The 54,252-nt window shown below is 45.9% G+C and overlaps 1 protein-coding gene across 1 annotated transcript; it reads right to left on the bottom strand.

Annotated features, from left to right (window-relative positions):
• Positions 1-18,992: 18,992 nt before the first annotated feature.
• GOLGA5 (golgin A5) lies at positions 18,993-43,394 on the bottom strand. Its single transcript, XM_004681604.2, has 13 exons — positions 43,187-43,394; positions 40,560-41,130; positions 37,625-37,849; positions 35,898-36,117; positions 35,338-35,461; positions 32,891-33,094; positions 30,847-31,017; positions 28,163-28,291; positions 25,900-25,998; positions 23,836-24,061; positions 21,767-21,872; positions 20,533-20,596; positions 18,993-19,511 (listed from the first exon to the last, which is right to left on the bottom strand). Exons 2-13 carry the CDS (start codon positions 41,098-41,100, stop codon positions 19,431-19,433), a joined length of 2,190 nt encoding a protein of 729 aa, XP_004681661.1. The 5' UTR covers positions 41,101-41,130; positions 43,187-43,394; the 3' UTR covers positions 18,993-19,430.
• Positions 43,395-54,252: the final 10,858 nt, after the last annotated feature.

Raw genomic sequence — 54,252 nt, forward strand, 5'->3', positions numbered from 1 at the left:
AGCCAGAGGGGGCGGGGAGTTATATTGCTCTGGACACAGGACAAGAGCCACCTGGGTCAGCTCAGAGCCCAGCTGCCCCAGAGTGGAGCCCAGGCTGGGCTCATAGGCCTGCTTGTCCACTGCTGTGAGCCCCCACCTTGCGTCCCTGCCTCCAGCCCCACCCACAGGTGCTCATAAGGACCCCCCTGGCAGGCCTCCTTGGTGGTAAACGTACTAGATAGACAAGCATGGCCAGACCCCCAGACCCGAGCGGAAGGCAGTTCATCAGGTCAGCGGAGAGTTCGCCACACTGCTCTGCACGGGGTTTAGCTTGTTGAGTCCTTCCAGCAGGGATTATCTGCCTTGTTTTACTCACGAGGACCGCTCAGAGAGGTCAAGCAACTTGCCCAAGACTGCACAGCAGATAAGCACAGGGTAGAGTTGAGGACCCTCTGCTGAGTGCTGGGGGCGGAGCAGGGGAAGGGGTCCTGCTGCAGCTGGTGGTGCCGGGCAGGAATGGGCTCCAGGTGCTCCCCCTCACCCGCATGTTGTGGGCCTGGGGGCCAGTGGCACAGAGGTGGGCCCTGCTCACAGCACCCCAGACATTTCCTGGCAGGAGGCGGAGGGTGGCCCTTCACTGGGGTGGAGGGGTCGGTGGGGGAGAAAGCAGGTTATGTTAAATAGCAGCTCCCCCTAGTGCACTGAAAAAACAACTAACTTGATTATGAAAGAGGAGGGAAGAAGAGAAGGCAGGAGGTGGGGGAGAGGAGACAGGCTATTCCTAGGAGCTCTGGAGTTATTTAAGAAAGGAGCCAGCATTCTTGGCTATCAAGCTGTCACCAGCCGCTGCAGCGCGAGTTCGATTCCCGGCCAAGGAGCTGACCCACATGGCGCGGCAGACCTCCTGTCTCCCCGCTGCTCCCCTCAGCAGTGTGTTTCAGTCATCTGCCTGTTCTGCTCCCTGCTCTGTCTCTGGTCAATCCTCACTCCCCACACATACTTCTGGCCTGTACCCCAGTTCTTTTAAGTATAAATAAATAAATCTTAAAAAAAAAAAAAAAAGATGATTCAGAAGAGACAGGCCCAGAATATTAACTAGTTTTCTGTTTCCTTTGGTTTCCTTTTTCTGACTGCACAGAAGAGTGGTAACTAATTTAGCCCAATGACATGCAGAATCACAGCGATAAGCTGCAAGAACGCCTTGCTCCTGGGCAGTAGCCAGAGGGGAGCCAGGCCCTGCTGGTGTCTCAGAATCTCTGGGTTTCAGCATTGGTGTCTTTCCAGAAGAGGAAACAGGCCGGCCGGTGCTGAGGGGCTGGTCCAGGTCAGACAGACGAAGGCCGGGGGCCGCCCTTGCTGTGCGCCCCTTCTCCCTGGACTCTTGGCGGCCTGGAGAGGGAGGCTGAGCGAGGCTGGGGACACTCAGCAGGAGGCCTCTCGGAAACAGAACCGGGCTTGGCCGAGGGTCACATCCCGCAGGAAATGTCAAACCCAAACAGGAATTGTGTTTGTCCTCCCCAGAGTTTGGAAGGATGGATGGGTGTTCTGCGCGGGTCAGACGACTGGACTATCTCAGACGCAGGCGGAGAGACTGATGGGAGCAGGGCCCAGGGACTGTCCCAGAGCAGTTCCACCCCCTTTCCAGGTGAGGGGCCACTTGCGGAAGATCATGTCTGATTCCTGCAGTGGTGGTATGACGCCATGGTAAAGGGCCAGGCGGCTCTCAGCCTCATGGCCTCCCCACACCCCCACCTGCGTCTGTCAGACCCGCCGGGAAGACACCCTGCCTGCGGGCCGCTCTGCCCAGCCGACTGTTGATAAGCCCAGACTTTGGTTACAATAAAAAGCAAAAGGAGGATTAAAACAAATAGACCTTTTTAAAAAATAATTTTGATTTTATAGATAAACTGAGCAGAAAGTAGAGTTTCCATCTGCCCCAGCTCTCCTTCCCCATGAATGGCAGCTTTGGGGTGACATTTGTTAAAACTGAAGAGCAAGGGTGAACATAGGCTATTACCTGAAGTCCATGCTCCACAGAATCCACTTTTTTAAAAAACTGTGGTCAGGCCCTCCCTGGTGGCGCAGCAGTTTAAAGCCAGCAAGACTCAGCCTCTCAGTGTGAGTTCAACCCCCAGCCCCGGAGGTGACCCACATGGCGCGGCAGACTTCTCCCGACCCTCCCACTGCTCCCCTCAGCAGTGTGTTTCATCAGTCGGCCTGTTCTGCTCCCCACTCTGTCTCTGGTGAATCCTCTCACCACCCCCGCACCTCTGGCCTGTACCCCAGTTCTGTAAGCATAAATAAATAAATCTTTTTTTTAAAAAATTACATGCTAAACTTTGAAAACTGAGAAAACCCAAGAGAAAGGAGGAAAAATAATCCACTGTAATTTTGCTATCTGAAGACTCAAACACACTGCTGAGGGGAACAGCAGGGAGACAGGAGAAGTGCTGTGCCATGTGGGTTGCCTTCCTGGCTGGGGATCAAACTCATGCTGCAGAATGCTAACAGCTATTTTTGTTTGACATAGCTGTTAGCATGTCTCTTTTCTTGTTCATTGTAACTTAGCTCTCTTTGTATTAAACATTCTTCATACACATTTGTTCTTGTGAATATCTGCAGAATTTTCCCTTAACTAGAGATATTACAATTTCTTTTTTTTTTTAAGATTTATTTATTTATGCTTACAGAAGGGGTACAGGCCAGAGGTGTGGTGGGTGAGAGGCTTCACCAGAGACAGAGTGGGGAGCAGAACAGGCAGATAGATGAAGTACACTGCTGAGGGGAGCAGCGGGCGGGTCAGGAGAGGTCTGCCGCGCCCTGTGGACCAGTGCCCTGGCCAGCAGGGGATCGAATTGTGCTGCAGGGGCTTCAGAGAGCTTCATAATGCGGTGCTTTAACTTGTTGGCCACTAAGGAGAGCCCGGATTTTGCAATTTCTTAATGATGCCTCTGTTTCTGAACATTGGAGTTATTTTCAATCTTGTGCTAATAAGTCTACCTGGAACTGTTGGCAGATAAATTACTGCATAGATGCCTCCCAATAGCTGAGTCAGAAAGCCACTCTACTTTTGGGGGGAAATGCATTTTTCATTGTGGTTAATAGCATAAACTATGACCACCATCACCATTGTTAGGTTCATGGTTTGGTTGTGTTAAGTATATTTAATGCTCCAGAAACTTTTTTATCTTGAGAATTTAAAACTCTATCATCATGGGGCTGCAACTCCCCACTCCTCAGTGCCCCGTCCCAGCAGGGAACCCCCATTCTCCTTTCTGCCCTACGTAACGCATGAGTGAGATTCCACGGTATTTATCCCTTTACTCCATAAGCCTAGTGTCTTTAAGTTTCACCCGTGGGATAACGAGAGTCAGAACTTCTTTCCTTTTCAAGGCCGAGTAGTTTTCTACTGCAAGCATGTGCCGCTTTCTGTTTACACCCACCGAGTTCCTCCTGCTCTTAGTGATTATGACCAATGCTGCTGCGAACCCACAGCAATGTGTGTGTGCACAGCTCCCTCTGAGTCTCTGCTTACAATGCTTTTGGCCCTACACTTACAAGTGAAATTGCTGGATCATAGGGTTGTCTATTTTAATTTTTCAAGGATTCCTCATACCATTTCCTTGAGCAGCCGCTGTCTTATCATCCCATCAACGATAGAATTTCTCCACATCCTCATCCTCACAACAGTGGCTATTTCCTCTTCTCTCTCTTTTAAAAGATTTATCTATTCATACAGAACTGGGGTACAGGCCAGGGGCGCAGGGGCACCAGAGGCAGAGTGGGGAGCAGAACAGGCAGACGAAGTACAGTGCTGAGGGGAGCAGGGGGAGACAGGAGAGGTCTGCTGTGCCCTGTGGGTCAGCTCTGGGGCCCGGGCCAGGGTCGAACTCTCGCTGAAGTGGCCGCGGCTTCGCAGTGCTGCGCTTTAACCCGTTGTGCCACCGGGGAGGGCCTTGTTTCCTTCTCTTTTTAGATTTCTTTTGAAGAGCTAGAACAACCACATTTCAGCGGCTCCCACTCTTTATGACTACCTTTTGACTTCATTCTTTAAGAGATTTTTGTCTATCAAGCGTATTTGAGCAAGAATTCATTGCTTTCCTGTCTCTACCCCTTGGTGTGGCACCTCGGGCCCTGGGGACTTCCCTTGGGGCCGACGCTGGCGGTCTTCCCCGCTCTGTGCCCCTCCTTCCTGGTACACTTCCTGCTACACACACTTCCCAGCCGCCAGCTCTGGGCACAGCACTTCTCGCCAGTGGCACGGGCCAGGAGCGGTCCGCAAACTTCTGCCTGGCTTGAGTGCCTACGCTTTCTCTTTATCCCCAGCACACAGGTCTGGGGATGCTGGGCCATCCTGTCCTGCTGTAAGGCCGGTTGTACTGGAACCCGCTCTCTGTTGTAGCAGTTGGCCTGTCTCCCATCTAGTACAACCCTACAGGCACCCATGCACCGACACACACATATACACAAGCGTACACACACACAGGCACGCACACACATGAACACACACACACGTGAACACATACACATGCACAAGACCAGTGCTCACTGTCCCTTCAGTCTTACTCTCTGGACCATTTTTGGTAATAGTAGAAGATTGGAAATGACCTAACTGTTCTCTTGCAGATAAACGGCTAAACATCTGCTCAGTGGAATTCATGCAAAAAAACTGAAGTTAAAAAAACTTGAGGCCCTCCCTGGTGGCGCAGCGGGTTAAAGCACAGCACTGGGAGGCTTGGGCCACTTCCGCATGGGTTCGATCCCCGCCTGCCCCGGAGGTGACCACATGGCGCGGCAGACCTCTCCTGACCCGCCCTCTGCTCCCCTCAGCACTGGACTTCGCTGATCTGCCTGTTCTGCTCCCCACTCTGTCTCTGGTGAAGCCTCTCACCACCCCTGAGCCTCTGGCCTGTATCCCAGTTCTGTCTGCACAAATAAATAAATCTTTAAAAAAAAAAAAAACTAAAAAAAATTTGAATAAGCCTTTTTAGAGCACTTTTAGGCTCGCAGAAATGCCCCGTGCACTCCTGCTCCCAACATGCACAACCAACCTCCCCCACCGTCAACACCCCACAGAATGGTTTGTTTCTACATGATGAACCCTCATGGACATGTCACCATCACCCAACTCCACAGTTTACACTGGCTTTGTGCACTCTGTGGTTTGGACAGGTGTGTGAAGACACCCAGGCAGCATCACTCCCTTAGAAGAAAGCCTCACTGGAAGAAAAAAAAAAGCAACAAAACAATGTATTTCTGTGCTAACCCTTGTGTTTCATAAAAAGGTGGGGGAGAGGGTCGGCATTTGCTTTGCCTGTCTGTGCAGGGCCAGGCCTCCCACAAGGACCCCTAGACCCCTGTCTCTGTGGCTCTCCGCAACGCAGGGTGGGAGAGGTGGGTCCTGGCAGGTGTGGCTCAGGGCTGGGAGGGAGAGTCCCACGGTTTGTCTTTACATATATTTTGCTGAGATGTGAACTTGTTACCTATTCAGAATGTGGGTCTGAGTAAGTAAGGACAGTGAGCGTGGAAGTATTTCATTTTCACATCTCAAGTTCTGGCAGCGTCAGGGTTGGGTCCTCGCGACCTCCGTGCACAGATGGCAGCCGGCCCCGGCCCTCCCAGGCTCCTGCGCCCCGTCTGACCCACCTGTCTGCTGTGCCCAGGCAGGACCCAGCCCTCCATCTGCAACCCCAGATGGGCAAGCTGCTCACCCCCTTCCTGCCAACTGAGCATCCTAATTACACAATAAATACTAATTGCCCGTGACTAGGATCTTCCACAGTCACAGACATTAAGAAACGGCCGCCTAACGAACCTCACCGTTAATTATCTGAGCTCACTGCTCCAGGATTTAATTAAACTTTGGCAGGAAAAAGCAATCCACACAGGAGCAGTGAGGAAATAAGACCCCCTCTCTCCCAGGTGGCCTGCCACCCTGCGCCAGGTCTCCCTGCCAGCCCCAGGGGTTTTCCCAGTGAGAGAAGGAGCCACCTGGGTGGGAGAGGGGCTGGCGTTTAATCTGCACGCCCGCCGTGTGCCAGGCGGAACCAGGCATGGCTGCATACACCAGTTCACCTAACCCTGCAGTCACCGTGGGAACTGCACCCCCACTTTCTAGATGAGGAAACGGTGCCAGAGAGGCTCAGGGACTGGTCAGTCAATCGGCAGAACTAGGTCTGTTAAGGTCCAGACCCCTCCATTTCTCCCCTGTGGCTGGAGGGGTGTCTTGTTTACAGCATTGTCAACACTAACCTTGAGCCTGGGTAGTGTTTTATTTTCCTCCCAAGCATCCCCAAGCTATCGTTCACCTTAGTGTCACATCTGACACGAAGAAAACAAAATGGTGAAGCGTGTGGTGCCTGGAGAGACTATGAGGTACACACAGCTACCCCCCAGCCCCCCCACACCCATGATCAAGGCCAGGAAGACAGCGGAGCAAGGGAAGAGACAGCTCTGGGGCCAGGCTGCTTGATGCCAGGGCCAGCTCCATGACCTAGAGTCAGCGTGACCCTGGTCAGGTCACTGTCCTCGTCACCAAAGGTGCGTGCGTGCTGCATGGGCGTCCGCATTCCCGGTTCAGGACGCTTGCCTCCAACATCGGGGTGTCCAACACTTGGGGCATCCTGGATACCACCAGGGGGTCTCCATATCCTCTCCAGCATCCTGGGAGTGTGTTTCAGTGGAAACAAACAGAGAAATAATACCGTTTGTGCAACTAAATTTGCCTTTACATAGATTGCAAGGGGGGTGAGAAGGCTTGTTTGTGACCTCCAGGATCACACTTGTCACAAAATAAAAGCAATTTCTTTGATCTTCTCCTTGTGCTTTGCTCCCTGGTCCAGTGGAATGTCGTTTTAGGGAAACTGGAAGCAACACATGGGACATATTTTGCTTAAAACAACCATAGTGCATCAATGTCAGAGGCCTTTGGATCATGGAAACCGAATTGGGGCTCGTTGAAGGAAATGTGGGTGTCAGTGCCCTGGCCCTGAAATTGTAACAGGTGGTCCCCAGGAAAAGGGGAGGTTCCAGGTTCCCTGCCCCGCCCAAAGGAGGGTGGAGCTGAGCAGGGAGGAGGAGTCTGGAGAGGAGCCTGAGCAGGAAGGAAGCAGGACAGAGAGCCAGGAGGAGGCCTGAGGGAGGCATGGAGCAGCTCCTTTTACTTGGCCTTGGGCTGGGTGAAAGAGCCGTGGGTGAGAGACCTGTGGGGAGGTGACTATGGCAGAGTTGATCTTGATTTTGAGTTTGCTCTTTTCCTCCCAGACGTGTCTGGTCATTTCTGACCCTTTTCTATGGGCGCCCGCTGGAAGGTGCTTTAGACGGTGCGGGGCTTTCAGGCTTTGTTTGGGCCAATCCCTTTGGGGTGGAACTTTTACCCACAGGGGGATGGGTCACTTTGGGTGTTTGATTTAGAAGCTATGTTCTTTGTCTTTTCTATATTGCACACTAATTGCATTAAATTTCCATTAAAGGTCTTAATATGTTTCATCTTGATGCAGGGGACGGCAGAACCCATTTAGAGTGGCAGGCTTGGGGGTCCGGGGTGCCCCTCCCCTGCCTTGTAACAAAATGTCAGAGTTCCACTTGCTGGCATTTGGGTGTGGGCTTCAGGGCCTCCCCCTGACTTCCTCGATGCAGCCTAGGTGGGTCTCCCTCCCAACAAGCCCCTCTCCCGTCCAGGACCACTCCTGTCTGCTCTTGCTTCCTTCCTGGGGGAAGGAGGGGAATCTCACTCTGGGCTGTTCTTGGACTGGTCGACTAATCAAATTAACATCAGACAGATTAGTAGGAGGGAAACACCAGATATAATTATGTATATATAGGAATTTATATGGATATAATGATTCCCAAGGCAATGGGGCAAAATGGGGGTATGTATCTTGAACTGATGAATGAGAGAGGAGCCTGGTGCTTCAAAGAAGGAGTAGTGGGACTCACATGGCAAATGTGGGGCTCTAGTTAGATGTTTGTCCAGGAACATACACAGTGTTTCAGACAGAAACGTTATTTCTGATAACAACCCTAATTCTGTGTAAGACCTCCCACCCCACTTTTCATTACTAACACAGTTAAGGGAGAGGTATACGTTTCTCGGGCCTCCCTGGTGGCACAATGGGGTAAAGCGCTGTGAAGCTAGTTCACAGCACAAGTTCAATCCCCGGCCAGGGAGCTGACCCACAGGGCGCAGCAGGCCTCTCCTGTCTCCCCACTGTCCCCCCCCCCAGCAGTGTATTTCAGTACATCTGCCACTCGGTCTCTGGTGAAGCCTCTCTCTGCCTCTGCACCTCTGGTCTGTACCCCAACACTGTATGCATAAATAAATAAATTTTAAAAAAATTTTCTCATCAGACTGCTCTGCTCTATACTCTGCACGTCAAGTGTGGCACATCTCGGGGTGGCTTGTCCCTCACTCCCAGGCTGCCTGTGCCCTGTCTCCAAGATCCCCCAGTACCCGCACCTCTCCTTTCCTTCTGCTCACTCAAGAGCTCTCTCCAGTCCTGAAAGACAGCCCAGAATCTCCTAGGTGTGTCTGGTCCCCTCCTGCACACCCTGCCCATTGAGGCCCACCCAGGCACACACTGAGGCAGTGCTGGGCAGGGTGGGAGCCAGGTCTTGAGTCAACAGACGCTGGGGTTCCTCTTACAGTGCTGCGCCCACATTCCTCATCCCTGCAGGACAAAGCTACCCAGGCCACAGGGTGCTTGAGTTGGAGGGAAGGACAAAGGGCAGGTCTTCGTGAGGGTGGGTGTCCCACAAAGTCCCACTTCTACACATGGGGGATCCTGGGGAAAACCACTGCCTCCCTCACCCCCACAGAACCCTCACAGAACATGGTCACCCTGTTTCAATACTGAATATAATCATCACAATAGCTATTGTTTATTGAACAATTGAGAAGGGAGTTTACTTAGCCTCTGGGAACCTTGTTTCCTCATGTTCAATGTGGCTCATGACACCCATTGTTTTGGGTGGTTATGAAGTTTTGAATAAAATAATGTGTGCTTGGTGCAGGACCTGGTGTATAATAGCTATAATTATAATAAAAGTCAACAACAGAGGCTGGCATTATATAGAGTAATACAGAGGACAGAATGAGTGGTAAGTTTCGCGGACAGTGTTATAAGTGCTTGAATTGACTCAGGTAGTTTCTCTTCACTAGAGTCTAGAAGGAAACATCACTATTGTGTATACAAGAGACTATACAATATTCACAAGTGGTGAATATTGCGGCTACATCTTCACCGAATTGCCCACGACTCCCAAGTCCATTTGTCCACCTCTGGTGAAGCAGCCCCTGCGGGCACCCGCCTCTACTTCACCTCTGTGCAGGGTCTCACCTTTGCCCCCACTGGCCTGCCCACAAACGTGAAATGCACTGCTTGGCACAGGTGACATAGTTCCCCCCAGTCCGCACCTATTTCTTGAACCGTTTTTATCTGCAGGTACCATTCTTGGTGCCAGGGAAATGAACTTAAACAAAGCTCAGGAGATTAAGTAAAAACTGAAGTTCAAAAACAGTTAAAAATAAATTGGAAAGGAATCAAATAGAACATCTAAAAATGAAAAATAAAGCAAGTGAGATGTGCAGTGGGGAGAAAAGGAAGAGGGCTTCCAAGAGAAAACAAGACAAAAAACATATGCGCATCTCCACTAACACATGAAGGAAAACAAGCAATGCATTTTACATGGAGGCAGGTTCAAGTGCATTTTCCAAAGCCATATCGGGGTGAAGTCTGCTGTCACTGAGCTGATGTAAGAATATGAAACAGGAGCTTTGACTCGCGTCTTCCAAGGGCTGTCAACACTCTGTCATTGACAGTGTGGCAAGGTGGAAGCAAGGGCGGGGTTTGAGCCATATGATGCCCTGTTCGTTGTGGTTCACACTTGGGTACACAGTTGCCCAGTAACAGGCTAGTGGCTTTACCCCGGCGGCGGCCGACAGAAGGACGTTGGTGGTCATCCTCTAGTGGTACTTGAACACTACCATCATTTCAGAATCGCAGGTGAGTGTTAGCAACTCAAGAGATCTACAATAACTGTAATGTGGTATAAAAATAGCTGTGAATTCCATGGGTACTAAATTCACAGGCCTATAATTGTGCTTTGATGTCTGTACTCGTGATACAAGAAAAATACTAAATTTTAGACAATAAAGGAAACAATACAACTTCCCCCCTGAAGTGAATGGGTCCCTGAATTCTATCCACACGCTTCTCAGGGTCCATATATCGATGAAGGGGGTGGGCACAGGGCCTGGGTCCTTGCTTCTGAGTCTGACATGGCTGTAATCAAGATGGCGGCTGGGGCTCTGGTCTCTTCTGGAAGCTCAATGTAGGAAGAATCTGCTTCTAAGCACATTGGTGGTTCGCAGATTTCATTTGCTTGCAGTGGTGTTGCTTAGGGCCTGGCTTTTGCCGGTCAGGCCCCAGATACTGTTAGGGACAAGGATGTCTTGAACCAACTCTACAGATGCAGGTTTTGTGAGCTCCACCCTCTACTCCAGACATGGAAACTACAGCTGCCAAGAGCACTAAGGGAGGACTGCGAGGACCCAAGGGCAGAGCTAAGCAGCCATTTTGAGGTTTTTGGGCTATAAAGGCAGACATGCTGGGCTGCCTTGGTCTTGTAGCTAGTGGCTGGGCGCTTGGCTTTTGATCAGCTTTCAGCATGCTCCTGGTGTTCCAAGTCAGTGAACTGGTAGGACACACTTGTTAGCTTGTATCTCTCTCTCTCCTTCCCTGGGTTGTTCCTTTTCTTCTCTCCTTGTAAATAAACCTGTTATTGACCTTTTACTGTGTGTCTGCAATGCAGTTGAATCTTAAGTGCATGGGTGAGGACCCACAGACAGGAAGCCCAGTGTCAGCTTGTACCAAGACCACAGGCTTCCTCAACATGACTGCTTACTTCAAGCCAGCACAGAGGCCTCAGCCTGCTAAGGTGGACTCTGTGATGATTCACATTTGCCATATTCTTTGGACTAGAAGCAAGTCACGGGACTCATGAGGGATTACAAACACACAGATGGACACTGGAGGTGGGAATTCAGTGAATTCAGAGTTCATATAGGGTCTCTCTGTCAAAAAAGGCATGGGAAGAACCCAGCCAACTACTTCCACACCTGTTCCTTCCACCACTCAACACTTACAACTTATGATGGAGCACTGAAGCACTGTGTATATTTATCCCATTTCTTCCAATTTCAGTCGTTATTGCTTTGGAAGGTGCTAGAAGGAACTAAAACTTTTTGATCTATACATGGTATTGCTTAGATTTCTTACAATGAGCATGTATTTGTGCATAATATGATTATAATGTATAAAATATAATTACAATTGAAAACTGTATATACAGTGTGACTTCAAGTACAAGATACTCTTTCTCCACTTCTGGACCTTCCTATGTACAAACACACACAACAGGGAAGAAAGACTGGAAGGAAACAGTCCAAAATGGGAAGACAGGTTTGTCTGGAGCAGTGATTCTAGGATGAGTGAATTTTCTTCCTTACACTTTTCTGTATTTTTCACAATCAGGGGACATTACTCTAATGATCAGGAAAAAACAAAGGATTTGAAATGTATTTTAGGTCCAGTTTTATGACTAAAAATAAAGCAAAGCCTCGTTTGCCTTCTGCAGAAAGGCAATTTCCTGCTTGGGTGACTGATGGAGTGTCTGCGCCCAGAGCTCAGAGAAATAAATCAGATGTCAGCAGGGAACACACACACCTGCTCCCTCTCACACTGATGGAGAACAATTAACTCTCATCAGAAGGTATCTGGCTTTGCCCCAGAGCTAAATGTTATTTGAAAAATATGGCAGGTTTCCCCCAGCAACTAAGAGCTGCTGGAAGGTTCTAGGTAAAATGGAAATGGAAGATTTTGTGTCAGGCAGATCTGGTAAACTGACATGTTCCGTAACCAAACAGTAAGGCCGGTGGCTATGTGAGAACAAAGGACTATGTCTGTGCCCACTTTATAGCTAATCAGAGGCCTGGGTGGGTCTCTGAGCTCGTTTGTTCGTCTGTGAAATTACGGAAGTGGACACGAGGAGCTTCTATCACAGCTGATCGAAGATCACGTTTAGTCAACACAAAGGAAAGACTGTCCAGGCTTGCTGCAGCCTGGACGGCGGGCCTTCAGGCAGGTGGGCGATGGGAGAGCCCCTGAGGGAGCGGGAGGGGCCTCAGAGAGTGGGGTCTGGTCCTGGGTGGCCGTTGTGAGGCCGCAGGGGCCATGCGACTACCCCAGCGGTGCTGTGGGGTAAACGAAGGTGCTCAGGCTTTTGCGGCTTGGCCTTTGTGGCTCTCACCTGCGGCCTGCAGGCACTTGAGAGCTGGGTGTGGGCGTGGGGCTCGTGTGCCTGAGGTGGACACCTAGGTTGATGCGCATGTGCGGGTGGGCACCTGGGTTGATGCGCATGCGCAAGTGGGCACACCTGCACCTGAGGGCGGAGCAGAGAGGTTAGGCGGGGGTCGAGTGGTGGAGAGAGGCGGAGAAGGGCCACGAGAAGCAAGAGCACCCAGAGACTCGCAGGGAGCCCAAGAAGGGGGCTGCCTCCTTGCTGACTTGTCCCCTCAAACTGTTCCACTTTTCTCAGCTGTCTGGGATGGTTGCAAATCAGATGCCATCAAGGGGAGGTAAGGAGGGACTTGAGGCGCGCTCCTGGTCCTGAAAGGATGGATGGTGGTTGCGTGCCGCTGAGTGGCCGATGTCCCATATGTATTAAGTCTGGGAAGGGCTGGTGGTCAGCAGGTCGTTTTCTACCTTCTCGGTCCCACTCAACTTTAAAACAAACACTACCTCCCCCCAAAAAATACTTGAATATACTTTTTTTTTAAAGATTTATTTATTTATTCATACAGAACTGGGGTACAGGCCAGAGATGCGGAGGGTGAGAGGCTTCACCAGAGACAGAGTGGGAAGCAGAACAGGCAGATCGACGAAGTACACTGCTGAGGGGAGCAGCGGGCGGGTCGGGAGAGGTCTGCCGCGCCATGTGGTCACCTCCGGGGCAGGCGGGGATTGAACCCATGCAGAAGTGGCTCAAGCTTCTCAGGGCAGTGCTTTAACCCGCTGCGCCACCAGGGAGGGCCCTGAATGTACTTTTACCTTAGAAAAATGCTTGCCTAGGTCCGCCCTGTGGGCGCAGTGGGTTAGAGCGCAGCACTGCAAGCCAGCCACAGCCGCCTCAGTGTGAGTTGGGTCCCCGGCCAGGGAAGTGACCCACATGGCGCGGCAGACCCCTCTTGACCCGCCCGCTGCTCCCTGCAGCAGTGCACTTTGTTGATCTGCCTGTTCTGCTCCCTTTCTGCAGAAGGCAAACGAGGCAGAACTCTGTCTCTGGTGAATCCTCTTGCCGCCCCTGCACATCTGGCCTGTACCCTAATTTTTCATGCATAAATAAATAAATCTTTAAAAAGAAAAAAAAAAACCAAAAATGTTCGTCTAATGGATGGGGAAAGTCTCTGGCGCTTTGCAGCGTCTCCATTCTTAGAGATGAGGACTCTGAGGGTGAGAGATGTTCAGGGGCCTTCCCGGCACCCGTTCTGGCTAAGCAGCCAGAATGTAACAGCAGGCAGCTTTAAATTTATACTTCTTTGTTGTCAATCATTGTTCCTCACCCTAGTTCCAAAAATTGCGTTATTGCAGAAACCTGCATTGAATACTGAGTGCGTGCCTTGTATTTTTCCAGGCGCTGAAGATGTGGCTATGACGAGACAGGTTCGAGTTGGCGGGAGTGACACAGGTGAGAGGCGGCTCAGTTCGCCATAAGCATCAGGACCCCCTGTGTGGGGATCTGCCAACTGGAGGGCGCCGTAGTGGGCCTGCAGAGGCATCCCCACGGCCACCAGCTTGGGGGTTTCACATAGACGTTATTCTCCTGTAGTTCTGGAGGTCAGAAGGCTCCATCAGGGTGTTGGCAGGCCTGCATTCCTCTGAGGCTCAGGCTTCTACCCAGCCTCCAGAGCATTCCTTGGCTCGTGGCGCCTTCTCCATCTTCAAAGGCAGCGAGTGAATCACTCTCACTTCTGCTCTGTCATCACATCTTCTCTGACCTGTTTTCATAATGATCGGGCATAGCTGGGGGATCCAGAACACCCTCCCTGTGCCAGCCCCAACTGTGTCTGCAATGTCCTTGCCGTAACACGTTCATAGCCTCCAGGGGCTACATGGGCCTATGGGGGGTGGGGGAGAGAGTGGGAGGAGCTGCGTTTTAAGATTTATTTATTGATGCATACAGAACTGGGGCACAGGCTAGAGGTGAAGGGGCAGTGAGAGGATTCACCAGAGACAGAGTGGGGAGCAGAACAGGCAGATCATGAAGTACACTGCTGAGGGGAGCAGCGGGCGGGTCAGGAGAGGTCTGCTGCGCCCTGTGGATCACCTCACCTCTGGGGCTGGGGATCGAACTCGCACTGAAGCAGCTGCAGCTGGCTTGCAGGGCTGCGTCCTTGCCCGCTGTGCCACCAGGGAGGGCCGGAGTGGTTTCTTGTGGAGGGAAGGAATTCTGGCTTCATAGGGAAAGTGGCAGCTGCACCAGGAGGGCAGGCCCCACGCAGGGGAGTGTGCCCAACAGGGGTGGCTGGTGGGGGCACTGGCGGGCGCTGGCCAGCTGTGGCGGGGTCATGCACGGCAGGGGTCTCCCAAGCTCAGGGGCTGTGAGCACAGGGATTTCCTCACGCCAGCTACCCGTGCACTGTGCTCATTCTCCAAGTTTGGGTTCTGCTCTGTCTTCACTCCAGCACCCGATGGAGCTGCCCCTCTCTGAGTACAAGGGGCTTGTGGAGGAAGAGCAAACTCAGTACAAAGCCACAAGATGATTTTTGAAGCTTGGAAGGGCACGTGGCCTTCCCCTTGTGTTTCACCAGCCAGTGCAAGTCAGGTCATACAGCCAAGGTTGCCTTCGCTGGGAAGGAACTAAAAGAAAACCCTCCCTTAGAAAGGGACCAACTGTACACTAGGCCAGAGGGCAGAGCAAGGTGCCAGGAATGACTTAAAGCTCACGGGACAGTGGGGCCAGGTCACGGGCGCTGTAAGAGCTCGTCGATGCCATGGAGATGGGAATTGGGTCTCAGCCTTCGCGTAACCCACTGTACCTCGACCGTCTCTCTCGTAACGCCTGCGCCTGTAATATCTTCATGCCACAGATACAGTATGTGCTGCGCGCTTATTTGTGCTTTGTATACAAAAACAGCAAGATTTTGGCCACTTAAGAGCCTCGTGGCAAGTGTCGCCCCCTGTTGAAATGCATGTTGTGACCCTGCTTGCTTCGCAAACCTTTCCAAAGTTGAACCTAAACGTCTTACTGCTTTAGGGGTCTTTTCACTGAATGGCTGCCGTGCCTGTCACCTGCTGGGGTCCATTTAGCTCGGCTGTTGACAAAAGACCTTTTGTGTTTTAATTTCTTATGGTCTTTCCCTCGTTGGGAAACCCCAGGAAGCTGTTGTCGGTGTACCAGGCCAGTGAGTATCTTCTTTGCTTGTTTTGGGCATGCAGCCGAGCCGCATGAGTGTGGCAGGTGCCCAGTGCGAGGCTAGGCTAGAGAAACTGGGCACACGCTCAGTGCTTTGCTGATGTCATACAGGTCCAGTGCGCATCGCTTGAAGACCAGTTATGTGCTAGGCCCTGAGGCTGTGCTGGTGGAGTCAATAATGTCTTTGCCCTCAGTGGAGGACAAATAGCCGAGAGCTGAGTCTGTGAACTGGCTAGGTGACTCCATGTGGGTTGGTCGGGATGGCTTTCCAATTTGTTTTTCGCTCGCGCTTGACTTGAGGAGTTAACTGACAATGGAGATTCATAGATGTGGTTTTCTTTGTAAGTGTGTAGCAAAACCACCTCTCAACACAAGTTCTTTATCAAAATGGTATGTGGAACAACTCTGTTCTGGATTTCTAAAACAGATTTTTAAAAAATATGTATTTATGCTTACAAGAACTGGGGTGTAGGCCACACGTGTGGGGGTGAGAGGATTCACCAGAGACAGAGTGGGAGCAGAAACACACTGCTGATGGGAGCAGCGGGGAGATGGGAGAGGTCTGCTGCGCCATGTGGGTCACCCCCTGGCTGGAGGTGGAACTCGGGCTGCAATGGCTGCTGACAGTTTGATAGCACTGAGGCTTTAACCCTTGCCCCATCAGGGAGGCCTCTAAAACATTTTTTTTTAATATTTATTTATGCATACAGAACTGGGGTACAGGCCAGAGGTGCAGGGCGGTGAGAGGATTCATCAGAGACAGAGTGGGGAGCAGAACAGGCAGATCGTAGAAGCTAAAGCCACTGCAGCAGGGGTTTGATCCCCGCCTGCCCCGGAGGTGACCCACGTGGCGCGGCAGACCTCTCCCGACCCGCCCGCTGCTCCCCTCAGCAGTGTACCTCATCAGTCGGCCTGTTCTGCTCCCCACTCTGTCTCTGGTGAGTCCTCTCACCCCCTGTGCACCTCTGGCCTGTACCCCAGTTCTGTGTGCATCAATAAATATGTAAAAACAAAATTTTAAAGCCCTCCCCATTGGCGCCGCCCTCCACACTCGCTCTCTCTCACTCTGCCCCAGCCATACTGGCCTCCCGGCTGGGGACCCCAAACACACCCAACAGGGCGGTCTCAGAGGTTTTCCTGCTCAGCGCACAGCCTTCTGCTGCAGCGCACCCCCACCCACTTTTCATCACCTTATGCCGTTCATGCCTTTAGTTTGCCTTCTCTGTCCTCAAGCGCCTTGAGGGCAGGGGCTGCCCTTGCCCACCAGTCTCTGCCTGCTTCCAGCATGGGCCTTGCCCACAAGATTCTTGGCATTTGAAATGACTGTTTCATTATGGCTTGAGAGTATTTGATGCCCCCTTTTCTCTGAGACATCTGTAAAAGGCCTCTGTAGGTAACACGCTCCCACTCAGGTGTTTCATTCGGTGGCGTTGTGCGTCGAGTCAGGGCCTGCCTGGAAGCTAGAAGCTCAGCATCGCTCCACCTTCTCGCTTGGGGTGGCTACTGGGGAAGCTGGTCTCACACTCAGAACCTCCCCTGAATCTGCCGTTGCGTTCTCTGACCGCAGCCTAACATGCCCAGGTCGCCAGGCCCTGCCTGTACGCTCCGGCTCACCAGCTCTTTCCTACTTCTGTGCAGACCAAGATTCCACGACTGACCTTTTCCAGCCAGACTGGCCTCTTGCAAGGGTGTTAGAGCCCCGAAAGGCCTATTCGTGTCGCTTGGTTTCCCTCCTCCCAGGGAGCTGGCTGTAGCTTTCTGGAGTAAAGGCTGGCTGGCTAGTCCCGGACGCCCTCTCACCACATCTGCAGAACACACAGGACTAAGCCAACTTCAGTCCAAGTTTAGCAAAACCCATGCTTTGTCCTTTGAAATGTTTTCATTCTGTAGGGTATTTTGAATGGTAGTTTTTGGTAAGCACAAATCTGGAGGGAAGGAAATTATAAAATGATTGTATTTTCCAGTTGGCAGCTGTGAGCACAAAGGCGTCCAGGCGCTCTGACAATCTAGTACGTGTAAACACACACGTCTCTATACACACTGGGCTGAGAAGGGAAAAAACCCGGCTGTCGCACCATCGTTTACTTAGGTTAAGAAGGTTCCATGTTGTCTGAGGATGCGTGAATGGGAGCACTTCAAAAACTCCCCCCCCCTAGTTTGATACTGAAACTGAAACTCAATGAAAGATTTAAGTAGCTGCAGAAGAATAAACTCGGAAATACTCTGTCAAACTATTTCCAAATCCAAGAAATGTGTGTGCAGACTGGACAACAGGTTTAGAGACGTCGCAACAAAAGCCAGGCGGACGTGCAGAGACGGGAAGTCTGGCAACACGTGATCCCGAAACGTGCTGTTTTCCATTTTAAGTATATAACCTGGTTTTAATCATTTTCCAGACATGCATCCAAATTAAGAGGGGAAAAGCCTAGAAAATACTGCAGCAAAAATCCCTCTATTCTGTTTGAGGCCAGGCCCGATTCCTGGCTCTGCTACTGACGGTCTGTCGTGTGGGAACAAGAGCGAGGACAGAGCCGCCAGACTTAGTGTCTCTTCCCCTCTTTGCTGTGTCTTGTCTACTGTTGGCCTTTACGTTCAGCGTGCTAAGAAATGCGCACATGTCCGGGGTGACCTTTAAAACTTCATTTTCTGATGAAATAGAAACACATGCAGCTACTAGTGTCCCCAAACTTCTAGAGACTGTGTAGGACACTAAAGTCACAGCAGAGAGCTGTAAGTCTAGGAACTGGTCAGGCTGGGTCAGGCAGAAAGCTGCTCAGAGGCAGCCGGTAGGAAGGTCGCCCCTGCGAAGCCCTGGGCCGGAGGAAGCGCACCCGAAGACAACACCGAGGCCCAGAGACAAGTGCGTTGGAAGGAAAGCAGGTGGAAGGAAGACCGAAGCTGACACTTGCATTGAAACGTCTTTTCTCAAAGAAAAACTTCCCAGTGACCTTTATGGGGGGTAGTTTAAAGATGCAAAGGCTGGCCCTCCCTGGTGGCGCAGCAGGTTAAAGCGCAGCACTAAGAAGCTGAAGCCACTTCAGCATGAGTTCGATCCCCGCTTGCCTCAAAGGTGACCCACATAGCGTGGCAGACCTCTCTTGACCTGCCCATCCTGTGCGCCCCTCAGCAATGTTCTTTGTTAATCTGCCTGTCCTGCTCCCCATTCTCTCTGGTAAATCCTCTCACAGCCCCTATGACCTGTACCCCAGTTCTGTATGCATAAATAAATCTTTAAAAAAAAAATGCAAAGGCCGCTAGAACAGATTGATTCCTAAACGCTCCAAGAGGGATATGGATGTCCTGAGCTAGAGAAAATGAAAAGAGGAGTGTGTGAGGACCCAAGGGAGACAGTGGGAGGGCTGGAGGGGAGGGCCTGCGGGAGCGGCAGGCACCCAGCACCAGCGACATCAGGGCTCACTTCGGGCCCGCATGGAGAGGTCTTGTTTCATGGGGATGAAAACCATTACTTACAAAAAGAAACATGAGCAATGAGTTTTATTTAAGTACTTATAAAAAGATTTATACCAATCAAGCCTTTTACATGTAAAAAGTAAATCTGTATTTGCAGAGTTCAATATATGAAAATACAAAAGCAGACTGAATTATCAAAAAGAAAACATTTTATTTATATCACTAAATACAATTAGTTTCCCTGATTGTAACCCACCGTGAGTGTCACCTTAAACCGGGAGGTCAGTTGACGCGGGCGGCCTCAGCCTCTCCGAATACAGACACACAAAGTACTGGTTTCAGAAAAAGCAGAGCTGAGCAGATTAAATTAATGTCTGTCTAGAAACTCTTACCATTTGACGGAAATCAGAGGACGATTTAAGTAGTGAAATACGTGTATAACTTAGAAAGTGAAAAGCTTGCAGTGAGAAGATCATCTTGTGCATTCTTCTCAGGGATGCGAGGCCTGACCCCTCCGCAGACCCCAAGTCTGGAGAAGCCAGCCGGCCCCGCGGATACCGGTCAGCTCACTTGCCATGTGGTTGGTCATGATGCATTTCCGGTGTGTAAGTCAAGAGGACAATCATGACCCAGAGGTGAAGCAAAGCCTGGAGGAAGAGAAAGACCTGTGGATTAGCCGACCGCCCGAGCTCACCAGGCCCTGCTGGGCGGAGGGCGGCCAGGAGCCCTCATCTGTCTGCTCCTGTGACCAGCGCAAGCCAAGGCACCGCAGGGCCTCGGTACTTGCACGCTGGGTAAGAAACAAACACAATCAAATGAGCTAAATGTGAGGCAGAGTGACAGATGCGATCCCCACGGGTTCTCCGTCAGAGGAGGGAGCCCTGCGAGACGGGCGGCCACAGGCAGAGCAGCGTCATTACAGCTGCTACACCCCAGGAAGTTGGCTGGGAGGGTTCTTCAGCAGTCTGAAGGCTGGCGTTTGGGAAGCAGGTTAGCCATGACTCGGTCGTGACAGGGTTTAGAGGTTGACGGGGGGGTCAGTACAGGGCTCCAGGGTAGGTCCCACTGACCCCGTGGTCACCCTCCGGGACAGCCAGTGCCCTGGACCTGAGCAGCACCTGGGACGTGGACCCAGTGGCCTAGCCTCTCCAGGTCAGTTTCCCTCTCTTGTGCTCTCCCCACCCTTCTCTTCCTAAAACCTTATTCCAAGGAGTGACTCTTCCCTCTAGTGGGCCACAGATAAACTCCCAAGTATGCTTTTATTTGTTTTAAAGAAAAACTGCCTCTTTCAATTCAATTGCCAGACACTCCTATGCAGAATAGTTCATGGCCTTGAGGCCCATTTAGAAAAGAAAGCAAGTCACAAAAAGACTTAAAACAACTTTATATCAAGATCAAAATGAAAACAAGTGATTTATACAATATATCATTAGTGTTAAAAAATGGAGGTAACTATTAGATTGCACTAGGTAACTTTATTTGCAAGAAAAGCTCTTGAGCAATTTAGACATAATGTATTGTCAACTTGCACCATACTTTAAGAACCTTAACAAGCAAAAATAAGTCCTATTTCAAAACAGTTTCTTCAACTTTTACTCAAAAAGATCAGCAGTTGAAAAAACAACTAAAAGTTAAGAGTAACGCTGCTTTTCAAACAAGTCTACTTACCATGTATATGATTACAAAAACCCGGGCTATGGGGTATCTTCGGAGAAAAATTCCCAGGCGGATGCTGTTGGGGGGTTGAGGGGGGGAGAGAAGAGTTAAACTCTCAGCTGGCCTTCTTGTAATACAATTTCACAATTCACAATTTCACTCATCTTAGGGAGGCTACCGTACCAGCAGAATTTTAACAGACTGTTAAATGACTACTTGAAACAGCAATACGGACAGTCAGGGTAATAAATACTTTCACCCCCATTTGGCTGTTAGACGGCAAACACCTTCTCTTAACTCTCTGGCTACACTTGGAGGAGGCAAACTTGGTCTGTATCGTTTTTTAGGCTAAAAAAGTTAAAAAGATGTAAGTATGAACTCGTGACTGGAAAAAAAGAGTCGGCTTGGGATTAATCTGCAAACAGCTAATCTGGGCGCTTTTGCAAGGACGCGTGCTTCTGAAGGGCACAGAACTAACAGCAACCACAGCGAGCACAGCCGAAGAGCCGGGGGCAACGTGCTGTCCTGGCCTGCCTGCTCTTCTCTGTAAGACGGCTGTGTGCAAAAGCAAACACACCTTTTTTCTATGCCTCGCTTTGCCTGTGGGTTCCCTGAGAATTATTATGTATGCTAATAACTCTTAAATAGATGTGCGGAGCAGCCTGGAGGTGATGACTTCTAGGCTTGTGATTTTGAGAGTCATAGTAAGTCCTATTTTACACATCACAGCTCTATTCTGACACACAAAGGCAGAAAACATCGATCTATTATGTAAGAATTCATTAAAATTGTTTAACTATAAACACTAAAAGGCAAGAGCTCAGCATCTTTAGAGATGAACTTTATTGAGGTTATATGTAAACTGTTAAAAAAAATAAGATAGATGCCTGCTAGTCTAAAAGATTTAGAAATACATAATATATGAAGTGCTTATATATTATACATAAAATACACACTGAGCACTGTGGGATAAAACACTCGAGTGGATGTATTTATAGGAGAGGGGATTTCTCAATGAGTTTTTAAATAGTTTATTCTGGAAAGAGGAAAAAGGGTCAGGGTTAATGATATTCCATAAAAGAGACACTGGTAGACCTTTAAAGTAAATTCAGGACACTGAAAGCCCATGAAAAGCATACGATAAATGTCATTTTAATTGTCAGCGCTGCCTCAGGGGTCCGTGACGGAGACCACTGACAAAGGTCCTGAGGCGGCAGACCCAGCTGCCACACTGAGGGCCTCTTACCTGAACTGGTCGATCGAACTAGCAGCTTTACGGACCTTTCCATACATTCCCGCCAGGTTAGCTTCGGAGTCATTAAAAAGAACAGGGACGTTTCGCAGACGTGTACCTGTTTTAAACAAGAAAATAGCAAACTGGTGTACAGATACCAAAATCAACTTTCTGACCACACTGCAGATGAATAGTTATGTTACACAGAAATGAAATTCTCGCGGCTAACTTTCTAAGCATTAAATTCTAAGTGAAACCCTAGAGAAAGACTAAATTTGATTATAGTCCTTAAGTTGCACATTCCCAGGAATCAAAATTTAAAAACCTGGAAGATTATTTCCCCATGAGATCAGTAAATCCAAGTTAACAGATGCCCAGTACTGATGAGACACCTTTCTACAAAGCTAAGACCCCCCCAAACACTCATCTCCAGCCAGGACATCCCCTTAATGCTAGACTTGTCCAGCTGTCTATTTCACCTCTCTGAATGTTAAACAGGCATCTCAAATTCAGGACACCCCAAAACAGGATCCAGGTTTCCTGCTTCCAGCCACCCTACTCTTCCTGCAGGCAGCAACCTCATCCTTCCATCCACTCAGACAGAAACCTTGACTCCTTTCTCCCCCTCAACTCCCCATCTAATCTGCCAGCAAACTAAGTTTTCCTGCAGCCTCAATGCTGAAGGGCCCCCATGGCGCTGAACCACCACCTCTCCCGCAGCACACAGGCTCCTCCCTGTCCCCTGCAGCCACTGGCAGACTCTGCATTGTTCTTCCAGAGCAGCCAGAGGCCTCTTGTCAACATTCAAGTCAGGAGTTGCACTCTCAGGACCCTCCAGTGGCTTCCTACCTTGGAGTAGAAGTCCATGTTCAGGCCAAAACAGCTTCCCCCAAGCTCTCTGTACCCAGCTGCCCCGCTCTCCCCTCACCTGACCCTCGCCTGCACTGGCCTGTGCAGCACCACTCCTAGAGGGCCTGGGGCCTGCTCCTCCCCGGACAGGCCCAGCTGAACACTCCGTGGCCCTCTGGTCACTCTGCCTGGCCCATCCCCACACCTCGTATCCTAAACCTCTCACCCTGGCCCATATCTCAATGCATCACAGTCTACTTACATCTGCACCTAGTCCCCGAAACACCAGCTTGTCAGACCCTCGGGCAGAGGGCACCTAGTAACTATTGGCCTTTAAACTGACCCTGCAATTCCATTTGTAATAACTTATATCCTAAGAAAATAAAAGATGTGTACCAAGAGTACTTTCTTCAGCAATACTTGCATTAGTGATAAAAATGATACGATCGAAATCCCCAAGCATAGGAACTGGTTAAATAAATGATGGTCTTTCCATTTGATGAGCATAGTGCATACATAAATACATAAATGTATTTCAGAAATACTTTTTTTATTTATATGTGTGCAGAAGCCTCAGGAGTTCCAAATTGCTGTCTATGAGTTCAACTGCTCCCCTTTTATGTATTTCCTTTCACTGCAACTATTTTATTAGAAATATACATACAATATTTTTTATGTTAAAAGTTTTTTTAATTTAAGCAAAAGTGATATGACTACTGTGCAGACTCAATGAAGTCCTAAAATTAAAAGTCTAATCTGTTGAAGTTCAAACTAAAAACCCTTAGTATCTTTACATTTTAAATTTTGGAAATTATTACTTATCGACCATGGATACACTTATGTGACTACGTATTAGCTTGCAATACCTGAAATTACAGATGCAAGGTTATTAAAACAAATAGCGTCAACGTTCTCAAAGTCCCTCTCAAATTCTTTACCTCTTGAATGATCCACTTGGTCAGCAATGCCGGTTAAATGTCCTACACGTTTCAGTACAGTTACCAGTCCCGAGGCTTCCTCTCGCCACACCCCCTACGAGTGAGGACCTTCACCAGACCACCACCAGCTCGCTAACCACCACAACCTGCATTTTCCAGGTCTCACATTAGGAAAGTGTGTGTTTGCTGCTTTTATTCAAACAAGTCTTTATACAAGTTTCCAAGGCATGTCTGAGTTAGCAAGGCTGCAACTGAGGCCAACGAGACCTTCTGCTGAGGGCCCCCATGCTGTACCTTCGCCACTGTCGACTCCAGCCATGTTAATGGAAGACCCGCCGCCCCCACTTCCGGCTACACACTTCATTTGCTGCTCGAGGCGCTCCAGCTGGAAGACCAGGGAGTTCTTCTCAGTGCTGAGATTCTCCAGCATGGTCTGCTTCTGGATGAGCGTCTCTGTAAGCTGGTGGAGTCGATTTTCTAACTCAGACTGACTGTTATTGCTCAAAGTCTTATTGGTGAGCTGAAAGGCAAGATGTTCAGATTATTAAAGTCAAAACAGCACAGAAACCAAATTACCACTTCCCCATAGGTATACTGTGGCATTAACTGATTTCCAAAACTGTATGATGATTCTTCCATTATCTACAGAGGTGATTTTCCAACTCTGTTAGTGAACCGTGAAATCAATTTGGTGGGTCACATCAGCTTTAAAGAAAGAGAAGAGAATGGGAAATATCAGCCTGCCTGGCACATAATGTGATATTTTCTGAAACTTCTGTTTGTGAAAAACCTCCTGTTCTCTGTTCTAGAAACATTATAGCTTAGGTCGACTACATTCCAAATGAATTTTTGTTAACTTTCTAAGTCTAATTAGAGGATAAAGGTCAAGGCTGATTTTTTTCTATTATGTTTTTATCCAGTGCCATACAATAGTTTTTAAAGAATGAAAAAACAATCATTGTGGTAACCTAATTTTCTTAGTTAGCTAACATTGTTCTCCTAAGAAGCCCAACAGCAGTAAGATAAGCAGAACCAGATTTCTTATTGTTTACTCTGTAAAAATCTTAGCTCACTCTAATTGTGTAGGGTTTTTGTTTTGTTTTTATAATCTATTAAGATATTGATCTCTTTTTAAACTGTACAAGTCACCTTATTTCTGAGAGACAGGTATTTTTTTCTTTTGCAGAGATGAAAATTTTTAAAAGAAATCCTCCTTGGTTAATTCTTGATTAACAACAAAAGTACAGTATTTTAGTTATAGTAGGTACTCACTGAAAACTTATTTAAGGATTAAACCAATTGGTGGTTTACTCTCTTTTCTTTGACTTCCTGCTGGCGGGGCATGCTACCATTTGTAAGCATTGCAGAAGTGTAGGCAAAGGAAGGAGATGGGAACACCCAAATCAGTTAGTTGTCCCCAGCTTTTATTTAAAGATTGATTTATTTATGCATACAAGAACTGGGATACAGGCCAAAGACGGTGTGTGTGTGTGTGTGTGTGTGTGTGTGTGTGTGTGTATGTGTGAGAGAGGATTCACCAGCGACAGAGTGGGGAGCAGAACAGGCAGACTGACTGAAATCCACTGCTGAGGGGAGCAGCGGGCGGGTCAGGAGAGGTCTGCTGTGCCATGTGGGTCAGCTCCCTGGTGGAGGATGGAACTCATATTGAAGTGGCTGTAGCTAGCTTCATAGTGCAGGGCTTTACCCGTTATGCCACCAGAGAGGGCCCCCCATTTAAATATTTTAAATATTTTAAATTATGGGCTACTGTGAAGTTTGGGAACTTAAAAAAACAAATTACTTGCCTTTCAGATCCTAAGTCATTAGCTAAAAAATATTTAAATTATTTAAATTTAAATTATTTAAATGACTAATGAGTCTAATTTCCTAAATGAATCTTCTAGCTACAAGGGAGGGAAGACAGCACTGCAAGATGAGCAATGCACGGTGTTGGTTAAAAACAAGCTTTGGGCAATCTGGGTGGCAGGTACTTATTTTCTATTTCTCGATTAAAATTAAGTTCTTGGTGACTTTATAAAGGACCTATTGATCTGTGGTTAACAGAAAATTTATCATTGCATTATTTATTTATAGTAGAAAAGAGAAACCACCAGTCGTGAAAGTGGCAGTTGGCAGGACTGCCACTGGAGGTAGGAGACACAAGCCTTGGGCGACTCCCCAGTAAGATACTTCTGTAAGAAGCAAGCCACAAACAATGGCAAATGCTGACTCAGCGCTAGAGGAAAACTGCACCAGTTGAAAACCTTGCATTCCACTGTTGCAACAACAGTGCTCAGGGAAAAACATGGCGGAAAAGCAGCCTCACATTAGTGTCCTTTCCCAGTGTGGGGTTCATACCTGATTCCTGAGTTTCTGAATTTCTTCTTCTCGATCTTTAATTCTGCTTTGTAATGTGTTCTTCGTCCGATATAGATCTTCCTCTATGTAGCGGGATTCCTAGAGTGAGGTGTGAATAAGCAAATGCTAAGTCAGCATTCCCTGTTCCATCCCAGTCCTGAAAACGTTGCAGGCCAGAGGAGACAGTTAACTTGCTGAGTGAATAAACTGAATGAATAAACGAACGGATTTGGATGGGTCTGGTGGAATGCCAGTACTTCAGCATGATTTATCAATTTGTACATGATGAATATCCAAGCACAAATCTTTATGGGGTCAAATTTTTGTCCTTTTTGGGTAATTGTGGCGGAGAACCACTGGATCATACGTACGTGTACGTCCACCTGCCAAATGGCTTTCTGGCTTTTTTTTTTTTTTTTTACAAAAGACTTGTACCACTCTCACAGCAAGAGGGGAGAGCCCGGGTCTTCTAGGTCCCCCCAGCACCTGGCTCTGTCACCTCAGTCAGGGCCGCTCTCCCAGTGGGGTGTAACGCTAGCACGTGGGTCTCAATGTGCACTTCCCTAATGTTCCAGGGTGCTGAGCAATTTGGGGGCACTTATTTGTATCAGGCAGTATCTTTATCTGTTTTGTTCCATCATCAATACGAGAGAGAGAGTGCAAAAAGAAATACCTCAGTCACTAACCATTGCACGAATGCACTGCTGGTTTGCACAATGCAAATAATCAGAGTCGGGCCTGAAATTAAGAGCAGAACTCCTGCCAGGGAATAAGGAGCTACTAAAAGTAACTGAGCACCTTCAAGAGCATCATGCTTAACTGTCCAGACAACATAAGTGAAAAGTGCTGAATGAAGATGTAAACGTGCTATGGACTCCAACTGCTGGAGATGACTTTATGAGTAGTTCAACTTACAAGATTTTAAAAAAAATTGAGAGAAGTGAGGATAGACAAAATTAGGTGGGCAACTGGACTAGAAGAATCAAAATTTACTAGGTTTCCTGGTGTCAGTTTGAAGCTAGCAAAAATTGTGAGGTTACTTAAGCTAAGGAGTCAAGTTAAGCTAAAGGGCCACTTGGTCCCGACAGAGAGGACTCCCGCTGAGAACAGCCGACTGCCCAGACGTAGCCTGTAGCTATATCGGTCCATTTTCCTCTAACACCGGCTCTCTCCTTTTAAAAGGGCACTAGCTGTGGGCATGGTATAGCCATCTGCCTTCATAAAATGATTTTATCTCATCAACTATGAAGGACATCAATTTTTTGCCTTTTTATATAAAATAGCTCCTTCAATGAATTAATATGCAATTTCCAAATGGGCAGTTAATCTTAAGAGCTGGACTAGCTCAGACAGCCGGTGATCCCTGCAGGTTGCTCCTCAGAGGGTTTGTTCTCACTGAGGAAACTCGTGCAACTCTCATCATAATGACAAACATTTTTTCCTGAGAACAGAATGAGTTTCAGAAATGATAAATCCCAATGGGGGAGGGGAACCTTTATAAAGAATATAAATAGGTAGAGCTGGAAATGTTGTGAGTGATGAACTGAAATTTCGCAACTTTCTCTTCTGAAGCACATGGAAGACAATGATTTCATTGTGAATGAAGCTGTAAATGCCTTTAACAACATCATTACTCAGGAAATTACAGGCACTATAAATATTGAATATAGGATCTTATTCCGTAAATGCAGTTGTAAACATTTAACTGTTAATACTGAAACTACTTCATATGTATCTTAACATAATTGGCTGGAGAAGCAGATAACTGCTAACTGAAAATGAAAAATTTTAGAAGTGACTGGGAGAATACAGTTTTAAATATCTCTTGCAAGAACAGTCTGTATAAGCATTTCTCAAATATTTCTATTAAATACTGTTTCTAGCAAGTACAAAAATAAATATAAAAATTAAGTGAAGTTCTAAAGTATTCTATACATATACACTCTGACAAGGAGGTACAAATAAAATGTAGACTAACGTAGTAGAAAGAATTCTGGGCTCTAGGATAGAAATCCTGGTTTCTATTTGAATCTCAAATTAGTCATGTGAATTAGGCAGGCGTATAACCATTTTTTATCTGTTAAAAAAAAACCAATGAGGTGAGTGAGTAGTAATGAGCTGAGTGGGGCTGCGGGGTCCTGGCAGCCATTACCATTCCGGACTTTCACCAATCCCGGGACTTCAGACAGTGGCTTTCCTGCAAAGCGCCACGTGACTCCCAGTGCACGGAATCGCCTTGGGATCATCAGTCTGGAACACGTACCTGCTTCTGCCGCTCCAGTTCTGCCTCTAGTTCTTGTTTAGATGCTTTCTGCCCAGCGACCTGGTCTTGTAGATCCTGTAGCTGTTCTCTGGCTGATTCTGCTTCACTAACCTGCTGGGCCTCCATGTCCTAGAAGAATGACCCTTACATGTGAAATCAGTAACAAACTGCTCGATTTGACAGTGACTTAGCAATCACTGTGAAATCCCTGTGAAGGGGCTCAGCAGGCACGGAGGGATGAGGAGGAGGAAGACCTGGTCCCAGCCTAAGAGGAATGTATAAACTGATACTTCATTATGTAACATGGCAAACGGTAGGAGAAATGGAGAGGATGCTACAGGTGCACATAAACCTTTCAGTAAGTATGAGGAGACTGGGGCTCACCGGGAGAGTCACGTCTCTGTTCAAAAGTTAATTTCAAAAAGAACAGCCACAGCATCAATGTAAGGCACAGTAAGGCGAGTACAGCTGATAGTACTGTACTGAATATGAACACTGCTATGACAACAGATCTTAAAAGTTGTCATCACAAATAAAAAATCGTTAATTATGGATGACAAGCAGGCTTCTTATCAGCATTTCACAATACATACAAGTATTAATCATTATGGTACACAACCTGAAACAAATACAGTGTTAGATAATGGCAATACATCCTCTCTCTCTCTCTCTCTCTCTCTCTCTCTCTCTCTCTCTATATATATATATATATATATATAAAACAACAAAAATATTTCACTACATTAGTCCCCTGGAACTGCAGGTTATAATTAGTTTTTGTGCTGTGTGCACTGGTAATTAATATATAGTGAGATACAACTTTTTTCTCTTATAACCCAAAGTTAGCATATTGTTTTCTTTTAAAAGCTGTATTACCATGATTTGTTTTCACATTTTATCATATTTCTTACTCTAACTTCTTCACTTGGTGTCATCAATATTGTTTTTTCAAACTCAAGAATCACCTCCAGCTTAACTGTGAAATCTACTAGTTGCAAGGAACACAGATCTAGACCCTAAATTCGACATTCTGGAATTTGATATTATCCCTAAGGGTTAAGCATGAATCTATTCACATGATACTACATAAGATTAAAATTGACATCTTAATTTCACTTTTCATACTTTGGTAATTCTGTTACATACTTATTTCTATAAATTCTGACAACTTCACATATTATCTGACAGAACCGAGAGAAAATCAGTCAGAAAATCAGTGTGATAATTGAAACTCATACAACTTTGTGGATATAGAGGAAAACAGTAATTATTTTTCCATGTTAGTTAAGTTTCCAGGGTTATTTATCTTTATCATCAGTTTGACTAGATTAGATGAATTCTTGAGATGCAAGAAGCCGGCACAGTGGCTAACAACACAAGTCCTGAAATCAGACCAGGTAACCTAGCTCTGCCTCGGTCCTCTTGTGGCAAGTTACTTTCTTCTTCACGCCTAAACTATTTTGACTGTGAAATGAGCATATGGTTATGCTCAGGGTTATGGTAAGAAATAAATGAAAAGATGTATGTCAAACACTTGGTACAGTGCCTGCCATATAAATGCTGAATATATAATAACTATAATATTAAGGTGTTTCCATTTTGCTAGACATAATACTATTATCTTTGAGATATTATTTCATAAAGTTCTTGAGAAAGGATAAGAAAATGAGCTGATGTTGTCAATGATGCTAAGGTAGGGATAAGATATTAAATAAAGCAAATCATACCTCTCAATCTCACCCAAAAGACACGGAATTGGTATGAATAAGTGTACTATCCATGCAACTTCTGCGTTCACAGGACTGAATTCTTCAAATTCAAAACTTACTACTTAGAGAAAAATCCAGAATAAAAGCAGCTACTATTTACTTTTGTGTCTTCGCGTCAGGAAGGATGCAGGCCTTTACCTGTGTTAAGTCCTTATTCTCCAGGTGCATTTGACAGATGAGAACCCACGCTCAGGGGGGCAAGGGCCTGTATGCATCTCTGTTATGTGCCAAACATGGGATTACACGTGTAGCCAGGTCAGCCTGAAACTCAGTCTATTCTCACAACTCCCATGGTTTCCTTTGTAGGTCATATAGCTTACAAATCATTTGTTTGCTGAGTGAATGCATGGGTGAATATCCTTTGCAAAAAGCATTTTTTAAAGAAAAGGCTCATTATCACGCACTTCATTTTCTGTCATTTTCAGGAACTCGTATTTAAATCAAAGATTCCATGCTTAAGTGAAATAAATTGCTCAATTTTATTTTTAGATTAAATATAGTAATTATATATAAACTACAGATGAGTCAATTATGCATAAAACTATAATTGAAAGATATCCCTGATCCTATTCTAATATCAAAAACCATTCCAGTTTTATAGATGAGTCCAAATATAATTTGCTTTTAACCACTAGATTGTAAGATCCACAAATATAAAGACTCCGTTTGGTTTCCTGTTCTCAAGTGCCAGGCCAGGAGACACCAGGCACACGGCAGGTATTTGTTAACAAATGAACCTGGTGACCAGGTTTCTTATTTCTATCATTTTATCAATGGACAAAAAAACTGCTGCTAATCTTCTAGCATAAGCTTCACTTCTGTTAAAGTCCTTCCCCTAGAATACAGACTCTGTCACCCTTTATAGTGCAAACAGTAGGAGCAATGACCGTAGAACTGAACTATAATAAATCTTACCTGCAGTTCAGATCTCAGCTGATGTATCTGGCCCATCAGCTTCTGTATTTCCTCCCTCTGCATCTCCTTCTCATGCCGAAGTTCTTCAAGCTCCATGCTATTAGCAGTGCTGCTATCTAGGCCTTCAAAGCCCGATCCCTCCTTAAGGCTGTTAATCAATTTTTCTTTAGACTATTATAAAAAAAGAATTATCGTTAGACAAAGCAGAGGGTTAATTTGCCTACTAGGTATCATCTACCACACAGAAACTGAAACACTACAGAAACATTCCAACCCTATGCTCTACTGACTACATACAGACCGTTAAATACAGTGGGATAAAAACAAAATGCAGGCTTGCTGCTCAGGTCTTCGGATTTTAGTCCCCACGTTCAATAGTTGAAAACATAACATGATTTTTCCCATACGTTCTCATGCTTCCTCCCGCTCCCACGTCCTATCCCTTCAGCAGACACTGGTGGCACATCTGCAACGGCACCGTGCCCAGTAACAGACGACCCTCACGCGGGAGAGCGCCCCGCCGTATAAATTGAAAGGGGAGCTACAGGTGTCCAGTGGACAGCAATAAGCAAAAGCTGAGAGTTCCAAGAAGGAAAAACTATTTGAAGAGGAGGCTTTACACGAAAGAGCATTTATGTGGCACTGGAAAATGGCTAAGATTTTAAAAGGTGAAGAGAAAACAGAGTCTGAAACTTAAAATGAAAAAAAAAAAATGTCCATTGATGAAATGCGATGAGACCAACAGCAAAAGTACTATGAAGTATGCTCAGACAGTATGCTCGGACCGTCCTGTGAGCCAGGATGCTCTGATGCCAGGCCAAAATGTCCATCTGGTAAGTTAGGACACGTCACCAAAAAGTGACATGACCAGAGGGACAATTTAGGTGTCTGCAAACTATAACTGACCTGGCCTGTGGCTTGTTTCTGTACAGTCCACAAGTCAGAATGGCTTTCCTATTTTTAAGGGATTGCAAAAAGCAAAACCAAAGACTGTGTAATGCAAAAGACAGTCACAAAGCCAAGTGTACTATCTGGCCCTTTAAGAAAAACCCGCTGGTGCCTGGGATAAGACAAGCTGGAAACAGATTTGATGAAGGAAGGACTTCCAAAAGCTGCAACTCTAGGCCAGTAATAAGGACCACCACCTCTTTCACCTTAAATACAAGGATTCTAAATTCATTCTCCTCCATCAAAAAGGTTTTTCCTTTTTGTGTGGAAAAACTTTTGATGGGTGACTTCTTTCAAATTTTCTATGATAAATACAATCATTTATAAAAGCTCCCTGTATCACATCTCTATCTGGCCACGTCGTCAGTGTCTTCGTGTTGTCACCTTCCAGTTGATTCTGGAAGTACCTCTGGTGAGGTTCCCGGAACCTCCGCCTTGCCAGATGCAGCCACTGCGTACAGGCCCACGGAAGGAGCACCCTGCATCCACGGTTGAGCCTGGTCTAAGTCTCCCCCATGTGGCTTCCCTGAAGCACAGCCTCTTCCTGGTTCTCTGCCAGCCTCTGCCCACCCACCTTCCTTCTCGGCTTTTCTTTTGTAGGGCAGTGTTGTGGAGAACGGGCTACTGGAGGCAGTGGGTGGGAAGGACAGGCAGAAGTTACCCTCAGTAAAAACCAAAAAGACTGGTGTTCCCTCTGACATAAGCAACACAGGAAGAGAAGCTGAAAACGACCTTCGAGGACGTGGCATTTTCTAGTTAAGTAAAGGCAGCAGTCACCTTAGATTTAAGCGAGGAGACAACAGCTGGGTGAAACCTAAACTAGTTGCTCTGGAAAAAAATCAATTGTTAATAATATCATGGTGGCTAAGGCGGTAGGCTGAAAGCCTGCACTAGGTAGTAGCAGAATTAATTAATACGAAAGAAAAAAATGCAGGAAGACGACACACTTCATTCTCTGTATAAGCAGAGCACGGCCCTGAAGGGAGCCAGCCCAGCCACACGCAGACCAGTCTCCTCACAGATTTGTGTCGAGTCTCCAGTGCCTCTCAACCAGCTGGTAAATCTTAACACTCAAACGTGTATAGCTCAGGTTTACCTGGAGTATCCTCGTGGCTTTTTGCTTGTAGTCAATTAGTTCCTGCTTAGAGGATTCCAAGTTGGACTTAAACATTTTGACTTGCTGTTGAAGCTCATCAACTCGCTTCTTCTCATCTGAGTATTTTCTTTCTGCCAGAGTCACTGATTCTGCCAAGTTCTGACGCTCTACTTCCATTTTATTAAGGCGGGCAGTAAACTCACTCTGTGATAAAATTTTACATCATGCTTATTATATGTCATGCTTTTTATATGTCATGCTTTGAGATACTACTTTACAACTATCCATTTAGATATTTTATGGAATTTGTTAGCTCAGCCAACAATGCAACAAGGAGGCAAAAATAAACGAATAAATAAAACAATAACAAACAAACCCAATTCACCTGTTGAAATATAAAAAAGGGAGATGTAAGGTTGTGTCTGAAATATGGCAAATCACCAAAATTAAGTCGGGTGTTTTTTTTTTTAAATACAATCACCCAAAGACTTTCCCAGCTTTACTAAATTGGAATTTCCACTACCAGGCTACGAATCCACGTTTAAAGATTTTTCCCAGGTTAATCTGGTCACCTGGCTACAGGTGGATAAAAATCACCAGAAAGTCTCTTAGAAAGCAAACGGAAGAAACAAGTAAAGGAAAAGTTAGATCTTTTCCATGTTTTCCCTTCATTTCAAATTTTCTCGCATACTAGCCAGTGTAATTCTTTAGCTAAAGAAACTTTTTAAGCACAATGTGAACAACACAACCTGTCACTAACCAGCCTGACTAGTTCTGAGAATGATTTTTCACCTTTCTCCTCAAAGTTTCTGTCACCAAGAAGTCCAGAATGTAAGGCAAAAGTATAAAACATTCATCGTTATATACCAATAACTAGAGCCCACAAAAAACTGACCTATTATTAGTTCTTACTTTGAAGAATAGTGGCAAAGGCCCACAGCTGATGTCTAATGAGCATCACTGGAAATGTGTCCAATGCAAGTGAGAATTGTACTTTTAAAGTTTACTCATTGCGATAAATTTAAACATGAAAACTTTCTAACATAATTAGAAATGGATTTGCAGAGACGTAGCCTGCATACCATAAAGGCCACCCTCTTACCTGCTCAGCTAAATGGTTTTCACTCCGAATGTTGTGCACCCATCACCACGATCTAATCTCAGAACGTATCGACCCAGAAAGAAATCTCTACCCATTCCTGCCTCCTCCTCGGCTGCTAGCAACCATTAATTACTTTCTTTCACTATGGATGTGCACATTCTGGACATTTCAGGTAGATGAAATCCTACAGGATGTGGCTTTGTCTTCTTTCTCTTGTGTAACATTTTAAAGGTTGCTCCGTGTTGTACAGGAGTCAATACGCCATTTCTCTTTGTGGCTGACCTGCCTCTCCGTGGAAAGATGTAACACACTTTATTTATCCAATCAGCAGTTGATGGACACATGTATTTTTTTCCAGTTTGGGGCTATTAAAAATAATGCATATGTGTACAAGTTTCAGTGTGGACACAGACTTTTAATGGTCTTATGTATATACTACCTAGGGGAAGGTACCAGGTATAACTGGTAGGTCACAGGATAATTATGGTTAAGCTTTTGAGGAACTGTCTCTTACTGGAAAACCTCAAGTATATTTAGAACAATCTGGGCATGCAAATTTACTTTTTCACCTATAAATTTTGTGAAACCTAAATCTAGATCAGGTATTTCCAAAGAAAATCTGGTGAATGAATTGAGATATGCTGCAACTGTAAAATACACTATTTTAAAATACTAGTCTGCAAAAAAGAACATATAATGTTTGACTACTGCTACTGCATGTTGAGAATGATAGTACTTTGGATATATTATACACATGAAACAGCAAGAAGTTTTTCAAAAAATCTGATATTTTCAGGGCTCCTCTACTTTTACCTGCTGAAAAGAGAGTCCAGAATAGGGGTTCCTGAACTGACCGCCTACTAGTGACACCTAAGACTAACACCTAGGGCCCCACCCAACACAATGGAGTCACATTCTCCTGAAGCAGGGGTCAGCCACCAGAAAGGCTGTGAATCACTGAACTAGATGCAAAAATTCACTTCAGAGTAAAACTAAATACTATATATAATTTGGTCTTGAAGCAAATAAATCAGATTAAACTGGAATCAGAAATAAAATGATGATTTGCCCCAAGTCATCTTTTAATCAAATAATGGTAAATGTTGGCTGTGTGACCAAATTAAAAGATTTTTTAAAAAGATTTTAATGAATAGTAACTAACTCCTTTTTTATTTCAATACATAAAGTTGAGTTTAGCAAGGATCAAGCTTAATTTTAAACATTTGGTTTATGTCATAGGATGTTTTAAAATGTACCGCAGTAGTTAATTAGCCCTTAAATGTAAGAAACAGCATAAAGTCACTCAATCAAATCACAAAAGGAAGGTGTTGCCTCCCGCTCTGACCTGCATTTGCTTATAGCTCTCCTGCTCTCGCTTCAGAGCAGCATCCGCTTCGTGCAGTCTCTCCTGGAGAGTCTGCAGAGCTTGGTTCTGCAGGCTGCTTCCTTCGCTGTGATCCTGTATTATCCTAAAAGAAGATCCGTCATTTGAAATAACACTTACGCACAGTGGGCAAGCAGTAAGGCAGAACAACTTCTAGCGTTTTGGCTTGTTGGTACTAAAAAAGATGGTCTGACTAACAGTCGTAGAGAAATCTTTTCCCTTTTAGCCAAATGTCACGTCTATTTGTAGGCATACAAACGTACGCATGTAACTCATATTATTAAACACCAAGAGACTAAGGATACAATGTTCTTGAAATATTTTAAAATGTACAAGTTGCTTACATCTCAAAGTTCAAATAAGTTCACTTTTAATCATACATTTCTACAAAGATAATGTTCCTGCATGTAAATGTCCAGAAGCTAAATTTCACAAGACAAGGTACACAGTACTGGTTATCATTATTCCCACTGGGAAGAGAATCATCTGACTAGACAATCCTAATCTGGGGGGTGAGTTACCGTGACTTTTCACTCTGTAAGGTCTCCAGCGCTTCTGTGCGAGTGCTCAGTAGCTGGTCGGCTTCCTGGAGTCGCACTTTCAGGACAGCCAGCTGGGAATCTTTTGCAGCCACTGCTTCAGTCAGGTCATCGACTTGGGCTCGAAGTTCTCGAGTTATTCGATCACTCTTTGAATGATCAGCATTCCACTTTTCAACTCTTGCTCTTGCTTTGTTTAGTTCTTAAAACACACACACACAAAATCTCTCTATAAAAGTGAACCAATCCTTCTCAGAGCGCACACACATTGTCCCTTGAGTCCCTCCTGTACTTATTTTCAAAACTAGGTTACAGATATCTTCAATTTTTTTGTGCCAGGTGGAACATCTATTTTTTTTTAAAGATTTTTTTATGTATGCATACAAGATCTGGGGTACAGGTCAGGTGCAGGGGATGAGAGGATTCACCAGAGACAGAGTGGGGAGCAGAACAGGCAGATCTACTAAAATACACTGCTGAGGGGAGTAGTGGGCAAGGCAGGAGAGGTCTTGAACTGGTGCTGCAGTGGCTACGGAGAGCTTCATAGTGCCACGCTTTAACCCACTGTGCCACCAGGGAGGGCCCAGAATACCCATTTTTCAAGACCCATAATCACATCTATCTTGTTAGAAAGAGCCATGAGGCTAGTTGCTCTTCTATATAAGTTTCTTTTTTCCTGGAGACAGATGATAAAGCAACTGGGACCCAAATCAACAAGAGTTCACAACTCTGGGCTGATCAGTAGACTTGCAAGAGATAAGAAAGAATAGATAATGTACAGCCCAGCAAGACCAAAACAACCAATGACAAACACAAGAAAAGATCTATGCTATTCTCTTAACTGCTGTGGGAAGACCCATGCTATGAGCACTTCCACACTTCCATTTAGTGTCTGTAGTTGCAATTTACCAGCCCCCCCCCAAATTATTTTTGTATTAAAGAAATCTACAGGACCGCAGGAAAAGCTGTAGTCTACATCTGAAGTAACCTGGGTAAAGTGATGCTTTTCCTAAACTTCACTCAGTACATCTTAAACTGTCACCCTACTGCTCCCTTGGGCCTCCAACCACATCTTGGCAAAGCTCTTCCTACTGTCCCTGCACTTTCTACCACTCCAGGAACAAAGGCTGAGATTTCTTCTTTCTGTTCTCTTCTCAGTCACACTTATAATTACTAACATATTCCCCACCACTACCTCAGTTATGGGACTATCTGCCTAATCACCCACCTCGGAGGAACCAAAGGTTTTCTACTCCAAGCACCATTCAGCACACCTCCAAGAGGCTGCTATTTAAACTGAAACCCCAGGTCACTCTGTGCCCCCTAAGACAGCAATGCTGTGGAAATGCCCTGTGGTGTCCGGTACTGTGATTACTGTGTGTCTGATTCCGCCTTTGGAATTCCGCCTTTGCACAGTCCTCTGTGAAGTTCAGCATAAACCAATTAAATGGACCAGGTGAGTACTAAAGGTCTGTTGTTTCAGTTCTTAAATTAGAATGACCAAATAAGGAGTGATCAAATAAGCCAAATGTCTCCACTTTGGACTGGTGATAGGGTAAGTAGTCCTAAATCCAAATCTAGGTATTGGATTTCTATGAAAACACTTTCAGAAATATCATCTAAAATATTTCTAAACATCTAAAACAGTTTAGATATTATCTTGTTGAACTGAGACTTTTCTAATCTTGGGCAAATTAAGTAAGACTTACCTTCTTGAGTTTCCTTGGATCTTTGAAGTAATGAGGCCATTTCTTGATTTAAAGACTGAACTTCATTCCTTAACAGTTGATTCTCCAGGCGAAGGTTAGACAGTTCGTGTGACTTGCCCTCATCAGTAGGTGCTGAGCTGTGATCAGCACAGGCATCTGATAGTACATTTTCCTTTGCAGAATCTTCTTGGCCTTCATGGCCAGAATCAGCATTATTAGAAGTTTCTATAAAAAAAAAATGCATTTTCATTACATTGGACACTAGCTACTATTTAAGCATTGGTAGCTTGTTTGGTAGAATGCCTTTGGCTGAAGTAGACTGTGAAAGCAAAAATACCATTGAAATTAAACTTATTCTCAAAAGACTTCCCTCCAATAAAAATTCATTCTCATCTTCTGTGGAATCTACAGACCTCAAAGAATCTTCGAAATCTGTATTCACTGAATGAATGGTGTCAAGAATAGACACAACAATACAGTTCAAGAAGTGAGAAAATCAGAGGTAATTTAAATGGAAGAAGGCTTTCAACCTCCATATGTCTCCTAATCATTTTTGAAAATCAGAGTGAAATCGCAACACTGAAGATGTTGGAAAGACCCAAAACCATAGCTGTGAGTTTCAAGGCAAGGTCACAGAAATTTGCTCTATACCAAACAAATCTAAATGTCATGCAAAATACATCTTTACTTACTCCGACAAAAAAAAATGAAGTATAAGCCACAAAATAAAGTGTATTTTCAAGCTCTACCCAATACAATGAAAAGAAAAAGATTTTTAAAGAGCAAAAAGGGTAAGAAACCCAGTTGTTATCACCCACAGACACAACTAAGCATGTGGCACCCTCTGTATCTCAGCACTGGTCGGCATTCCAAGCATCTGTTCACAAACTGGGGTGGTTTGATCCCTCAAGAGACATTTGGGGACATACGAAGCCTTTTTTAGTTTTTACAACAGGAAGGTTCTACTGACATCTAACGGATTGAGAGGCAAGGGATGCTGCTGATAAAATAGAACAGCTTCCCATCACAAAGAATTGGTCTACCCAGAATGCAGCAGTCCTCAGGTTAAGAGACTCTGTTGTAGAGAAATGAAACTGGGTTTTCATAGCTACCACGTAATCTACTGGTAACTGGTTCTAACTCATCTCTACTTTCTTTAAAAGTAGAAGGAAAGGCCTCCATGAGCATCACAATGCTGTGGCCCTTGGACATTTACTGCCTAGGAACTGCCTGGACAATGAAAAAGTTCAGATGTCCTGACTTCACCAAAACCTCTGATTCAGGAAGCTTTGGGGGGCATCCAATATTTTTTTAATTGACCCTAAAGTGATTCTACTACAGGTTGTCCAGGAACCACTCTTTGAGAAACAATGCTTTATGGAAATAACGGGTATAAACAAGTAAGCAGTGGCATTTTATAAGGGCCATCACCAGCAGGTCACAAATGTCCTTGCTAGGTTAGTTTCTTCATTGCCATTCATCTCACACTGTTTCCAGAACTTTCTCATGAACCTTTTTTTACTCCATCAAACTTTTAAGTAATCTGTGTGTGGACAGTGTAAGTCCTCTATTCACCCTGAAAACTATTCAGTAAGACCCAGGTGAAATTACAGATCCGGCCCTCCCTGGTGGCGCAGCAGGTTAAAGCACAACACTGAGAAGCTAAAGCCACTTCCACATGAATTCGATTCCCACCTGCCCTGGAGACCACATAGCATGGCAGACCTCTCCTGACCCGCCTGCTGCTCCCCTTAGCAGTGTACTTCCTCGATCTGCCTGTTCTGCTCCCCACTCTGTCTCTGGTGAAGCCTCTCACCACTCCTGCATCTCTGGCCTGTACCCCAGTTCTATATGCATAAATAAATAAATCTTTAAAAAAAAAAAAAAGAAAAAAATTACAGATCCTACGTGAGTCTGTATCTGACACTGTAGGCAATCAGTTACTTCCTTCTGGATGCTTTGATCACACTACCTGGAAATTAGCTACAGGTGTCTCAATCTTGTGCACTACATCCTAATTCATTCGGTACTGTATCCTGGCACCCAGCAGGTGGTCAAGAAATGTTTGAATAATTAATTGAAAGATAGCTGAGAAGAAATCTGTCAGTGTGCATACATTGTAAAACAAGCTGCTACAACATGCTCATCTTGGAAGCTCAAAACCCCGCCCTCTTCACTACTTATAAATCTCAAAAATACAAAACATTTTGCTTTCTAAAAGCAAAAGACTGGGAGTTCTAACATTTAAGGACATAACAAGCCTCCCCTGACTAAGGAATCCCTGTAAGAACCTAATGTATGTATGGCTACTTTACGCATGAATTAGCCATGTTTCCATGTTAACCTTATTTCTACAAGTGAGAAGGTACAATGTGGAAGTCACGTAATGGCAAGTAAAATAACTGAAAAATCAGAATTCTAAGTTTTCACTTCATTATTTGGCTAATGCCTTCAACCCTCTAACTTGGAATCAAAGTTCAGTTTCTCGGTTTTACTTTTGGGGGACCCGGGGTCAGAAAAAATTTATAATCCAGAATACAGGTGAAGAACAGCCTCCTGCATTTTTATAATCTGCTGACAAGAAGAAATGAAATGAGGTAACTCCAAATCCAAAATTAATTTTTTTTTTTTCAGATTTCATTCCCCCCTCACCGTTTTGGTATTTTTAAATATTCTGGAGAATAATTTTTGTCATAGATGCTGGGCTGGGAAATTACTCTCAGACGACATGCAAAGATCACTGTAATAACTGCATACTGACTAACAGCACACCGCATTCTTTTGCTTGTGCCATACATCTCAGAGTCTGCGCTTACACCAGTGGGGACAGTCAATACGACAGATGACCAACATTATCAGAATGTTTTAGACTGCAAAGACATCCAATTTGCATAACTTAAAAAAAAAAACCGAACACAGAGGACTGATTAAGTACCATCATTTTGGCTCCCAGAAGGATTTTCTTCAATGGTTTTGACATTGGCTGGGCTGGTTTTAACAGAAGTGACACTTGTTTGAGAACTCTGAAGCACAGGTGTCTTGTTCTTTTCTTTTTTGATTTCTACCCTCCCAGTAGGCTCCTTCTGTGAACTATTAAGAAAATCAAAAAGCAGCTCGTCATCAGGTTCTGACTTTTTTCTCCGAACAAACTGGGACGAAGGCCTAGGAACAGAGGCATTTTCACCAGGGTGGGAGACTTCCACTGCTGTCCTGGGTCCTACTTTCACATTGGCAGTGCCAGCTAAGAGGGTAGTTTTTTGATTTCTAATGTTATCAGCTGCTGAGGAAATATAAGTAGCTTTAGATCCAGTCTGATAAGTTAAATCTGCAGATTGCTGATGTTCAGGATAGTCAGTATTTTTGCTATAGGCAGTGTTGCTAGTACTCTCTTTTCTATTGAGAGCTGTTGCAGCCCCTTGATCAACTCGGTTTAAAAGATCTTCTGCCTTCCCAGCAAGATCAGCAAACCAAGACATGACGGTAGCAGGATAATCCTACTGGAGAACCTGTAAAAAGGACACAAAGTGAGCAGGATGAGAAAGCAGCAGAAAGGGTGGGTAAGACCAGGCTCTAGACCCAGATGACGCAGGAAGAAATCCTAATCCTGTCTCTTACCAGCTATGTAGCACAAGCAAGCTACTTAACTGAAACTGAGAAACTATATATAGAAAATGAGGAAAGTAAGTGTATGTATATTACAGGGCAGTTTAAATGAATAAATAAAAGGGCTGTGCAAAATGGCAGTCACAGTGGCAACTATCACTGCTGCTATGATTCCTGTTTCAATAAAGGGCAAGTCTTCATGTAGCAAAACACCTGAAATCTTCAAATGATCACTATGGTAAAGCTAAATAAAAACAACTATCTCAAGTTTGTTATAAGGTGCCAAAACTTGAAAAACCTTCGGACCAACATCAAGCTTTCTTAATGTAAACTGCAGTACTCATGGACAGTTAGGTACCCACAGTAGTAATCCAATAATTTCAACACTCAGTGCCTGTTAAGTGTATATTAACAAGCTAAGTTCAGAATTTTAAAAATGGTCAGTCAGCCCTCCCTGGTGGCGTAAGGGTTAAAGCACAGTGCTGTGAAGCTATGCAGCCACTGCAGCATGAGTTCCATCCCTGGCCAGGGAGGTGACCCACATGGTGCAGCACCCACTGCTCCCCTCAGCAATGTATTTCAGTAGATCTGCCTGTTCTGCTCCCTATTCTGTCTCTGGTGAATCCTCTCACCCCCTGCACCTCTGGCCTGTACCCCAGTTATATATGCATAAATAAATACATTTTAATAAATAAAACAAAAATGGTCATTCACCTGATGGTTGAATACTTATAACGTACCAATACTTAGAATCTATCTGTACATATATACACAGTCATAATGATTTAAAATAATAGTGAAGCAACTAGTCCTCATGATATAGAACATTGTTTAAGTCAACAACCATTTCTTGAATGTGTATATTGACCCTTTTGTTTGGACTGTCTTTTCACGGTTAACACTTTCTAGTTCTTGCTTTTCACTTAAATGTCATCTGCTCCCAAAACAGTTTTTTCTTTCCAACAAAGGGAGGTTCTATCATTTTCTGTTCACACCCTATTCTTTTCCCTCACAAAGCTTATGATAATGAACAATTGTTTTTTCACAAACCAGATGGGATGCCAGTCTTAGGTACTCAACTCTAAGTCTGCCAAACACACCGTTTAACCTCTGCCTTCCCAGTCTGGCCTCTCAGTATCTGAGTAACAAGAACTCATCGTCTAAACCTGTTCCTAACAAAATGGGACTAACGCATGGCTATGTATTTCACAGGGCTTCTGTGTGAAAGCAAATAAAAATGGAGGTGGAATGCTTTGTAACACATTAAACTCCCAAAGGTACCTAAAACTCCCTAAAATATTATTCGCAAGGAAATATTGGTGGTGACTGGGAGCAAATGATCTCTTCTAATAAAACAATCAAGACTCTTATTGCTTAGTTATTACCTCTCATCTAAAAGTTTAAAGGACTTGAGAACAAAAGCCTGGGCCTTCATACTGATTATCCAATTAAATATTAAGATGGGTTCTGGGCACCTGCTTCAGTGACAGACAACTCTAAGGGACTTGAGCGCTGCAAAGTCCTCAAGTAATTTCAGATAATGACCCACACCGAGGGATCCTAGAGGGTGAGGGTGCGTGGGATCGGGCTGTCGGCCCGGGGTGCACAGCAAGCTTCCAAGTCAGGTGTCAGCTCAGAGAAGGGGGCTTGGAGCGGGGGTCCAGGATGTGCGTGTCAGTCAAGCAGGTCAGGCCTCAGGGAGCCCGTACGGACCCTCACTTCTTCCCCGCATCCTTTCGTAAGAGCCTCCTGGGGAAGAGCCGCCAAACTGGGCTGGCTGTGGAGGGCGGGCCCTAAGCAATGTCCGCTGGGGCTGCGGGGGGCTCTCCCGTCCGCTCTCTCAACCTCCAAGAGCACCGAGAGAACCGGTCTCTGTGGGGGGACACCGCCCCCGCATCTAAGGCCGTTAACGCCCCAAGCAGACCCGTCCTGCCCTCTGGGCCCTCGCCGCCGCCTCACCTGCGGACTCTGGAGGGGCCGCCCCCCTAAGCAGCCGGCCGGGAGAGGGCCCAGGCTGAGCAAACCTGCCCCCGATCAGCCGCGGCCCCGGCGGCCCTGCTACTTTTCCGGGAGACGTGGAAGGGTGGCGAGGACCCCAAAACAGAGCGACTTTTCAGCTGCCTGAGCGGCCGGAGCAGAGAGTAGCCACCTGCAGGTGACTCAGGCAGCGGCGCCGGCGGCCGCGGGGTCCTCGAGCAGGCCACGCCCTCCTTCCGCCTGCGGCGGGGCGTGACGTAGCTCGTCTCCCGGCACGCGGCCGGCACAACATTGGAGGCCACGCCCACAGTGGGCGTGGCCCCGCGGCTGCCCACCTAGGGCCGCAGGAGGTGCTCTTCCGGGAAGGAATTTGGGGGTCTGAGTTGGGCGGGCTTGAGGCGCAGCGGGAGCATCCCGCCGCCGCTTTACCCCCTTCTTCTCCGCCATCCAATCTAATTTTATGGGTGAGGATGCGGATGCCTGTGCCGGAGGTGGTAATGCAGCAAACAAGATGTTTGATTTCACGGAGCTTATTCTAGCTGCAGGACAAATCTTAATTAAGCCAGTGAATGAGCAAGGCCGTTTTTCGAACATTACCAGAGCTGGAAAGACAAGAAACAGGGAAAAGTCACTTTAAATGGTGTGGTCAGGGAAGTTGTCTCTGAGGAGCTGACATTTGAGCTGAGAGTCAAAGTTCCCATAAAGGACTTCTAGGGCAGTACTGTAGTTATGGACACAATTCATCGAATATTTGAAATTGGTGTATAATCCACACTCAATGATTCAACAAATACTCAGCATCGACTTTGTCGACGAGGTTGGGCTAATTTGCCTCTGATGACAAAACTCTAACCCTCCATTTTCAGGATGCAGAAACTAAAGCTCAAGAGAGTAACTTAAGATCATTTCCTGGTGATGGCACATGGGTGACTCGGTGATGGGAAACCCACGAGGATTTTTTTTCATCTCATTTGAGATGAAAAAAAAAATGGTACAAAATGATGTAAAAATAAACTATTATATTAATAAAAAAAATCCATCCAGAAAAAAAAAGATCATTTCTCCCATAAGGAGTTCACACTACTCAAAAGCCTGTATCCTTACACATGTTGTATCGTTTCCAAATTCAATGTTGGGATTAATTCTTTTCTGCCTCCAAGTCAGGCTTAGCCCAGTCTAGTGAACAGAAAAGAGAAGATGATAATGATAATACTATTCACCACCAGTTACTGAATCCTTATCAAGAGCACAGTATTGTGTTAAGCTTTGGGCTAACTTTATCTCTTTTAATATTTACAACAACCAGCCCTCCCTGGTGGTGCAGCGAGTTAAAGCACAGCACTAAGAAGCTAAAGCCACTTGAGCATGAGTTAAATACCCGCCCATCCCGGGGGTGGGGTGGGGGGTGACCCACATGGTGCGGCAGACCTCTCCTGACCAGCCCTCTGCTCCCCTCAGCAGTGTACTTCCTCGATCTGCCTGTTCTGCTCCCCACCTGTCTCTGGTGAATCCTCTCACCACCCCTGCACCTCTGGCCTGTATCCCAGTACTGTATGCATAAATAAATAAATCTTTTAAAAAAAATATTTACAACAACCATAGAAAGTTACAGTTTCCGTGTGGTGGTAGATGGTGGTGTTCCCACTGAATAAGTAGCTCTTCCTCTTAAGGGTTTCACCACCTGGTGCCACGCTGCTCAGGCCGTGTTCTTTCCAACTTCACTGATACCAGGTTTGAGCTTGTGACTTCCTTTGGCCAATGGCACATGATCAGAGAAGTCTCTCCACATCTGAATGAAAGTGTAGAGAGCCTGTCAAGGTCCAAAATCACCTGGTCACCTCCTGTGACAAAGGACAGGGCCAGAGATGCACAAGCAAGTGGAGTTTATTAAGCCAGCTAGCTGGGGTCAAGCTTTTCTGCAGACCTGCAGGCCCCACAAAAGGATCAAGACCCCGATCAGAGAAACGCCAGGGAATATATAGGTCTCATCAGCCGTTACATGCGTCACAACCCGTGCAAATCCAATTCAGCCAGCAAATCCACAAACCAACTACATCAAAACAGCTCAACCACACAAGAGCATGCCCTCCAGGAATAGACAACTCGACAAGCTCCAGGAACCACCGCCAGGAAGCAGCACCCACCCATACCCGCTGGAGACCTAGGCCAGGGGCCACACAGGGGCCCAGACAGAGGGACCCAACAAGCCAAGATGTATTTCCACAAGGTCTCTTAATCTTGTTCCTCTGTCATGCAAATGGTCAGACCTGCTAACTCAGCCTACCTGAGTAGGCTGAGGTGAAGTGGTCTATGTCTAACATAAAAGCAAAAGACAAACCTTTGTTTTTAGATGTCACTGAGATCAGGGGATTGTTTCTTATACAGTGTTACCTCATGAAAGCTGACTGATACTTACTCCCATTTTACAGATAAAGGTAACAGAGATTCAGACAGAAATAGTTACTTTTCCATGTTCACAGGAAGTAGTGGAACATCAGGGAATCAAATCTAGGCCATGTGGCTCCAGAAACAATGCTCTTAACCATGGAAAGGATGAGAATGAAATAAGTTGAAGCAGATTCCCAGGCCCCTAGAGAGTCAGTTAGATTAAGTCACTTAAAGCTAGCTAATTTGCTAAATAAGATGCCAGACCATCTGAATTTTTTTTTTGAGGAATAGGAGGAGTGAGAAAAAGATTTGAATTAAAAAAAAAAAAGGACCCAAACTGCCCAAATCAATGGAAGCATTAAACTTGCATTCAAGTTCGGTGATCTTCAAATAGGAAAAATACCATATAGAACTGTCAAACCATTGAAAGACAAAAACAAAAAGAAAATCTTAAAAGTTTCAAGAGAAGAAAATGGCTCATCACATCCAGGAGGATAAGAGTAACAGCTGACTTTGCATCAGGACCAATGAGGCACAGAAAGCAGGCAGTGGCAGATATAAAATGCTGGGATAAAACTGTCAATGAAGAATTGTTTTTTCCAAAGAAAGCATCTTTTGAAAGTAAAATCAATCCATCTGTCTATCCATCATCCATCCATCATCCATCCATCCATCCATCCATCATCCATCCATCCATCCATCTATCATCCATCCATCCATCCATCATCTATCTATCATCCATCCATCCATCATCCATCATCCATCCACCCATCCATCATCCATCCACCCATCCACCTATCCATCCATCCATCCATCCATCCATCCATCCATCCATCCATCCATCCATCCAGTTGTTTCTCTGAAGAAACCTGAATAATTACCAGGACATTCCACATATATGACATCTCCAGACAGATAAATTCCAGGGACAAAGAGATTGCTGGCTTCCAGGGTATGAGGGGTAAGGGGCATGAGAGTGAATGCTTAATGGATTCAGAATTTTCTTTGGGGGATGAAGATGATGTGTTGGAACTTGATTTAGGTAGTGGTTTACAACATTGTGAAGGCCACTAAACTGTACTTTAAAATGATGCATTTGGAATGATGTGAATTTCACCTCAATTAAAAACTTGTGTGAGAGATCAAGCATGCTGATATGGGGGGTGGGGGAAGCAGTGGACTTAATAGTGTGGCGGTCACAGGTAATCTGGACAGAGGTGGATTTGGTGTCTGTAGAGTAAGAACTAGTAGGAGAATCCATTCAAGGGGACTCGCCACAAGGGGGCAGACTCCAGCGCACAGTTCTCCCAGGAACTTTGCTTCTCTCTCCAGAGTCAAGGGCGGGATATTTTGTTTGCTTTGAACATTCACCTCAGGGATCTGTTTTTGACCTTGGCATCAGCACTTTCTCATACTCTTTATTGTCTTGCTTGCTCTTCTGTGCACTTAAAATGATGGTTTTTGTACACTTTTACAATTTTGTCAATTTAGTGGATGTCTAGTGATAACTCACTATGGTTTTTAATATGTAAACATACACATCTAAATACAGATGCATTTTCTAAGTATATAAAGTGAATATGTAAAATATGTGTATATATAATACTTAAGAAATATTTAATCTAGTAATTTTAAGGTATTTTTAATGTTGGAGGAGCTCAGGATATTTTATCCACAACTGTCTTGGAAACAAACTGCTGCATTTTAGGCCCTCCCTGGTGGCGCAGCGGGTTAAAGCGCAGCACTAAGAAGCTTAAACCAGAAGCTTAAACCACTTCCTCATGAGTTCGATTCCCGCCTGCCCCGGAGGTGACCACATGGTGTGTCAGACCTCTCCTGACCCGCCCGCTGCTCCCCTCAGCAGTGTACTTCGTCGATCTGGTCGATCTGCCTCTTCTGCTCCCCACGCTGTCTCTGGTGAATCCTCTCACCCTCCACATCTCTGGCCTGTACCCTAGTTCTATATGAATAAATAAATAAACCTTAGAAGAAAAAAAAACTGCTGCATTTTAAAATCTATTTTTTAAAAAGATATATTTACATATGCATACAAGAACTGGGGTACAGGCCAGAGTTGCAGGGAGGGGTAAGAGGATTCACCTGAGACAGACTGGGAAGCAGAACAGGCAGATGGACGAAATACGCTGACGAGGGAAGCAGCAGGCAGGTCAGGAGAGGTCTGCTGTGCTATGTGGGTGACTCCCTGGCCAGGAATCAAACTAAGGCCACAGTGGGTGGCGGTAGCTTCATAGTGCTGTAACAGGGTGGTCCCAGGAAAAGGGGAAGTTCCAGGTTCCCTGCCCCACCAGAAGGAGGGTGGAGCTGAGCAGAGAAGAGAAGGAATCTGAAGAAGAAGGAAGCAGGATGGAGAGCCAGAAGGAGACCTGAGGAAGCCACATGGACCAGAGAAACATGTGAAGAAACTTTGCTTCTGGTCTTGGACTGGTTGAAAGAGATGTAGGTGAGAGACCCGTGGGGAGGTTGACTATGGCAGCATTTATATTGATTCTGATTGTGCTCTTTTTCTCCCAGACTTGTCTGGCCATTTCTGATCCTTTTCCATGGGTTCCGACCACAGGGTGCTTTAGTATTGTGACAGGCTTTCCAGTCTCGCTTTGGGCCAATCCCTGTTGGGTGGACTTTTGCCCACGAGGGGATAGGTTCTTTGTCTATCCTGTATTATATACTCATTGTATTAAAATTCCCTACTGGGCCCTCCCTGGTGGCGCAGCGGGTTAAAGCACTGCACTAGGAAGCTTAAGCCACTTTCTCATGAGTTTAATCCCCTCCTGCCCCAGAGGTGACCGCATGGCCCGCTGCTCCCCTCAGCAGTGTACTTCGTCCATCTACCTGTTCTGCTCCCCACTCTGTTCCTGATGAATCCTCTCACCCTCCACATCTCTGGCCTGTACCCCATTTCTGTATGAATAAATAAATAAATCTTTTTTAAAAAATTCCTTTCCATTAAATCTTTTATGTCTTGTCTTGATGCGGCCGGTGGCAGAACCTATTTAGAGCAGGCAGGTTTGGGAGTTCAGGGGTGCCCCTCACTCCCTTCCCTGTAACAGAGACTTAATCCCTTGCACCATCAGGGAGGCCCTTAAAATATATTTTTACAGCATGGGAAGTACAAAATACATATGATATACTCTCCAAATGTGAGGTTGCCATTACCTCAGAAACCCCTGTGTGTATTTTTCTTACTGTAACAGGGTGGTCCCTAGGAAAAGGGGAAGTTCTAGTTTCCCTGCCCCACCCAGGAGGGTGGAGCTGAGCAGAGCTCAGAAAAAGAGAGAAGAAGAGAAGGAAGCTGGATGGAGAACAAGAAGGAGACCTGAGGAAGCCACATGGAGCAGCAAGCATGTGATGAAGAAACTGTGCTTGTTTCCTGACCCTGGACTGGTTAAGGCAGATGTGGGTGAGAGACCTGTAGGGAGGTGACTATGGCAGTGTTTATGTTGATGTTGATTTTGCTCTTTTCCTCCCAGACTTGTCTGGCCATTTCTGACCCTTTTCCATGGGTCCCGGCCAGAAGGTTCTTTAACCTTGTGGCAGCTTTCAGGCCGTGCTTTGGACCAACCCCTTTTGGGTTGACTTTTGCCCATGAGGGGATGGGTAACTTCAGGTGTTTGATTTAGAAGTTATATTCTTTGTGTTCCGTATTGTATACTCACTGTATTAAAGTCCCTTTTCATTAAAGTTTTATATGTTTTGTCTTGTTTTGGCAGATGGCAGGACCCACTTAGAGCAGGCAGGTTTGGAGCTTCAGGGGTGTCCCTCTCTCCCTGTCCTGTAACAGATTTTGCCCTGCAACAGATTTGCTATCCTATAACACTACCAGAACCCTCTGCTCTCCTGGAGGTATTAACTATCCTGATTTTCTGTGATCAGCTGCTTTTTCTGCAACCCTACCCCCTAACTTTGCTTAGCTACACAACTGAGTTTAGTTTCACCTGTGAACTTTCCGTACATGGAGTCCTTGTGGATTTTCTTCTTTGTCTGGCTTACTTAGTCTGTATCAGAGGTAAGATTTATCCACATGGTTGCCCAAGGAATTTTTATTGTTCTGTGGTCATCCACTGCATAATTACACACCCACGTACATATATGGGTATAAGTGACTACATGTGCCAAGTGATGCAGGCAGCAGGCAGCCAGGCAGGTGAGCCTGGACTTCCAGGTGGGGAGACTTAGCTAGAGCCGAACATGTAGAGTGAGCAGCATGTGGGTAGAATGTCATCACAGGCAGGGAGCGAGTGGGGCAGAGACAAGGCCCATCCCACCCAGAAGCCTGGACCTGCCAGTGTTCAGAGATGAAGGAGTGGAGGGGAGGAAGTAGAAGGAAAAGGGGAGAGTGCGGAATCCTAGAATCTTCCCGAAGAAAGCACGTGAAGGATAAGGAAGTGACGGGCAGATCAAGTTCATGAACAGGCTTGGTCCGGTTCACAGGAAGTTCCAGAATAGGTGACTCCAGGAGAGGAGGAACAGGGCAGTAGGGTTGGGAGGTGGGGAGAAGGGGAGTGACTGTTTAATAGTTATGGGGTTTTTAGTTATAGACCAAAAATCTGTTGTAAAGGAAAAGGAACTAAACAGGCAGTTTCTGGAGGGGAGGTGGAGGTCAAATCGGGTCCTCCCCATTTTTCCTTTTTTAAGGACTGGAGCAAGGAATAGCCTGGAAAAGCTCTCTTTTGAAAAATAACTAAATAACTAATCAATGATGCAAGAGTCAGAGTGAGAGGAAGCCGTGCCCAGGAGTTCAGGGAGGAAGGCAGGGGCCCAGGTCGAGGCCTCCATGAGGCGCCTGCTGGACCTCCTCACAGGAAGCCAGGCTGCCAGCCAGCCCTGGGGCAGATGGGCGGATGTGTGGGTGAGCTTGTGGAAGTTCTCAGCGAAAAGGGGAACTAGGTTACCCACTGAAGATAGGTTGGGGAGGAGGCCCTGGGGGGTTAGGAGAGAAAAAGTGTGAATGTGTCAGGTAGCAGAGTGGAAACGTGGATACAACAGGAAAAACAGCTGATCCCGGGCAGCCTCCAGGCCAGGCTCACATGCAGTGGGAGGTCAGGAAAGCTCAGTGAGGTGAGTCAGACGGTCATGTGACCCCCACCTCCACCCCTGTTTATCCTGCTGCTGGAGCCCTGGTGTCCAGCAGGTGGAGCGATGGACTTAACCAGCTAACTCAGGATTTAGGCAGTAACAATGGGTTTCATCAGGTCTTAACTCAACTAAGCAAGGTTGAGGAATATATGTCCGTGAAATAGTCGTAGTACTTAAAGTAGGTTAATGGGAGTGAAGATGTGAGGTAGGTGCAAACAGGGAGAAAAACTGGTACGATGGACAGGAAGCTCTGGAGGGTCGAGGAGCTGTTGGCTGAGGTATGGGAGAGAATGGAAGACAGGAGGTGGTGGTGGAGGGCGCTTGTCACTTGAAACTAAGTTTCTGGGGGTTTGTGATTCCTCTTTGTTACAGACTGAATTGTGTTTCCCCTAAAGTGTATTTTAAAGCTACCAGTGCCATGTAACTATTCAGAGAGAGCCTATAAGGAGGTGTTAGCATCAAATCAAGCCATAAGGGTCAGGCTCTGAGGATATAGGATTAGGGTCTTTATGAAAATGCCAGAAGGGGCTCCCAAGGGCGCCCACACCCCCTGCATCAAGTGAGGACACAGTGTGGAGGCGGCCATCTTGGAGAGCCAGGGGGGAAGAGGGTTCTCACCAGAACCCGAATTGGCGGGCACCTTGACCTTGAGCTTCTTTTTAAAAAAGATTTATCTATTTACACGTTCAAGAACTGGGGTACAGGCCAGAGATGCGGGGCGGTGAGAGGATTCACCAGAGACAGAGTGGGGAGCGGAACAGGCAGATAGGCTGAAATACACTGCTGACGGGAGCAGTGCGCAAGACAGGACAGGTCTGCTCTGCCATGTGGGTCAGCTCCCTGGCCGGGGATCAAACTGTTTCATAGTGCTGAGACTTAACCCCTTGCACCACCAGAGAGGCCCTGGATATTTCATTGTATGTGTGTGTGTGTGTGTGTGTGTGTGTGTGTGTGTGTTTCCCTGCTGGTCTATTATAAGTAATACAGCTATGAACATTTGCATACTCTTGTGTGAACATACGTTATCATTTCTCTTGAGAATACATTAAAGAGTGGAACTTGTGCTGATTACTAAAACCTTTAAGTTTTCTTGTAATTCTTTTTGTTCTTGGAGTATTGGTCTGTGGCAATGGGCAGCCAAATTATTTTGTCCTAAAATCACTCGAAATAGTTTCTGTTGGTGTGGTCATACTATAACTCAACACACAGTTTTTATTTCATTTTTGCTTTTGATTTTGAGAGGGGATTTTCTTTTAAATTTTTATTTTGTTTTATAGTTTTGTAAAATATACAGGCTTCTCATCACCTTATTTGCTACTTTTAATAACCTTGTTGAAAGTGGCTAGAAAGGTCCAAGGAAACAAAGCAGCTGAGAGAGATAGTCAGGGCTCAGAAGAGAACCCCACAGGTCAGAGGCCTGGCAGTTGAAATCTCGGCAGGAAAGTTGGGCAGTGACCAAGCAGAGTTGGGAGATTTGTTACAGAAAGTAGGATTAAGCAAACACTTAAATATCTTGAGGATAATGGATCACGAGAAGCAGGTTTCTCTGTTAGAGCAAAGAGTGGCTAGTATAAAAAGGGAAATAGACATGGTGATGGTGGGTTGGAATTGGAGATATTGATGTGAAACTCAATATCTCAAACTATAGCCAGATACAGACATAAATAGCAAGCAACTGTAAGCACACCTAGTGTCAGATCTTGTGTTATGAATACTCGCAGGAACAGGAGCTCCTGGGAGGAGTTACAATTCTAGGACTGGGACACAGAAAGGGTAAGATGAGCCTGAAATGTCTTGTAGTGCCAGAAAGCAAGGCTGTGCTCTAAGAATGAGAAGGACAGAGGACACAAGGAAAGAAAAGTCACATTCTAAGAAACGATATCAAAATATTTTTATGAGAGCAACAGATTACATTCCATTGAATAAAACAGGAATCTATGATGTTGCTATCAATAAGTGAGTGAAGAAATGAATGAGAAGAAGAGAAAGCGCTTCTCTGCAGAAAAAGGCCAACTAGGCCCTCCCTGGTGGCGCAGCGGGTTAAAGCACAGCACTAAGAAGCTAAAGCCACTTCCGCATGAGTTCGATCCCCGCCCACCCCGGAGTGACCACATGGTGTGGCAGACCTCTCCTGACCTGCCCGCTGCTCCCCTCAGCAGTATACTTCGTCGATCTGCCTGTTCTGCTCCCCACTCTGTCTCTGGTGAATCCTCTCACCCTCCGCATCTCTGGTTTGTACCCCAGTTCTGTATGAATAAGTAAATAAATCTTTTTTTTAAAAAAGGCCAACTAATAAATGCAGAAGGAAGATGAAATCAGGAGACCACCCTTGGCCTTCACTGTGGCAGTGATTCACTGAGGCAAGAAGCATCGATGAATGGTATGTCTAGTAGATGAACGGTGGGTGAGAGAGGATATTTACGTAGTCTGGAAGTGTCTCCCTACAAAATATTTATTAACTCTAACGGGAACACAGATTACTTGCTGGTGGACAGTCTCAGCAGAGTGGATCATCTCTGCTCTGAGTCTGCTCAGATGCAGCTCCCTCTTCGGGCTGGTCGCCTGGTTTTGAGATTACACTTGGGTGTAATATCCAATGGACTGTGGGAAAGGACTAGGGACGCTTCCGTGGTGGGAGAACGACAGGGAGCACACCAAGAGGGGACACAACAACACACACTAACAAGGACGAGGAACAATGGTACTTTAATAAAAAGAAAATAACCTTTAAGCATACCACTTCTGTAAATGCAAAAACCTGTCCTCTTAGCTTTTAGAGAGAGATTGAAGTGTTTATGGACAGTGTAGCGTCTGCTAATGTATAACAATCCAACAAACGCAGTGACTCACAGCAGCAGTAAACATATCTCATAGTTTTATGGATCAGAGACCCCCTCACAGTCTACCCTTTGGACCCCAATGATTCAGTTCTTGTGTTATGAAAAGTATACTTTCCACCTCCAAAGTTCCTCAGAAATCTCATTCCATTACCACATCAACTCAAAGTCCAGAATCTCACTATTGAAATCATATCCAAGCTTCCCCAACTATAGTTACTTTTTGATCTATGAACTGGAAAGACATTTACCCCCTTGCCATCTGCTCTGGTGAACCAGGCACAGGATATTGCTGTAGATTGTCCACAGAATTGCTGGTCCACGGTGGTGGGTTTTGGTCATTCAAAAGTATCTTCATTTATATGGTCAGTCCCAACTGGTGGTGTTTCTGCTAATACAATCGTCTGTCAAACTTTGTGGGTCTCTTACGAACTGCAGTGGGATGTCCTTTCCTGGACCACTCAACACCCGCAAATCTCTTTGACCTCAGCTCCCTGGTACTTGAGCTTTGCTTGAGACTGTGTAAGACCAGTGCTTTTAAAACTCAGAAGATTTTTTTTTTTTCCTGATAAAAGGCAGCACCAAGCACTTTTACGGGTGTAACAACACTTACGAAACATATAATTGGAAGATGGGGGTGGGCAGGCAGCAATAATTTCTCTCATCAGATAACTCCCCAGGACAGCGGAGGAGTGAGATGGGGAAGGAAAGGCAGGAAACTGAGATTAG

The sequence above is a fragment of the Condylura cristata genome, unplaced genomic scaffold (genome assembly GCF_000260355.1).
Source record: "Condylura cristata isolate star-nosed mole 26May11 unplaced genomic scaffold, ConCri1.0 scaffold00013, whole genome shotgun sequence".
Classification (NCBI taxonomy): domain Eukaryota; kingdom Metazoa; phylum Chordata; class Mammalia; order Eulipotyphla; family Talpidae; genus Condylura; species Condylura cristata.

Coding starts and splice junctions, on each gene's coding strand:
- GOLGA5 (XM_004681604.2), bottom strand. CDS start 41,100: ATGTCTTGGTTTGCTGATCTTGCTGGGAAGGCAGAAGATCTTTTAAAC. Junction 37,850..40,559: donor TTCTGGGAGCCAAAATGATG/GTACTTAATCAG, acceptor TTTTTTTTATAG/AAACTTCTAATAATGCTGAT. Junction 35,462..35,897: donor TTACAGAGTGAAAAGTCACG/GTAACTCACCCC, acceptor ATCTTCTTTTAG/GATAATACAGGATCACAGCG.